We start from the raw sequence: 72,089 nt of genomic DNA on the forward strand, positions 1-72,089 counted from the left end.
ACTGGAAACGCCACTCGAACTCGCAGTACCGAGCCCGATTTCCTGATAGTAAAATCACGTAGGCAACGGTACCACGTGACGCTGGACAGGCGTATGGAACTCGAGGAAAGACTCAGATGGAACTCTGGTCCTGCTACGAACATTCGATAGCAAATGAGTAGGGACATATTGCAGTGCAAATCTTAAATAATATGCGATTAATGCATATCAAGGATAAAGAAATTTTAAAAATTATATATGTATGGTACATCATAGTATGAACAGTACAGTCTCAGTATTGCGAAACACCAGTATAGGAATGCTGCATGTCGTAACCTCATCAGAAATGGGATTCCACCTCGGCGGAACATTACATAGTCAGTATACAACACCGTAATGTTATACATGATGTAAATAAAGACACCAAAATTATGGCGTACCTCCCGAGCATGGGGGTAAAGGCCATATCACTGGTTGTGACACAGTTATGGTTACCTTGGCGTACCTCTCATATGAGGGTAAAGGCCAGTAAGGTTGATGCTGATAGATGTATGAAACCCAACAGTTATCTAAAGTGGCACATAACTACCAGTGTAGAAGGGCCAATCTAAATACAGTATATTGCATGTAGGGTACAGGACCTCAAGGTAATGTGGCCAGTTGTGAAAAGGAACTATCATGCTCATTGAGGCCAGTGTCGATGGAATCAAAAAAGTACATCCACTTAAGTTCTTGTTTGTTGAGGATACTAGTGATGTTGCCCCCACGGGGTCCCAGGACAGCCTTTTCAATTACCACCCATCTCAAGCTATCCGGGGGATGTAATGCCAACTTAAAGTGGTCCACTAAAGGTGCGCCCTGTACCTCACATCTGATCCTGCTCATATGCTGTAAAATCCTTTCTTTGGCTTTTTGTTGAGTTTGCCCAATATAGATCTTGTGGCACGGGCAAATTATAGCATAGATAATGTTGATCGAATTACAGTTACTGTGAGTCTTTAGCTTGATTTTATGATGACGGTATTGGAATTCTTTGGTCTGGATTGCAGAGTCACAGGCTTTGCAATGGCCACATTTGATATGGCCAACAACTGGTGGCAGATCCCACATTGAGGTGATAGTGGGCTGGTCCGGTGTCGGTAGTAGTGATCGTACAACGTAGTTCTTAATGCTCTTGGCTTTTTTAAAAGCATGTAAGGGTTTGTCAGGCTGGTTGACATCATCTGATATCAATTGCCAGTGTTGGTTAATGATGCTTTTAATCTTGTTGCTCTTAGTATTAAAAGTGGTGACGCACACAATGCGTTTCTCTTGTTGGATATTTTTGTCTCTGGGTGAGATTAATTCCTCTCTGGGATAGAACCAGGCACGTTTGCGTGCTTTCTTTACCAGACGTCTTGGGTATCCTCGTTGTTGCAATCGGTTGGCAAGATCTTCCGATTCAGAGAAGTAATGTTCTTTGTTGGATCAATTCCTACGAATTCGTAGCAATTGCCCAAAGGGCAAGTTGTCACGAAGAGCTCGTGGATGGTGACAATTGTATTCCAATAGAGAGTTTCTTTCAGCAGGTTTTCGATATAGTTTGGTAAGTAGTGTTCCTGATTGATGATAGATGGTGATGTCCAAGAAGTTGATTGTTTGATTATCAGATTGGATTGTGAATTTCAAATGGGCAGATTGTTGGTTAAGCCATGTGAAAAAAGAGCATATTTCATCCTGGTTGCCATTCCAAATCAGAAGAATATCATCAATGTAACGCATCCAGAGACCAACTTGGTCTCTGAATGGGTTCACCTGATTAAGGACAGTATCTTCCCTGAAGGCCGCCATGTACAGAATGGCCACATCTGGAGCAAAGGGAGCCCCCATCGCTACCCCGGATGTCTGGAGATAGAATTTGTTATTGAATAAAAAGAAATTCTTGGTCATCGCTATTCTAAGTAGGGCCAAAATGAATTCCGACGGAACTTGTACTGGGGCAGGACGTCGTTGAAGACAACGTGTGATCACCGTTAGAGCTTCTTGCTGGGGGATGCATGCGTATAAAGATACCACATCACATGTGGCTAATCTTTGATGATGCGGGTCAAAAGATGCATTCTCAATAATGTTAATTGTATTCATGGTATCCCGTAAATACGATGGCGTGGATTCAGCCAAGGGCTTCAGGAAAAAGTCAATATATTTCCCCAAAGGTTCGAGGCTAGATCCACACCCAGACACAATTGGGCGTCCGGGAGGGTTGACCATACTTTTGTGGATTTTGAGTATGGTGTATATCGTAGCCAAACGGGGGTGTTTTTGGTTGAGGAATTGAAATTCATTTTCAGACAGAAAGCCTTGGTCGAGGCCGGCTTGAGTTAACTCCAAAATTTCAAGAGCAATGGCTTTGGAAGGATCGGACCTCAGTAGTTGGTAACTTGTGTCGTCATTCAATTGGCGGAGGATTTCAGATTCGTAGGTGGATGCATCTTGGACAACAATTGCCCCGCCCTTATCAGCGGGCTTTATCACAACTTTGGTGTTCAGGGCTAGTGACAGTAGTGCTGCCTTTTCAGTTTTACTGGTATTATACCTGATGTAGGATTTGTCCTGGAGGAGTTGTTGCACATCTCTCCATACCACCGCTTCATAGGCTAGGATTTTATTTGACATAGTATTAGCATAAGGGACGAAAGTCGAAGGTGTTCTTAGCCCGGTTACTGATGGATTGAGTTGTGGTTCGGAGTTTCGGAAAAAATATTTAAGTCGAATCTTCCGAAAGAACTTGAAAAGTTCAGTACGTACAATAAAGTCATCTGGTTTGTGCGTAGGGACATAGGAAAGTCCTTTGCTCAATACTCTCAGTTCATCATTATTTAGAGACTGTTGGGATATATTCACCACAGGATTGAGGGTCTCTGTTGTCTCTAACAACGGTAAGTTTTGTTGCGAGTTACCCTCTCTGCGTGTTGTTCGGGTTGAAAATGTACTTGTTTCGGGGCTTGGCCACGTCCTCCATCCCAATTGTTCGGGTTGTGTTGAGGGCCGCGTTGTTGGCCTCTGGACCAATTGGTTCCTCTGCCGCGAGGGGGTCGCCATGATCCTTGACGTTGTCCTAAAAAAGGATTGTATTGGTGTTGTTGATAACTGTAGTCAGGATAATTGTAAAGATTACTTGGGCCAGCTTGCTCTTGTTCACCTTCAGAACTGTACGATGAGTCTGAAAAGGTTTGAAAGTTTTGTCTGCCTCGGTAGGATCCACGTCCTCTGTTGGTGAATCTGCCCTGATTATCTTGGCGGAAATAATCCTCCTGCAAGTATGGATATGTCTTTTTCTTATCATACAACCGTATATCACGGGCTAGTTTTTCAAGTTTACGATTCTGAGTGGTTAGGTCAAAGTCCTTAAGTGATGCCTCCAAGTTGTTTAATGTGTCTCTCGCGCTAGCAAAGTTGGCGTCAGCAGCGATCTCAGCTTTAAGTGCCTTAATTTCCGCAGTGATCAGCTGGACTTGTTCAGCGGCGGTTTCTACACCTAAAACCAACCAATGACGGGAGCAGTTATTGGAAATATGACTAAATCCTTCTTTGAATTTTGGTACTTCGATGGAGATAGCTGGTTCTGTTTTAATTTGTAATCCCACAGGGATAATGTTTTCCTTGAGATACCTTGTAAGAAGATGGCCATGCCACCGAGTCCGGACCAGTTTCTTCTCTAAACGCTCAAGACGTGAGATCTTGTCTTTCAGGGTGAAATCGATGGATGGAATATTAGTGGAAAAAAAGATGTTGTCAGGATTTTCCAAAAGTTTATCTATGTAGTCCTCTGAATAAGAAAGAAGTTCTCTTTCTACCATTGTGTGCAGGAAGTAATTGAATTAGACAGGACAGTGAAACCTCGCAGACCAGCGTCTGCTCGAAGTAATGTATAAATAAGGGGGTTTACCCAAACATAGTCACTGGGACCTGGGTTCTAAAGGTAATAGGAGGAAGGGGTCCCAGTGTGAACGAAAAATAATGTATACAAATCACAAAATTATTCTCCAAAACACTGAATAGATCCACACTGTTTAATTCACAATGGGATAAAGTATATTGAATATACAGAACAATTTATCAAACAATGTTGGCGGTTGTACAGTGCCCCAAGGAAGGCGAAGGGAGGGAAGTGGTGATAAAGTGAGGATGTGATGATGAAAGGTATCATTGACAGTAAAATCAGTCAATTAGAAAAACGATATTGACAATTTAATACAAAACAAAATGACCAAAAATTCGGCGTTTAAATCAAGACGGCATACTTCACAAAATACAATCAATGTTATAATGTTGGCGTGAAGTTGACACAAGAAAGGTGGTTGTCGACGTTTCGACCCTCTAATCAACGCAGGGATTAGTCGTGCCCTTGCTGTGGGGTTTTCTTCAGGACCAGAGAGGAAGGGGCAGGCAACCTAATTAAAATGTGTAAATGGAAATATTATTGTTTAAGGGGGTATTATTCTTCCCTAGATAGGACCAATATAGTTACACAATGGTTAGTTAGAAGATGTCTATATATAACAAGCGTGGACGTGTGATGCCACAATAGAACATGGTTAGTGTGGAACATTAGTACAATTTAACTGAAAAAATCGATATACATCCAAGTGGCGTGCTTGAAATAGTGACCGGAGCGTTATGATCAGAAAACTGGCACGTGGGGAGGTGGGGGTCACCTTCAAGACCAAGACATAGAGTAGTAAGTTATTCAAGGATACCTGAATTTTAGACTGTTAAAGGGACAGGCGATGTCATCACGCAGAGTTTGAGTGCGTGTCTGTAACGAAACATGAAAAATACGAATTACATGGGCCGTGTGCGATGTGGAAGTCACATCGGCAATTGGTGAAACAGGCTTACCTGCTATGTGAATTTTCAAAGACGCTAGTTGACAAGGATGTAAAGGGGCCGGTCGAACAATCGCGCCTAAAAATAAACCAGGCGTACTAATTACTGTGGGTTATTATGAGTGGAAAAACACACAGAGCACTGTGCAACCTTAACATAATTACATCATGTCAAGGGCTTACCGTCGGTGATGCGGTATCAGAACGTATCCGCCTCTGGATCGCGGGTAATGAAACTCCGTAATTCTGTTAGGGAAAAGTGCGGGAAACTATCATTAATGCCCGTGAGTGAAACTCAGATTATGGAGGGGTAGAGTAGGGGGCCGGGGGGTTTTGACTACTCACTCGTGCCGAATGAATCGGGACTGGAAACGCCACTCGAACTCGCAGTACGGAGCCCGATTTCCTGATAGTAAAATAACCTAGGCAACGGTACCACGTGACGCTGGACAGGCGTATGGAACTCGAGGAAAGACTCAGATGGAACTCTGGTCCTGCTACGAACATTCGATACCAAATGAGTAGGGACATATTGCAGTGCAAATCTTAAATAATATGCGATTAATGCATATCAAGGATAAAGAAATTATAAAAATTATATATGTATGGTACATCATAGTATGAACAGTACAGTCTCAGTATTGCGAAACACCAGTGTAGGAATGCTGCATGTCGTAACCTCATCAGAAATGGGATTCCACCTCGGCGGAACATTACATAGTCAGTATACAACACCGTAATGTTATACATGATGTAAATAAAGACACCAAAATTATGGCGTACCTCCCGAGCATGGGGGTAAAGGCCATATCACTGGTTGTGACACAGTTATGGTTACCTTGGCGTACCTCTCATATGAGGGTAAAGGCCAGTAAGGTTGATGCTGATAGATGTATGAAACCCAACAGTTATCTAAAGTGGCATATAACTACCAGTGTAGAATGGCCAATCTAAATACAGTATATTGCATGTAGGGTACAGGACCTCAAGGTAATGTGGCCAGTTGTGAAAAGGAACTATCATTGAGGCAAGTGTCGATGGAATCAAAGAAGTACATCCACTTAAGTTCCTGTGTGTTGAGGATACTAGAGATGTTGCCCCCACGGGGTCCCAGGACAGCCTTTTCAATTACCACCCATCTCAAGCTATCCGGGGGATGTAATGCCAACTTAAAGTGGTCCACTAAAGGTGCGCCCTGTACCTCACGTCTCATCCTGCTCATATGCTGTAAAATCCTTGCTTTGGCTTTTTGTTGAGTTTGCCCAATATAGATCTTGTGGCACGGGCAAATTATAGCATAGATAATGTTGATCGAATTACAGTTACTGTGAGTCTTTAGCTTGATTTTATGATGACGGTATTGGAATTCTTTGGTCTGGATTGCAGAGTCACAGGCTTTGCAATGGCCACATTTGAAATGGCCAACAACTGGTGGCAGATCCCACATTGTGGTGATAGTGGGCTGGTCCGTTGTCGGTAGTAGTGATCGTATAACGTAGTTCTTAATGCTCTTGGCTTTTTTAAAAGCATGTAAGGGTTTGTCGGGCTGGTTGACATAATCTGATATCAATTGTCAGTGTTGGTTAATGATGCTTTTAATCTTGTTGCTCTTAGTATTAAAAGTGGTGACGCACACAATGCGTTTCTCTTGTTGGATATTTTTGTCTCTGGGTGAGAGTAATTCCTCTCTGGGATAGAACCAGGCACGTTTGCGTGCTTTCTTTACCAGACGTCTTGGGTATCCTCGTTGTTGCAATCGGTTGGCAAGATCTTCCGATTCAGAGAAGTAATGTTCTTTGTTGGAGCAATTCCTATGAATTCGTAGGAATTGCCCAAAGGGCAAGTTGTCACGAAGAGCTCGTGGATGGTGACTATTGTATTCCAATAGAGAGTTTCTTTCAGCAGGTTTTCGATATAGTTTGGTAAGTAGTGTTCCTGATTGATGATAGATGGTGATGTCCAAGAAGTTGATGGTTTGATTATCAGATTGGATTGTGAATTTCAAATGGGCAGATTGTTGGTTAAGCTATATGAAAAAAGAGCATATTTCATCCTGGTTGCCATTCCAAATCAGAAGAATATCATCAATGTAACGCATCCAGAGACCAACTAGGTCTCTGAATGGGCTCACCTGATTAAGGACAGTATCTTCCTCGAAGGCCGCCATGTACAGAATGGCCACATCTGGAGCAAAGGGAGCCCCCATCGCTACCCCGGATGTCTGGAGATAGAATTTGTTATTGAATCAAAAGAAATTCTTGGTCATCGCTATTCTAAGTAGGGCCACAATGAATTCCGACGGAACTTGTACTGGGGCAGGACGTCGTTGAAGACAACGTGTGATCACCGTTAGAGCTTCTTGCTGGGGGATGCATGTGTATAAAGATACCACATCACATGTGGCTAATCTTTGGTGATGCGGGTCAAAAGATGCATTCTCAATAATGTTAATTGTATGCATGGTATCCCGTAAATACGATGGCGTGGATTCAGCCAAGGGCTTCAGGAAAAAGTCAATATATTTCCCCAAAGGTTCGAGGATAGATCCACACCCAGACACAATTGGGCGTCCGGGAGGGTTGACCATACTTTTGTGGATTTTGGGTATGGTGTATATCGTAGCCAAACGGGGGTGAATTTCAGATTCGTAGGTGGATGCATCTTGGACAACATGCATCCACCTACGAATCTGAAATCCTCCGCCCATTGAATGACGACACAAGTTACCAACTACTGAGGTCCGATCCATCCAAACCATTGCTCTTGAAATTTTGGAGTTAACTCAAGCCGGCCTCGACCAAGGCTTTCTGTCTGAAAATGAATTCCAATTCCTCAACCAAAACCCCCCCCGTTTGGCTACGATATACATCCTTGATATGCATTAATCGCATATTATTTAAGATTTGCACTGCAATATGTCCCTACTCATTTGCTATCGAATGTTCGTAGCAGGACCAGAGTTCCATCTGAGTCTTTCCTCGAGTTCCATACGCCTGTCCAGCGTCACGTGGTACCGTTGCCTAGGTTATTTTACTATCAGGAAATCGGGCTCGGTACTGGGAGTTCGAGTGGCGTTCCCAGTCCCGATTCATTCGGCACGAGTGAGTAGTCAAAACCCCCCGGCCCCCTACTCTACCCCTCCATAATCTGAGTTTCACTCACGGGCATTAATGATAGTTTCCCGCACTTTTCCCTAACAGAATTACGGAGTTTCATTACCCGCGATCCAGAGGCGGATACGTTCTGATACCGCATCACCGACGGTAAGCCCTTGACATGATGTAATTATGTTACGGTTGCACAGTGCTCTGTGTGTTTTTCCACTCGTAATAACCCACAGTAATTAGTACGCCTGGTTTATTTTTAGGCGCGATTGTTCGACTGGCCCCTTTACATCCTTGTCAACTAGCGTCTTTGAAAATTCACATAGCAGGTAAGCCTGTTTCACCAATTGCCGATGTGACTTCCACATCGCACACGGCCCATGTAATTCGTATTTTTCATGTTTCGTTACAGACACGCACTCAAACTCTGCGTGATGACATCGCCTGTCCCTTTAACAGTCTAAAATTCAGGTATCCTTGGATAACTTACTACTCTAACAGCCTGATTCATCAAGCTGATTTGCGCTCGCAAAGGGCCAGATTCTGAGAATCTGGCCCTTTGCGAGTGCGATTTTTGCATTTGGTATTCATCATCCCAAATGCAAAAATCGCTATTTAAGAATTCGCATATTTGCGAGGAATTGGATTTAAGGAATCTCTAATAGAGATTCCTTAAATGCAATTCATTAACCAAATAGAAATAGCGAAATCGCTATATTTGGTCTCAATTTACCACCAGGTCTGACTTGGTGGTAAATTGCGTAAATAGTGTAAAAAGCACTTTAGTGCATTTTTTTTTCTTTTGCATGTTACACACACACATGTCCTTTGGACATGTGTGTGCGCAACACCGGTTCAAATGTGCATTTTAGGGGTGCTACAGGGTGTCCTTTGGACACCCCTGGCACCCTTAAAATCGCTATCTGATTTGCGAGTAGCAAATTGCTACTCGCAAATAAGGGATACTCCCCATTCATTCCTATTGGCCTTTTGGCCCATAGGAATGAATGGGTAGTTATTCCTTTTTTTGCGAGTAGCAAATTGCTACTCGCAAATAGAGAACATGTAGGAATCGCTATTTATTTAGCAATTCCTACATGAATACCGTTTTGCGTGTCCTCAATAGCGAGTCGCTATGATTCGCTATTAGGGCCACGCAAAACGGCCCCATGATGAATCAGGCTGTATGTCTTGGTCTTGAAGGTGACCCCCACCTCCCCACGTGCCAGTTTTCTGATCATAACGCTCCGGTCACTATTTCAAGCACACCGCTTGGATGTATATCGATTTTTTCACTTAAGTTGTACTAATGTGCCACACTAACCATGTTCTATTGTGGCACCACACGTCCACGCTTGTTATATATAGACATCCTCTAACTAACCCTTGTGTAACTATATTGGTCCTATCTAGGGAAGAATAATACCCCCTTGAACAATAATATTTCCATTTACACATTTTAATTAGGTTGCCTGCCCCTTCCTCTCTGGTCCTGAAGAAGACCCCACAGCAAGGGCACGACTAATCCCTGCGTTGATTAGAGGGTCGAAACGTCGACAACCACCTTTCTTGTGTCAACTTCACGCCAACATTATAACATTGATTGTATTTTGTGAAGTATGCCGTCTTGATTTAAACGCCAAATTTTTCGTCATTTTGTTTTGTATTAAATTGTCAATATAGTTTTTCTAATTGACTGATTTTACTGTCACTGATACCTTTCATCATCACATCCTCACTTTATCACCACTTCCCTCCCTTCGCCTTCCTTGGGGCACTGTACAACCGCCAACATTGTTTGATAAATTGTTCTGTATATTCAATATACTTTATCCCATTGTGAATTCAACAGTGTGGATCCATTCAGTGTTTTGGAGAATAATTTTGTGATTTGTATACATTATTTTTCGTTCACACTGGGACCCCTTCCTACTAGATGGAGAAAGAGCAGCCGGGCAGCGGGAGACAGGCGGGCGGGTCCGCGCTAGGAACGAGGGGTCCGCAGAAGATTCGTGGCCAAAGTAGAAACAGCAACAAGGGCAAGTAAGGTCCCGCTCTGGTCCTACTCAGAGCAACCCCCTTACTCCTCCAGACTGCACTAACCTTTCGCCCCAAAGACAATTTTGAGGGCAATTCCAACTAAAAACCCCACGCACACACCTCTCCTTTACCGTTTCTGCAACTTGCACTAAAAGAAAATAATAAACCTTGGCCGTTTCGTAGAAGCTCCTCCACACATACCTCCCCCGCAGAGAAGCACACACCATTTCAATCATTTCTGCTGGAAAAAAATGAATGATTGCAATGGAGTTGATGTTGGTGAACTAGGAAATGCAAAGATCGAGGCCGGAGCTTGAAATATGAAGAATCTCACATAATGGACTTTCCAGGATGGTGTACAGTCACCATGTGTCCCTTACTACTCACAACCCTCAGTGGGTCAGCATCAAAAGGAGCATCAGACTTGCGTTTCCGTTTCTGCCTGATGATAACTTGGTCTTGTCTGTTGAACAGTGCACAAGCACTTTGACGTCTATCCCCATAGGGCATCATTTAGCCTTTGAGAAGAGTCAGTAGCGCAAAGTCTATCAATGTCAATAGATCTCTCATTGGCCCATTGTGGCAACTTGGTGCCCATGACTCTCACAAACATTAAGGTGGCACGGCTTTCACCTGTGGTAGAATGTGGAGTTGACCTGCATGCATAAAGCATAGACTTAAGCACTGATTTAAGTTCAAGCTTTTCCAGTGTAGGGCGCTGAACAGTCTTCTTGAGAGTGCTCATAAATCTCTCGACCACACCATTCGCCGGTGGCCAGAGAGGTGTGCTTTTCTGTTGCCTGACTTTTAGATGTGTGAGAAAATCTTTACATTCTCGACTGTTGAAAGGCGGGCTATTGTCAAATTTCAAAATTGAAGGAACACCCCACATAGAAAAGATACTTTTCAATCTCTCAATGACTCTGTCATTGATTAGTTGATGATAGATCTTACCCAAGGGGAAAGCTGGAATCTTCATCAATTATTACTACTAGATGATATCCATTGCAAAGGAGTACAAATAAATCAATTGCAATTGTCTCCCATGCATTCTTTGGAAGATCGGACATGTTGGGATGTGGGGTTGTCTTAGTTGAAAAACAGCTGCACACATGACACGCCTTTAACTCTTTTTCAGCTCTTAACCACACTCCGTCTCATAGAGCGTGTTTCATAGAAACATCTCCACAATGTCCTTCATGAGCCAGTTCAATAACTTTTTATCCCAGTCTCTTGGGTATGACAATTCTCAACCCTCATAAGATGATGCAGACTGGAGTAACTGAAAGCTCCTCCTGCACATTTTTGAATTTCTGGTGTCAAGGTCATCATGAAGAGGTCAATTATGTTTTTGCCACAATTGGTGTGCAATAATGTCATTGATTATCATCAAATCCCTGTCAGTACTTGTGGCAGCAATGATTTGTTCTTCTAATATAGCAACAGGGGTACTAGATTTCACAATGAAGTTAACATAAGCATCAGCCACTTCAGAAGTATTGCTATGACACTGTATTTGCACACATAAAAAGTAGTCAGCAGGGTTTTCATCCTGTTCCTGGAGAATGCACAATCGTATAATCGTACTTCTGCAATCGCAATCCCCCACCTCTCAATGTGAGGGGGTATTTTGGCTTTAGCGTTGCTGAAGATGGTAAGCAATGCTTGGCGATCGGTGATAACTGTGAAATGCTTTACATACAGGAACACATGAGAATACTCACAAGCCCACACCATAGTGAGGCTTTTATTTCAGATTGTTAATAGGCACGTTCTGTTGATGACAAACTTTGGCTAGCATAAGCCACAATGTGCCATGAGGCATTGGGATAGCCAGTTTGATGGGCAAGGATGGCACCCAACTCTGCAGGACTTACATTAAAAACAACCTTTGTCTGTAATTTTGGATTGAAGTATGTCATTTCAGTGGTGTTCTCAATTGCATGCTTGGTTTTATTGAAGCTTTGCTCACATTCATTTGACCATCAAAATTTGACATTCGGTTTCAATTAAGTCTCTCAATGGTGCACTTACAGTGTAAAGACACATGTAACTGGCCATACCAAGGAAATATCTCAGCATAGTTACATCTTGTAGGGGAGGAGTGGATGACAAGGTCTTTTTTTCATTTGGTTTTCCAACTTAAGTACATTATACAAACAACATGCCTTTCACTTTTCCCAACATGTACATGTTCAACACTTAGTTATTTGGCTAATATATCTTCCACCACTGACATTGCTTGAAACATTACCCACCTCCCATGAGACTTTTATATTACATGCAGGTCCATGTCCAGGTTATTCAACAGGAAAGACGTTAGTGGGCCCCACATGTCTTGAGGTCGCAAGGCTGCTGGCAGCTCCTCTGTGTATTTCCCAAGGGTTGACTTACAAAAGGTCATATCTCTTATCCAACTGCGGAGGGCCGGCGCTCTACGTTTACCCCAGCTCATTGCCACCCACCTTTTGGCGAGTAACAGTGCCACTGCAATAAACCTACGGTTTGCTGATTGTATAGGTTTGACTAGCTCTAAAAGACACATCTGGGGAGTACAGAGAACCTGGTCAGACATCATGTTCCTGAGGGGATGTACCGCCTACTCCCAGGACTTGTGCACCGGGTCGCAGTTCCATGCCAGGTGCAGGTAATCAGCCTCAGCCATCCCACATATAGCACAGCATGTGTCCCCTTCAGCCCATAGCACAAAAATGTAATATGTTTGCTGCAGGTGTTTGAAATGAATGATACTTAGGTAACAGTTTGAGGTCAATATCCCCGTCAGTGTGCAGCAGAAATCCCAATCTTCAAGTGATATTGGTGTGTTCAGGGATGTGTTCCAGCGAGTCATCACCAATGGTTCTGATATTGGTCTGTCCCTCTGTGCTGTGTTATAAGGTCTAGTGACTAGGTGTCTGCAGGAGGTGAATGTTAGTAATGTTTGCAGGGTGTTTAGTATGGGTGTTTCTATCGCTAAGGTAGGGCACAGTACTTTTATTGCAGAACTGAGGCAAAGGTATGTAAATGTGAAAATCGGTGTAGTGTTGTTTATATATGATACATCTGTCTGGTCCAGAAAGCACCCTTCTGGATATATATATCCCCCTCATTTCTAGACCCACCTTTTGAAGTAGGGCAATTGCTCTCCCTTCTTGTGTGACCGTGAGGTTTGGGTGATGGCCTAGGGGCAGTGTGGGGGCATATAATGGAAGCTTGCGGGCTCTCGCTCCAAGCATATCCCAGGCAGTAGTGATGAAGTGTATTGTGTTGACTTCTGTACAATTTGCAGCTTTACGGCTGTGCGTCAATACATATCTGAGTGGTATCGGATGTGCCGCCCCTTCTTCAACCGCCAGATGCAGCAAGTATGGTTGTGGGTAGTACTAATAATGTGCATAGTGTGCATAGGTGTAGGTCAGGAGCTTCGAACCTTCCCTGCTCATATGGGAGTGTAATAACTTCCCACTTGATACATGATTGTTTGACCGCCCAATCTAGTGTAATCAGTTGCGTGCATAGCATTTTTTTAAAAAGATTGGGGTAGTACAATTGGTAAGTTGCTGAATAGTCAAGTAAAAAATAAACACTTTATTCGATTAATAAAAATCATAAAAGTATACTATACAAATAAATAATGCCAAAATTACATCAATACAATAAAAACAGTTTAAAAAAGCGATTTTACATAAAACGTCAATTCATTGTTGTTCTGATAAAATCACATACTTATGGCACCATTATATTATTTTCGCCAGTCTAATCTTCCTGCTTCGAATGGATACTACAAGAAAATTAGCAACACCAAACATAATCACTGGGGATTCCATTAGTTGCAAGTGAAGAAGTGCTGGCTTAATTTGTAAGTATCCCTTATCTTTTAAAAGTGGGAGAATAAACTTTTTCCTACCAACGTTATAAAAGGAACAGAAAAATAAAAAGTGCGTTGTGTCTTGGGGTGAGTGGCCATCACATTTGCATGGCACCGCTTCCTCTGGCCTACACCACCCCTTGGGATCAGACAAGAATAAATGGATTTGGTTAAATCGAAATTTTGTTATCAACCATCGATGGAATGGAACCGTTATGGTACTGAGGTATGGTTGAATAGATGGAGACGTAATTAGTAGGAAATGGGCCCTAGCGGTAGGTTTGTTTAATTGCACATGTTCCCACTCCTAGTCTCTAAGTTTCTTAAAATTAGTCTTAACCCAGTTGATATCATCTTTTAACAGCCCTTCTGGGTTAGTAAAAATCTCCGGGCGTCCCAAATCCATAGCGGTTGTCTTAATGAAAGACAACCACTGGATTTCCTTTGATTTCTCCAATTTCATGCAATCTCTTAAAATCTCATGATTCAGGGTGAGTTTAGGGTTCAACCATGTTTTTATCCATAATAAAATAGGGGCTAAGCTTATGATGTCTGAAATATAGCCCATCCCTAGCTCTTGATGGACCGAAAAGGTAGCTGTTGATTGGGGGAGAGCTAGGAGGGCACGGAGGAATTTATTTTCCTCAGTCTTAATAGGCTTATGTTGTTTGTACCCCCATATGCCAGCCCCATATCTTGCAATAGAAATAGACTTAGCTTTGTAAATGGATAAAATTGCTTCACACGGTTTCCCTCCTAACCGTTTAGCAAAACCTAGGATCGCTGCAGAGGACCTTCTAACCGCATTAACTTTGGTGGTAAGTTGTGGGCCCCAGGTACCTCTGTCGTCGAACACAACTCCCAGGTACGTAAAAACTTTCACCCTGGAGATCGCACAATTGTTACAAAAGAAGGTTTTGGAGCTATATTTACTAGAGCCCAGTGTCATAACGTGTGATTTGCCGTTATTAATGACTAGATCCAAAGATTTCATGAATTCTCCAAAGGAGTTTAACAGTCTTTGAAGGCCGAGAGGTGTCCGTGCCAGTAAAACGGCATCGTCCGCGTATAGGAGTACAGGAATGGACGTTCCTCCCATACACGGAATATCAGGAGATGCCTTTACCAATGAGTCTTCCAAGGAATTAATATATAAGGTAAAGAGCATAGGGGCCAGAATGCACCCTTGGCGCACTCCTCTGCCAGACTTGAACCTGGCCGTGCATTTCCCCTCCTGTGTCATTCTTATTGTTGCGTACAGGTCCCTATGGAGATCAGCCAGGAAGTACACCAGTGAACAGTAGTCCAACCCCAGGTCCAATAGTATGGTCCACAACCTTGACCTATTAACTAGGTCAAAGGCTGTGGACAAGTCCATGGAACCCAGGTAGATTGAGCCTTTGGCTGCCACCGTGTATTTATTTATAATTAAGTGCAAATTGAGGCACTGGTCCTCCGTGCCTCTACCGGCTCGAAAACCATATTGGGCGTTTGATAAGATGTCGTTTTCTATCGCCCAGGTCGTTATTTTCGCCAATATCACTTTCCCCAAGATTTTGATGGAAGAATCTAGTAGGGATATTGGCCTATAACATCTGGGTTCACCCCATTGGCCCTTTTTTAAACACTGGAATGATAGTTGAGCAGGACCAGGTATCTGGGGCCCTTGTTACAACTGAAGTATTAAAGACGTTCGTAAGTATTTTGGCCCAGTATTTAGAGTTGATCTTATATAGATCGGAGGGCACACCATCTGGGCCAGGGGCCTCATGGCCAGCAGTTCCCTCTATCGCCTTCTCAACCTCCTCATATGTAAAGGACAATGGTAGCCCGGTCGAATTAATCGAAGGGACCTCAAAGATTTCAATCTCCAAATTACTCCCATAGATTGCATCAAAATGATTTAACCAATCCCTTTCAGAGATATTAATTTCTAAAACGCCATTCTCGGCACCTGAAAATAGCGGATTGTTGACTATTGCCCAAAATTTAGAGCTATCCCTTATAGTAGCCTTATCTGTCACTGCGGCCCAGGCATCCCTTTTGATTTCGTTTTTGCGGGCCTGTACTGTGGATTTATAAGCTTTCCTCAGCTGCATAACTTGCAGTTTGTCCAGAGGGATCTTTTTGAGGGCCCGGATAAGCAAGTTATGTGCTCTGGAACAGTTTCGATCAAACCAGCCCTTACCAGATGTTATTTTGGGCCGGGTTTTCACTGTAAGTTCTTTGGCCACTTGGAGACAGATTGTCTCATAAGAGGCAATAACGTCCCCCCCTGACTTAAGGGGTCCGAGCATACATTAAGTTCAGCACCCACTTTCGAGCTGATGGTATTAAAAAATTTGTCTGGGATTACTTTATTCCACTTTAATCTCCTCCCTTGATCCTTAGGTTTGACCACAATTACAGCTTTAGTAGCAGTCTGTTTATTAAAGAGGGAGATACTATGATCCAGCTCCAGGACCACCGGATTATGGTCACTGTACGTGGAAGGGATGGCATTATAGAAAGTTACAAAGCCTAAAAGGCCCGGAGATATAAATATGTAATCTATAATAGATTCACTCTCCCTGGCTCTATATGTCACCACCCGGTCATTCCTATTAAAAAACCCAGGTTCATACAAATCCATAGTTGACAGGAGATCCTCCAGAGCTTCCCCCTTTAAGGTTATGTTCAAAGTGTTGGGGGATGAGTTAGGAGGGCCTTCCTCATCATCATACTGACAATTTAAATGACACAAATGGACATTAAAATCTCCCATCAAAATATAATAAACAAAAGTGGTTTGACTTTCCATATACGATTTAAAAAATTTAACCAATGCGAAGAGGTGCTCATTTGGACTCTCCCCTACCATAGAATTATAAAAATTAATGAGTAGGAGGGTTGCTGAATAGATATAGGAAGCAGTGTACTATGATCATTTTCATGAGCGCCGCTCTACCAGCCAGCGAGAGGTGCATTTTACTCCACCTATCCACTTGGCTCCCCAGTTTGTCCAGTGCTTTCCTGTACTTCTCACAAATCACTTTCAGGGTCTCTGCGTTTCCACATCCCTAGATAATTCACTGGGTATGTGCTCCACACTAACGGGTAGTCTAATATATGTAGCACCGTAGACTGCGTCAATGGTAGTTTATGGACCAATTTATGCCCAGACCAGAGTATCACTCAAATTTGATGTTTTCTCTAAGTAGCGCTGCTAGGCTATGTGTGGAGTTTCTGACATATAGGACCATGTCATCTGCATACAGAGAGATGCCAATCGGTCTCTGGTGGAATTTCAGTGCCACATTTTTATGCGGTTATCATATTTTACAGGCTAGGTGCTACAGGGCGAGGGAAAGTAAGATTGGGGACAGTAGGCATCCCTGTCTCGTACCATAGTGTATGTGTAGCTGTTCGGACATATGTGCATTAATCCGTACCTGTGCGACGAGGGAGGTATACAGTAGATACACCCATCTCAGAAATGTTTCCGGAACACCTATGCACATTTGAGTGGTAAGCATGAAGGGCCATTCTATAGAATTGAATGCTTTGGGGGCATCTAAAGGTACCACCGCTGCCTCGATATCGGAATTCAGTATTGGAGGTAGGGTCTGCTTCGTATATGTCTCCATGTATAGCCCTAGTAGCTGCAGTGCCAACATGTCTACGAATTCTTTATAAAATTTGCCACTCAAGCTCCCTTCCATTAGGTAATGAGTGAATGACCTCCTCTACTTCTAAGGGCTGCAGCAGATACTCGCGTTGCCCGTCAGACAACCATGCTAAGGCTATGTCCTAAAGATAGGCATTGATGTCTGTTTCCAAGGGGGGCACTTTGGAGTAGTATAAGTTCTCAAAGAATTTTGAAAAAGACCTGAGGTTCCCACGTGTGTCATATTGGTCATTTCCGTCCTCATCTGTTACCTTTATTATGGGCTTAAGTCCGCTGACCGGGCATATCTTCAAAGCTAGTGCAGGCCTGGCCTCCACCCTTCCCATAGGTTCTAGTCACGTATTGTCTACTTATATAGTGCACTTTCCTATGTGCCATGTCATTATATTGTGTGATGTGTTCTCTAATCTCCACCAGAGTTTGCGCTTCCATTCTGTCTCTTGATCCATCTTCAGCATCTGCAGCTTTCACTTTTTCTTTTGAGCTGCCCTCGCATGTGTACCAATACAGATTCCCTTTATTGTGGCTTTAAATGCTTCTCACAGTGTACTCGCCTCATCCACAGCAGATGACAAGGTCTCTACTTTATTTGGACCCAGAGTCATTCCCCCATCAGAAAAGATATGACCAAAAAACTTTAGCTTGTTTTAATGAAACTCACACTTTACCGCATTTAAAGTGAGACATGCATCGCCAAGTATACAACACACTTGTGCAAGAGCTTTATCATGTTCCTTTTGTTTGGATGAAAAAACTAGTATGCCATTACTGTAATTTAAAGCATTTCTGACTGGCTGTAATATATGACGAATGACATCCTAAAACAATTCTGCAGCTGATGACAGTCCTAAACTTATCCTTCTGTATCTAAATAAATCAATATGAGTCAAAAAGGAAGTATTGTACCTGGAACCTCTTCCAGTTCGAGCTGATGATACTCTTTGTTCAAATCAAGGTGGGAAAAGACTTTGGCCCCATTCAGTTATGTAATCATGTCAGCAATATGCAGACCTGGATGTTGTTCTCTTTCTATTGCCTTGTTTACATGGTGCATACCAACGTAGATGTGCACGGATCCTCCACTATCCTTTTTCAACATTACCATCATGGGTGATACCCATGGGGTAGGACCAGTGGATTGCTCAATGATGTCGTGCTTTAATAGAACCTAAAGTTCTTTCTCAACAGTCTCTGTAAAGGAAATTAAGTTTGACAATTTCTTTGCGCCACAGGATGGACGTCCTTATTTATTTGAAGTTGCACTTTCATGGTCTTAAGTATTCAAAGTCCATGAAACAAAGATGGAAATTGATTCATTATCTCATGTTAGGCACCGACAAAGTACTTTACAGAAATCATCCCCATGTCAGCAGCAGTACTAAAGTCAAGCAAACATGCGCTTGATGAAGTGCCTGGCAAGACACTAATTGCCGCTTGTACTTTCGTAATATTGTGCTTTGAAGCACCCCACGTATATACTTTGGTTTTCAATGGAGTTAAACTGGATACTAGAGACAGTTCATTGTACTTTTCCAGTGGCATAATGTTTATTGACGTGCCACTTTGTATGATAAAAGGTATTGAGCAACCATTCACTTTCAGTGTCCTAATGAATTTGACAGTTTCACTTGTCGACTTAGCTTCAGCCGTCATTCTTCCTTGAATGAAGCTAATCCTACATGTGCATGTCGTCCAGCAGTCAACATTGACACCACACACCCATCTTCCTCACGGTTTCTCAACTCTTAGATGAAGAATTTGACAATAATCGACATCATTCAGTTTCCACTTGCCTCAACTGATGTTGCTGCTTGGCCTTGTTGGCGTGCATATAACGTCATGTCTGGACATTTCTGACATCCATTTTGTTTTCTGGATATGATGCCCTTGATCTTGCCTCTATTTTGTTTCCTTGACATTATGCACTTGATCTTTCGCTCGCTTTGCAGACTGTTACAACACGGTTATCGTTCCCCAGTCTTTGCATACCTGTCCAATGGCAGGACATATACCTTTGTGTGAAAAGGAAAATCCTGCCAACATGAAGTTCCATCAACACAAACCTTAGTGCTACAGCACTGGCCGCTCGCTGGGAGCACTATTGTAAAGTTCCAGCCTGACTGCTTCCAAAACGACAACAGGATCTTCGCGCTACAGTGACAAACATTTGCGAGGCCCGACCTGCTCTTCATGCTACAACGATGACCATCCACTGTAGTATGTTTATCTAGGGACCTGTATCGATACTCCTATTTCTGACCCTTGTCCGGTTATAAATCACTAATATCCATACAACGGCACAGAAACCCATTTCATAAATTAGTCATAGCGCATGCTGTCACATTAAGCAAGCACTATTCCTCCAGCCCCCTAGAAAGCACACCGAGTTCTCTAAACAAACCAAGCCTCCAGCAAACCTGGGAAATCCCCGCTGCTATTATTTTGATTTCGTTCGAGAACTCCTGTAAAGAATGTAAGAACGACCAGTTCTTAATGACATCCTTATTGACGTCTTATGTCCATCCTTACGTCAAACCCGGCACCTCTCAGGTATAAATATACCGACACTGCCCTAAGTAAAGACACGGTGGTGATGAACCTGGAGCAGTGACTACTTGCCGGAGAGCCCAGCTGATGCGAGAGCCCACGGACGCTGCCCCTCCCCTTTTGACGCGCTGAGGAAGACGCTGCCTTTCCTCTTGCCGAGGAATCCAGCCTCCAGCGTTTCCAGCTTGCCCTCGCGGGTAACTGGGATACCGAGTCCTGAGAAAGAGATACCAGCCCTCCTGCCTTCTAAATCCCAGGTACTGAACTGACTAAACCCTTACAGAGAATTCTTGAGTCAGATTCTTGGCAAAACAAACTTAACTTAAACTGCTACTTACTTACTCCCTCCCATGTATTAGGCTTAGGTCAGGTACACCGGGGTAGGCGTAGTTAGAAGCACCAGTTGAGTATGATTAGTCAATGTATATATGTATGTATATCTTTTATCCATTTTAAAGTAACATATGGCTAAGAAACCATATCAATGATTTTACAGTATTATTTTATAATCCTGCTTTTACTGTATGCACTTTACTTAACTATAAGTATTGCAATTGTAGCGATTCATTTCTCTTGTATGAGAAAAGAGACTGATCAATAAATAACACCTTTTATTGAAAACGCCCTTCTCTTCTTTTCTCTACAAATCTGGTGAAACTAAGTATGCACGTATTGACTGAGTAAAATAGCTGTCTTTTGTTTTCACATGACTCTAGAGATTTACTCTTGATCAGGGAGAGCAAAGTTGTCATGTTCTATGGTTGTCAGAAACGAAGTCCCTTCTTGTCTATCCAGGGAGGTTAAACTCCTCCTCGCCTATTCGAGAAAGTTTCTAGTGAACTCTGAGCTAGCTGGCACACAAAACTTAAGTCTAATATCGTCAGTAGAAGACCTAGTTAACCTCTGTCCTACGTCTATACTATTGAAGATATTATTCCAATGCGCAGAGCCTATTGGGATAATAGGAACTACACTACCTGGCGCCCAACGGTTTGGTAAGGCGATAAATCTAACGCAAGGCATTAGAGTAACTCAGTCGTGCTTTTTCACACAGACCCTTTCTCCCATAAATACTCCAAAGACGTCTGGAGTGGGTCAAAGGTTAAAAATCCGCCAAACTTAGTAGGAGGAGACTCCTATGTATGGTTTTTGGTTTATTCAACGTTGAAGGATACAGTGTTCCAAAATATTGTGCACCTAATCTTTGTTTCCTTGAAAACCTGATCTGCAACAAAAAACCTTCCTGTCAGTAAAATGTCAGACAGCGAAGGAAAAAGGGAGGCGGCTAGAATAGCAGCTCAACTCCTAGCAGATGACACAAGTCTCCTGCAAACTGACCCGGCGCAATACTCATCCCGGTCAACATAAGAAAAACTATAACTTTAAAACTTATAGAAAATGGACTGACATCGAGAGGTGGTACAGTCATATTCGTAATTGAATAACAAAACAACAATACCAGTACTGCAAATTTACTCTGGGGTGAATGAACTTAACATAGTGAAACAAAACACCATATTGACAAGACTGCTTTTTCTGTCTGAATTAAATCTTTATATTTATAATTTTTTCAGAAAAACATATTTTTCATTTTATATCGCATCAACAAAAAAGAAAATACAAGGAACAAATCAATTTGTTAAATATCACAAATACATTACACAAATTACAAATATACAATGACAATCTCCAATCACACCTTCCATACACTCATTCACCCAGACTCACTAGAGCCACTCATACTTATTATTTACACAATGTACATTTGTACAACCGTTATAACAATGATCAATAACTCTAAATCAAAAGCAACATTGGAATCAATTCCAATTTTTGAAACGTTTGATACTTTTTCAGGTTTCCTAAGGTCGCAAAAGGCTGGTCTACGTGTTTCGAACACCCTTAATAGGGGGTGCTCTCTTCAGGACCACATATCTGAAAGACATAGGGTAGGTGTTTTTAGGGTCAATGCTAGAAGCACATCCTAGTAGTAGCATGAGCGCCAAACACTATTCTTACCTCTGCCTTGTGATAAGAACGAGGTGAGAGGAGAAATCTGCAAATAATCAAACGGAAGAAAAAGCGGTCTAAGTATGCTAAAATCAACACCAATTAGTTTCTGCCAATAACCATGACCGTCGCTTACCAATACATACATTCATACTCACATTCTTAGTATCTTGTATACTGCATTCAACGAGATGTGTTGAGTTAATTAGGTTTGTACCTGCAGGGTGAGAATGGGAGGGACACAGCGTCAGATGTGATTGTTCTCTTTTAATCGTGAGGTAAGGGGAGGCGATTAAAAGAGAACAAAAATGTACATTGTGTAAATAATAAGTATGAGTGGCTCTAGTGAGTCTGGGTGAATGAGTGTATGGAAGGTGTGATTGGAGATTGTCATTGTATATTTGTAATTTGTGTAATGTATTTGTGATATTTAACAAATTGATTTGTTCCTTGTATTCTCTTTTTTGTTGATGCGATATAAAATGAAAAATATGTTTTTCTAAAAAAATTATAATATATAAAGATTTAATTCAGACAGAAAAAGCAGTCTTGTCAATATGGTGTTTTGTTTCACTATGTTAAGTTCATTCACCCCAGAGTAAATTTGCAGTACTGGTATTGTTGTTTTGTTATTCAGCTGAGTGAGGCTTGACCTTACTGTATTGAGCCCAAACCCTCTTTTTGGTTTCACATATTCGTAATTGAGGCACATGAATATCGGCAGACAGAGGTATTCTATTCATGGATAAACTTTCCAGCAGCAAACGCTGTAACAAAGGAATTCCACTATTACAAAATAGAGGAACCTCCGGAAGAGTACACTCCTTTCGAGGAGGTGGAAATACCACTAAAATACCAAGAGCACCTGCTCTGGTTTAAAGGCGCCCTAAAACATAATAACCACATCACCAGGCTCGGTCCACTAGGTAGACCAGGAGCAACGTGGCCGGTTCTAGCCAGCTGCACACCACATCCAGACATTGAGAAAATATCTACACCAGATTTTTTAACACAGCTTAAAATACTGTTTAAAATACATAGACAACTAGTCCAATATGTAATGCGGACTTCAACAGTCCAACCAACTATTAATGTTCCACAGCTGACCCCTCATCAGGGGAACACAAATAAAATCACACCACAGAACATACAGTCCTGTCTAGGCAAGGTACCCATTAAACGGGAACAAATTCCATTCTGGTTAGCACAAAAAATCACTCAAATAGAGGCAGTATTTCCGGATACTACCCCTGTTAAGAAACACAGAATTCTGACTATCTGTCTTCCAATGGGGATCGCACCACATGTGGAGGACTGTGACACTTGGGGCACAGTCTTTGCTTCCATTTACACAAAAACACATGGTGTTCCGTCCATGGCGGTAATACCAGATGTGCTAAAACAGATTCAAAATTAATACGGTCCAGAGCCTGCTTTAACTCTAGGTATGAAATTACTGAAAGACTTCAAGCAGGTATCAGCATTATTGTTATCCAACATAAAAGGAGAAGCAGCATCTGTGGCGATCCGCCAGAAATTGAAAGAAACAGATATAGCAGAACAACCATTTGAACTTGCCAGAATCATAGAAAAATCCAATGAAGAACTAGGAAGAGATAGTTTGGGTGGGAAACCAGTAAAACCCCAACTAACTGAAAATCCTGAAAAGGTATTTATTAAAAATAATCTGAACACTCCAAAAAAGAGCTGGGATGGAAACAAACAATCCACTCCCAAAGAAAAAAGATTCCAGTCCAGAGGAAGGTCTCCTCAGCGGAGAGAAAGATCTCCGGACCAAGGACACAAGTCTCCCCAGAGGGAGCCCTCTGAGAAAAAATACAACCTTAGAAATAGGGATAATTTGAAGAAACCTGATAGATATCAAGATATTGATACATGTCCATCTCGGTCTTTTCAGACTACCTCGCAGAAATCGGAAAGAAGAGGACGGTCAAAACAAAGGGAAGAGCACTTCAAGTCCAAAGACAAGGAACCTGCTCATCAAAGTAAAAAATTACAATTTCCAAAAAAGAAGGTAGCCAGTATTAAAGTAATCAAAAATGCCGAGGATCCTGAGGACACAGCTGAAAAACGGAGAGTGGGCACAGACAATGCTAGACAGCGCAGCAGAAGTGAGCATAGCTCGCAAGATCCTGATGAATCATCTGGAGACAGTGGACACAAATGAATACATTCAAGTGGAAACTGCAGATACCAGAGTTAGCAAACCTCATAAAATATATGAAATAACATTACGTATAGAGGGAGATAAGACTAGGAAAATAAGGGGTCTATTTTGGGATAATCTCTCCAAAGGCTATGACATCCTTTTAGCTGAAAAAGACTGGCCACCGGAGTTTGTCAGGGAGTGCCCTCATGGCGAAGAAATGATTATGCCTGCCTTCTCAAATCATATTCCAATACATAAAAAATATGCACTTGCAAGAAAGTGGGCAGTAGCCCAAGCTCCTGCATTATATAAAAACCATGTGGGATGGGATGAGGACTCTCCTCCTCACAAAATCCAGTTAAAATCTCAACCAACTGCACAGAGGCAGTACCCAATTAAGCAAGAAGCTAAAAAACAAGTCAGGGAGATCTTAGATCAACTTGAATACCAGGGGGTGATTGAAACTTGCACCTCACAAATGAACAATCCTTTGTTTCCTGTCTCCAAACTAGATGATTCATATCGTCTAGTTTTGGACTACAGACACCTAAACTCATGTTGCAAAACTTTTGCAGTACAAAACTCACACAGTGCAGCACTAATGAATAGCATAGTGCACAAAAAATACAAAACTACATTAGACATCTCTAATGGATTCTTTTGTCAAAATATAGCACCTGAAAGCAGATATTTGACCGCTTTCTCAATAAATGGCTCGCAGGATAAATTCTGTCGTTTGCCACAGGGGTTCAAGAACAGCCCAGGATTATTCTCAGCGAGAGTAACAGAGTTACTACAAATATATGATGATGAGGCATTATCTTATGTCGATGACATCTATCTAACAGATGATGACTTGGATACTCACTTGAAAAGAGTGAACACCATAATACTTGGGTTCGCAGCAGAGGGTTACAAATTCAACCTCAAAAAGTCAAGAATTGTCCATCTGACTGTCCTGTTTTTAGGATATAAATTATCAAGTGAAGGCAAAAGCCTGGCTGACAATTTCCTAGAGAAATGTGCTGTAATCCAAGCACCAAGAACGCTGAAAAACTTACAATCAATTCTAGGTTTCCTGAATTTCGGAAGAACTTACGTTCTAAATTATGCAGAGAGAGTTAAACCTCTCTATGACCTAATAAAACCAGATTTAAAAGGAATCAATTGGACTCAAAAACACACAGAAATTTTGAGATATTTACAAACAGACATGTTAGCTAAAACAAAATTGCAAACACGCGATAACACACGCAACCTTGTAATCCGAGTCATCCCAGGAAGATGCGGATTCACATACCTAACCTCTAATGAGGGAGAAACGGTACCAATAGCATACAAATCACATTTGTACACAAAAGCTGAAATGAAATTTAGCCCAATGGAAAAAATTCTAACCGCGGTACAGACTGCTGTAGCGAAAGAAAGAGCCCTAGCACAAGGTAAACAAATAATCATCGTGACACCAGTACCAGCCCTGGAGGCGGTAACAAAGGCAAGCATTCCGAATGCTAAAGCACTACATCCGAGATGGATACAGTGGGCTAATTCTCTTGCTGCAACAGACGTGATATACGAATTTGATCCTAATTTAAAAACACAAGAATTTCTCCAATATGAATATGAAAGTCCTCTGCCGACCGAAATCCTGCCTCTGGAACATTACGGCTGTATAATATATACGGACGGATAAGCACAACCCGCAGTTGGGGGTAAACAAGCTTACAGTGCTGCGTGCGCGATTGTTAAAGGTCGCTGGCACGGAGGAAAATTTAAACCACTGGTCACTAAAACGCAATCTCTAGGAGATTGTACAGCTCAGCGAGCTGAACTACTAGCATTTAAGATGGCGCTTGAAAATACCGATCGCGAATTCCCCACACTCATAGTGTGCTATTCATATTATTGCATTCAGTCTTACAATGAATATTTGCAGATCTGGGTTCAGAACGGTTTTAAAGATGCAAAAGGTGGCACAATCAAGCATAAAACGCTTTGGGAACAAGTAGTTGTTTTACAAAAAGAACTACAAAAGACTCACGTGATACATACACTGAGTCATCAACGTGATGGCGTTCACGTTGCAGGGAATTCATTGGCTGATGAAGCAGCGAAGGCAGCTGTCCAAACGGCTTCCGTAGCTGCAATCACCCGGTCAAAAACAAAAATAGACAGCGAAATATTACAGGCTGTCACCGCTACGGTAAAAGATGCGATAGAAACACTCGCGAAAGGCTTTCCAGTAAAGTACTCGTACATAACTGATGCCAATAACGTTCCATTTGCTCGAATCCCTGGAGTGGGGGATAGGGCAATTCCAAACATGGAATATAGGTTAGGACTCATTATAGCGGCACACGAAGGGCTTGCTTCTGTACATGCTGGCGTTTCAGCCACAGTATCGTTATTAAAACAGAGATACTGGTGGCCACAAATGAGAAGACAAACCAGGAACTATGTTCTAGAATGTGAAATATGTCAAAGAATGAAGGTATCAACAGTGAAACGACCAGCACAGACGCCCCTTCTAATCTCAGATAAACCATTAGCATGCATTTACCTGGACCACTGCGGTCCCTTAGAAAGGGACGGCAACTATAAATATATCATGGTTGCAGTGGATTCATGCACGAGATTCATATGGATGTGGCCCCAGCGCTCGGCTGACGCCAGAACTGTTATAAAAGATTTGCGAGTCTTTATCGGCACATACGCAATTGGCATGCTACATTCTGACCAGGGTCCTGCTTTTAGCTCTCGAGCTTATAAGGAGGCCATGACCAGCATGGGCATTGCATTGCGGTACTCTTGTCCCTTTCATCCTGAGGGAAACGGAATTGTGGAAAGAAAAAACCGTGACATAAAGCAATCTATAACAGCAAAGGTATTAGGTTCGGGAGCTGGGTGGGTCAAACATTTAATAAGTGTCCAACGTAGTCTTAATAATCTGCCAAGAAATTCTCTGAGAGGTCTCAGTCCGTACAAACTATTGTTTGGGACTAGAATGTTAATCCAGGACCTCGATAGTCAAACTTCAGTGGTTAAAGAAAAATGCTTTGATATCAAAGATCGTTTGGCTATTTTACAGGACTTAAATGAAAAAAGAAAAGACCTGAGCAACATAAAGTTGAAACAACAGCCAACAACCACTGAAGAGAAACCACCTGTCCCAGCAAGGCCTGTCTGAATTCCAAAAATCGGGAATCTGGTCAGAGAGAAAATCGCGGTGAAGAAGGCATTTGGGCCTTCTTATAGAAAAGCAGTACCTGTCTTAGCTATCAACGGAACAAGATCAGTTGTACTACCGCCCCTTGCTGGTAAAAAGGAGAACCGAGTTGTATCCATCGACCTGGTTAAACCATAATCATGTGGCCGATAATAAGTAGTAGGCCAAGTGGACTCCCAAGAAGTAGTAGAACACCAAAGTTTGCTACAAACGCAGAGGTTCAAACTGAGAGACTAATCACATTTGATAAACCTACAGTGAATCAACAAGGACTATGCAACAAAGCCATGGAACTCAAACCTCTTGAAACCCAAATCAAAATCTTACATCAAGAAACACCAGTCTACAATGATGTAACCACAGACTATGCTAATGAAACAAAGCAAATTCCAAAAACAAAAAGGAATCCAGAAGCAATTGAAACAATTGACAGAACAGCATCAGGCTACTTCATCAACTTCGATGATTTTTCTGAAGATCCAAGTGAACCTGAGGAACAGCCAACAACATCAAAAACGTTTAAAAACAAAGCAAAGGAACTCATTCATCAACTACAAGAAACCTATCTGATTTCTCCATGGATTGAATTTTGGGTGGCACTAGGTGTATTTGTCCTCATATTTTGGCTTATCATGGTACTATGCTTGGGACATTTCATTGAGGGAAAATATGTTACAATGGACACAGCAAGTCAGAAAATCAACTTGGTCCTGAAACCACACAAGTCTTCACACATCGAGAAAAGAGAACTTTCTTCAGTAAACTTCACAGCCAATCCTATACCCGGTGGGGTAGCATGGGACAAAACTGATTACGAAATCTATGGCCCGGTCGGGCTCTTGAAGTATCCTCATCAATTTAAGGTTTCATTAAGTGACTTTGTAAAATCAAGCACATTCGCTGATAATTGGGACTTTGAAAGTATTAATGATATGATGTCAGATCTAGTGATGTCAGCTAAATTTACAGAACATGATTATTTACAGGGTTCATCTAATTATGACCAGATGTACTGTTACAACCACTATGGTAACCATTATCTGCATAAATCTGCTCAACCTAGAAATGTTTTTAATTATAAGCAATGGGAACATTGTGCAACTCCACCAAAAGGCAGTTCAAAAATATTTTATGATAAATGTTCATACTTCTCAGGGTTTAACACAAGCAATGCAGAAACGTTTTATTTCAAATTGTTAAATAAGACAGGAATGAAAACCATGCTTACAAATACAAAATTAATTCATTCAGAATCATTTTTTGACAAAATGAATACATTCGGTTTTGATTTCTGGAACAATAACATTGAAACTAAAACAATCTGGGGTACAAGAGATTGGCAGGTCAAAGGTATAGAATCATTGTTTAGAGCCTGCATGATCCCAGAACAAATTATATTCTTGAATGACACAATTCAACAGACAACCTGTCTTGGCCTAGCCAAAATTAAAGACTTAAACAAACCGTCCATTCCAAAACCAACACCTGACAGTCATAGCACTACAGATGTTGAGATAGACGTATCCCATATTTTAAACCAAAACAGAACACATCCTGATTGGAAAAAATGGTTGATCTGGCCCACAGACGTAAATAACTGTCAAGATAGATTCCTGAATAAAATACAGGGGTTCACATTGACCAGGCCAGACCCTAGACACTCCCAGCGACAACATCCAGGGATTGTAACTACATACAGTGTAGGAAAACTCTGCCTCGAATGGCTACGAACATCCACACTGGCAGAAATTAAGCAACACTTGACTTTACTTAAAGAAGGTGCTGACTTGCGTGATTTCATTATGGGACCACGCAAACAGCGTCAAAAACGTTTCATAGCGGCCTCTATATATGCAGCTTACAACGAGGCTTGGAAAGTAACTCAAATTGAAACAGCAGAGAAAATACGGGAAATTGACCGTGTTAATTTGGAAAAATCACTTTCTGATGTGGACAATGGGTTAATGACTCTCTCTTCCAGAATATATTCACTGGACAGTATTGTATCATCTGCAATCGATATAATAGAGCAAGACTTACTGATGTTGCAACACAGTCAGTCCCAATTGCGTTCTATTGTACAGCTTGGCTGGACGTTACAAAATCTGCGTTCAGGCTACGTGCCTTGGCGTTTAATCAACACAACGTCATTATTCAGTATCTTTAACCTTACTGATTTACAAATCAGCTTGGCACAAAAGGGTGCGGAATATACAATTCTGAGCATTGAAAAACTTGAGAGATTACCATTGACAATGTCAGAACGACCTGTCATTGAATGGATAATACATGGAATAATAACTATTCCGATAACGACTTTCCAATTTCGATACTGCCAAAAATATATACAGGCAGGCCAGTATGAAAGGTTGGGTAAAGGATACATTAAGTCAACATGGAACTTACCTTATACACACACATGTTATAGTAATACAGGACAGAGTGTATTTCTTAGTGGTAATAATTGTGAAAAATCACTAAGTGGTATGCTTCTGTGTCAGGGTATATCTTTACATGGGGCCTGTGAAGGGACTTCAAATAACCTTTCATGTCACCAGCTCGGCACACCTGCGACAAAAATAGAACCATTCTTTAGAAGACTTTCTAACGGGAGTTACATTCTAATTGTAGACCACAGATGTTGTGGCTTACTGCCAGGAAAACCTTATCTAGTAAGTGTGAGCTCCATGGTCACTTGCTGTGAGCGAGTATTGTTTCCAAATGACGCTCCAGACAGGGAGGGGAAAATTTGGCCCAGTTTGAATATCTCTTCTATTCGAATTGATACTTTAAGCAGAATGAAGACTGTGCTCCTACAGACACCAGTACACTTGACGTCATCAAAAGAAACATATGATCTCCAAGTTGCAAGGACAACGGGAGAAATACATGCATTGTTATCAACAAATTGCCCCCTACACTTCGCAGAAATGTTAAGCGAAATCTTAAATATTTCTGATACACATGGTATCGCGAGTGTATTTAAGACCGTTTTTTCGGGACTGTTAACTCCATTCAAAGCAGTCCTGGGAATATTTCCCAATTTTGTCCATTCTGTCTTTGGCGGACTTCCACTCCTGTTGGGACTCGTAGCAGGCATCCTATTTTTGCTACTCTTGCTTCGTTATGGCAAGCCATGTCACAGACAAGACTCCCGCAACAATGGAAGAAACGATCCTAGCTATACGCTATCGGGACCGCATAACTAAAGTCCTTGGATTAGCCCGGCTAAGAGATCTGAATATGACCTGTTTTCTTTCGTTCAGACCCATATGGCAGGATTGTGTCTTACCTGTATTGAGATGCATGCTATGCGGCGAAGAATGCGTGTTGGACACCTGTCTTACACTACAATCAGAAGTACCATTGGATGCAGATACTTTGTTGGGTCCAGTAAAGGCTCATGCATTGTGCTGACCCCAGCGGCTACCTATCCTGATGACGGCATTCGTGGAGACTTCACCACTACGATTGAAGGGTACTGAAGTACAGGGTGAGAGCAGCATCAACCAGGTACGGCCTTCTGTAAGCAAAGCTGATCGAAACATCACTGAAAGCGAACATGCGCACGACTGCATGATAGCGACATTTTCCAACTTGGTCGAACTTTCACCTGAGGCAGTAGACAGTTTTTTTGAGAGTCTGTCTGAAATGATGTTTTCACCAGAACAGAGAGAGTGACTTTAAGCAAACGTGCACACAGCGTTCCCTGAACTCTGAATTTGGCCTTCAGCTTTAAAAAAAAAGCTGGTGGGAACTTTTTTCCTTCTTCCCCTGAAAACAAAAACTTTTTTCCCAAATCCAAAATATTTACCTTTTGGGCACTTATCTTCTGCTTAAAGTAAAAACTATTCTTAGAGAACAGAGCTTCTATTTTTAGGAACTCTAGAGACATTACATTACCTCAGCCTCTAGCATATTTACAAGTAATTGTATTTATATGTGATGAAGTGGTCTCGCACCTTTTTTTCTGTATTAAGAGCCATTTCATGTGTTATTTTCGCGAATCATTCACGCTGATATAAATGTGCATCCTTTTCTTGAATGATTACACTGCTTGAATGCATACAGTACCTATACTAATTTTCGTGTATTTCGCATATGCCATTTTTTAAATGCAAATAATGTATTTTGGGGTGGTCCGGTATACACATGCACTATTAGTTATGTTTACTATTGCTTAGGTTAGTAAATATGGACATGAATTCGTGGAGTGGGTGTAGTATGTTTATCTAGGGACCTGTATCGATACTCTATTTCTGACCCTTGTCCGGTTATAAATCACTAATATCCATACAACGGCACAGAAACCCGTTTCATAAATTAGTCATAGCGCATGCTGTCACATTAAGCAAGCACTATTCCTCCAGCCCCCTAGAAAGCACACCGAGTTCTCTAAACAAACCAAGCCTCCAGCAAACCTGGGAAATCCCCGCTGCTATTGTTTTGATTTCGTTCGAGAACTCCTGTAAAGAATGTAAGAACGACCAGTTCTTAATGACATCCTTATTGACGTCTTATGTCCATCCTTACGTCAAACCCGGCACCTCTCAGGTATAAATATACCGACACTGCCCTAAGTAAAGACACGTGGTGATGAACCTGGAGCAGTGACTACTTGCCGGAGAGCCCAGCTGACGCGAGAGCCCACGGACGCTGCCCCTCTCCTTTTGACGCGCTGAGGAAGACGCTGCCTTTCCTCTTGCCGAGGAATCCAGCCTCCAGCGTTTCCAGATTGCCCTCGCGGGTAACTGGTATACCGAGTCCTGAGAAAGAGATACCAGCCCTCCTGCCTTCTAAATCCAGGTACTGAACTGACTAAACCCTTACAGAGAATTCTTGAGTCAGATTCTTGGCAAAACAAACTTAACTTAAACTGCTACTTACTTACTCCCTCCCATGTATTAGGCTTAGGTCAGGTACACCGGGGTAGGCGTAGTTAGAAGCACCAGTTGAGTATGATTAGTCAATGTATATATGTATGTATATCTTTTATCCATTTTAAAGTAACATATGGCTAAGAAACCATATCAATGCTTTTACAGTATTATTTTATAATCCTGCTTTTACTGTATGCACTTTACTTAACTATAAGTATTGCAATTGTAGCGATTCATTTCTCTTGTATGAGAAAAGAGACTGATCAATAAATAACACCTTTTATTGAAAACGCCCTTCTCTTCTTTTCTCTACAAATCTGGTGAAACTAAGTATGCACGTATTGACTGAGTAAAATAGCTGTCTTTTGTTTTCCCACGACTCTAGAGATTTACTCTTGATCAGGGAGAGCAAAGTTGTCATGTTCTATGGTTGTCAGAAACTAAATCCCTTCTTGTCTATCCAGGGAGGTTAAACTCCTCCTCGCCTATTCGAGAAAGTTTCTAGTGAACTCTGAGCTAGCTGGCACACAAAACTTAAGTCTAATATCGTCAGTAGAAGACCTAGTTAACCTCTGTCCTACGTCTATACTATTGAAGATATTATTCCAATGCGCAGAGCCTATTGGGATAATAGGAACTACACTACACCACGACGCTTCCCTGCTCCTCGTGGCCCCATCTACTGCAAATGGAACACTTTGCACTAGACTACGAAGGTAACTTTTCAGCTGAACTAACTTGGTCCCTGTATCTGACCTGCTCCATCGCAGTCGGCCTGTACTTGTGACTTTCTCCAGATCTTGAACGACCAGATTACCACAAGAGGCACTTTTGGCTTTTTGTCGCTATTTTCACTTAAATCTTTATAATTACATAACTCTGGTTCCAATGATTGGATTACTGTCATTTTGGCCTTGATTTATTTACTAAACCTTGCTCTATTTTTCTAAATTGGTTTGCGATTTCTTTGGTGTTGTGTTTTCACTTTTTAACTGAAGTGCTGAATAAATACTTTACACATTACTTCTAAGTTAAGCCTGACAGCTCTGAGCCCAGCTATCAGAGGGTTGAGCGCATGTTAATTTTGCGTTTGGCTCGTGCCTCACCCTGATAAGTATTGTGGTTGCACCCCCCTCCCAAGGTAGGGTTCCACCCCCCCCCCAAACAGTAATCCAATTTCTCACAGCTAGCTAATATTGTGGACAAAATATCAAACAGTAAGCCCGTATAGGAAAGTATATATTTACTGTTCTTAAGTCCACAAATATGTACCTTGAACATATACACATTGGTAAGGTACACATATTTAGACTTAGGTATCGAACATCAATATATACTTACCTTTCGATATTTCGTCTGTTAATATTCTGTCTATCTATAATATTAATGTCGGACAATACTCTGTAGTCGATAGTCAGGATTCACAACACCCCATCGTCACCTACCCAGATGTCAATTTCCACTTTCAATTTCATATCTTTATACAGTCAATGAATATAATCCGACTTCATATTTCATGAATTTCAAAGCATGCTGACCCTGTCTGGAATGCTTGATGAGGTGAACTCCAGGAAGTCTGTAGTAATGAAGTCCACACAGGTAAGATGTAGTTTAAGTAGATTTATTGAAGTATTTACATGTAGATATGTTCCTGTGAAGCATGTAGTTAAGCTCTGCAAAGCACCCCCACCAGGAGCAGCCTGCCTGCTGCTCAGCCCATTCTCAACTGTCACAAGTCACCTCTCAGGCACCCAACATTCCAATATGCATCATCACTCCAACATTCCATGCAGCACACAGCACATTCACACTGGGTGAGCAAGGGGTCAAAATGGCTGAACAATAACATGAGAAGGATACTACATATCCCCCTTTCTTATACAACAGAAGCTTAAGTCCTGTACCTTAAATAGGATTTAACAATAAGAAGTAAGGAATAGGAAAAGGAGAATGAACAAATAGGAAAGAGCAATGTGATAGGTGAAAGAAAACGAAGAGGAAGCACAGGGGTAAATATACACAAATAGAAATGACCCATCCTCTCCAACAAGGAATTACAGAAGAGAAGAAAACAGTAGTAATGCATACGAAACAAAAAGTAGCAGAAAGGCATAAACACATAGAAGACTACACTCCAAACACACCCACTGGCCAGACAGGCATATAAAGAAGAAAGACATAGCCCAACACGAACTGAACCCAAGACTACACCCAGACACACAAAATGGAGAAGGAAGGAACTCCTCCTAAACATGGAAGAAATAGGATGAAACTACAATGAGGGAAAGACTGGAAGGAAAACTAACAACCTATTTTAGTCCAGATGCCAAGGATAAATAGAATGTGTAAAATCACGAGGAGAACTGAACAAGAGAGAAAACAGAAGATGAGAAGAAAGTGTAATAGGTATAACTCAACCTCCCCATCTTCAAATTGACAATGAAATAAGATAAGCATAATTTTGCATTTTAAATCGACAATGTAACGTAATATAAGGATAAGATTGTGAGAAAATAACTGAGAATGGGACAGAGACCCATGAGACACACCCCGTGGAAGGGTAACAATGATGTAACACTAGTATGGGAAAATGGGACTAAAACCCATGACCTACCCCTGACATAAGGGTGGCGAGGTAATGTAAAGCTAGAATGTGTAGATGGGACTGACACCCATAACCTACCCATGACAAAAGGTAAGTAAGCTACTGTAAATAGGATAAATCCCCATAGTAAAACAAAATACCCTGAGAGAAGGTTAACAACATGAACCTTAATGTACTGTTAGAAAATGGGGCTAGAACCCATTCCCGTCCCTATTGTAAGGGAGTGAGAAATAGAAAGCAAAAAAAAAAGGAAGAGTAAACACCCACTAAAAAATAGGACCTCCATCCTGTGTGGATACCTAAGCTTCCTTAAGTAATTGCTCAACAAACCAAATACGTAATTCTGTGAGCAATGGATATGACATTTAATGTCGAAGTGTAACCAAACTATATGGCCACATGACAAAAGTACTGTGCACAACTACAAAGCCTCGAAATAAATATCCATGTGAATGATGACTGTAAACTTTCCAAAAACAGACTTGAATGAAAGTGTCTGTGGACTCCACGAGCAGCAGGTAACATAATCGTTTTATCAAGCAACATGCAGTCAAAGTGTGGCTGAAAGCTCATAACCAAAGATGACTGCATATGAAGAGCCGGCGCAGGGTGTATCTTACAGGGGCGGTGCGTCCATTGGGGCGTACGGGCATAGCCCCCCCGCCCGCAGCTGCTCCCTCGGTGTCTCTGAACTTAAGTAAACTCTAAGTTTACTTAAGTTCAGAGACGCCAAAGGAGAACTGACAATCATGTTAGTCAGCATGACGTCGGAACGCCCACCCCCTTCAGAGTCTGAAGTGGGTGGGCCGTCTGGCATCATGTTGACTGACTTGATTGTCAGTCAGACGTCACCAGGGGCATGCAGCAGCACAAGGGCGCATGAGTGGGGACGGAGGGCGAATTTTCGCACCGTGCCCTCTCATGCGCACTTGTGTTTTGACTTGATGGCGCATGCCCATTAGGAGCCCCTCGGGCTCCTAATGGGCGTGCTACGGGCGAAGAATAGCCACGCCCGGCGCTGCTGGCAGTGCCAGAATTGGCTGAGAGGGGTTGAAGGCTGTAGGCGCCAACGGAACGGACTCGGGGCGGCATGGACCTGCTCAGGACCTCAGGTAGGATTTAAAAAATGTATTTTAATACCCCCCTTCCCCCCTACCCACCGCGCGACACCCCCCAACCCTGCGCGACCCCCCCTGCGTGCACGAGCCGCGACTGCCTCAGGGCCTTAGCAGCTGCAGAATGAAGCAGGTTTCGGTGGTGGCGCAAAGTTTCATGAGCGGTGGCACAGGTCACAATGTGTTTGCCAAAAATAAGTTATTTTCTACTTCTTCGCTCAATTTTGTGTGTTCAGCTAAAGCTCTTCCGGGAGTCTGGTATTCTTCACCCTGTTGGGACTATCAGCGATCACAAACAGGCCCACTTCTGAAAAGAGCTTCATCTGATAGGCTTCATTGAGAGACAACCCCAATCACAGCGCCATGAATATAGCTGCATTGACTGCCAGTGAAGAGAGATTGGTGACTTTCTCGGCGAGGTGCTGCTACGTGCAAGGAAGTGTCTAACATGAAGTTCTGCTGCATATCCGTTGGCCTTAGCGAGGCTCTGCTGTACTTCGGTGTTTTCTCTGCAGCTGGGGCACATGTAGGATCATGTTCTGTCCGTGAGACTAGTGCGTGTAGGCTGTAGGGTGTTCCTATAAGTGATGCTCTGCTTTGTATAGTGTTTTATAACAGCGAGGTTCTGTTGTACTGCGGCTGTTTTCCCTGCAGCTGGGGCGCATGTATGATGCGTGTTCTTCTTGTCAGTGATGCTCCGCTCTGTGTATAGTGTCTTCTGACAGCGAGGCGAGGCTCTGGGTACAGTGTTTTGTAAGCGTGATGCTCTGCTCTATCATGTACAGTGGTCCAAGCAGGCCCTGCTGGCGGACGCGCTTTTTCTCAGTGCCTCTTTCTTGCATTCAGTGCTTTCTGTCAGTGTCTCTCTTTTGCATGCACCTTCCACCCATTCAACCTTTCACTCATCCATCCATCCATCCATCCGTCCACCCATTCAACCTTTCACTCATCCATCCACCCATCCATCCTTCCTGCTCTCCACCCTTCCTTTCACTCATGTATGCATTATTTGACTCATCCATCTTTGTGTTCTTCTTTTCACTCATCCATGCACACATTTGCCCATCCATTCTGCCAATCATTCATTCATGTTTTCACTCATCCATCTATCATCCTCCCTTTCTCTCTCCATTCCCCTTTCACTTAGCCACCCATCCTTCTATCCACCCTTCACCCATCCACCCACTCATCCATTTACTCATCCACTCATGAATCCATCCATTGACCACTCCTCCACCCTTTCACTCTTCTATCCATCCCTTTGTCCATCTACACTCCTCAATCACTCATCCATCCTTACATCCACCCTTTCACTCATCCATCCATCTATCTATTCATTCATTCACCCTTTCACTTATCGATACATCAATCCATCCACTATTTCTCTCATCCATCCACCCATTGACTTGTCCATCATCCACCCTTTCATTGATCCATCCACCATTTCACTGATCCATCCACCCTTTTACCCATCCATCTACCCTTCCAACCATACATACATCTATTTACTCCCATCCATCCTTCCACTCATGCATCCATCCATCCTTTCTCTCATTATCCATTCACCCTTTCACTCATTATCCATCCACCCTTTCACTCATCTATCCATCCTTTCACTCATCCATCCACCCTTTTGCCCATACATCCACCATTTTACCCCTACATCCACCATTCCACCCATCATTCCACCCATACATCCACCATTCCACCCGTACATCTATTTATTTATATCCTAAAATAATTGAAGGATTCCCGCCCCCCTTCACTCCCACCCCCTTTGAAAGGCTGGGCCCACTTTGCCCGTGCCTTAAAACCTCTCTGGAAACTTTCTCTCCTTTCTGGGAAGAGCTAACTCTCCCAGGAGGAGGTTAATTCACGGACTTGACAGCTTCAGCTGCAGTGGGAGGCAAGGGGTCTCCTCTGCTAAAACTGAAAGCGTGTCTGTTTGTTTGCTTTCGTTTTTAGCAGAGGAGACTCCTTGCCTCACACTGCAGCTGAAGCTGTCAACTCCATGAATTAACCCCCTCCTGGGAGAATTACCCAGGCATTATACGCCGCCAGCACAGCTTTCTGGATTTTCCGACATTGTCCAAATTGGGACATACAACACGTACCTTTGAGTATGCTCACATTTTGTGAAATACCCGATCAGGACCGGGTTGGAAATATCACCGGTCCCTCAACCCCGCCCTTCATGAACATTTTACAGCCCTGAAGAGTCACGGGTTATCACCCTTCTTGACGAAACACGTGTCGGCTGGTCTCATGTTCCTAATATATGTATTCCAATAAAACAACACAATAAGAACACATCTGTGCGACTCCATCCTTGTTACTTGTTGGGGATCATTCATATCACACTTACTTGTTGTGTGCATCGGACCTTGCTTACAATTAACTACAGGGAAGGAATTCCTCCACCCCTGGCTTTCAGAGTTTAGGGTTCTCTCTGATCCAGTTTCACCAACCACAAACTAACATTTCTCTTGACCCAACCACTACCTGTTGTGCGCCAATCTATTTCTGAATACTCACAAACCCCTCGCAGAACTTTAACTTTTTATAAAGCAGACCCACGTCCACCAAGTGTGGTATGAAATATTATTATAGTTCTTCCAATTAGATAAGATCAATGTTATGCCTAGGGCTTTAAGTGGGAAAACAAATATGGGAGTGCTCTAAAAGGGGCGTGGCACATTTCTTAAAGGGGTGTGGCCTATCTGAGTAGGGGTGTGGTCTAAATCAAGATAACTAGCATTGTGTGCTTAAGAAAATCATGAAATCGCATCCAGCAAAGGATAATAAAATAGGCAAAAAAGTATATTTATTAAGTATAAGCCATAAAATACCAAACACTTTAAAAAAACATGTAAAAATTACTTACATTACTTAGAAATCTATTGCAGGATTTCCCAAAACCCTTGAAGATATTCACTGTGTCTATTTTGCTGGGGTTTCTCACAACAATTTTCTTCAGCAGACCTTCTACCTTTTGCCAGCCAACTCTTTACATACAGCTTTGCGTCAAATGTTTCAAATGGAGGACCATTGAGTTTTACCGATAAGCATGAAGAAATGGTCTCTACAAGAAGACAGGCCCTTGTTGGTCTAGCAATTAGGTTCATTGCGCTGAAACTTCTCTCGCAATCCTCATTACTTGCTGGCAGGGTTTCCATGCAAACTGCTAACTTTTTTAATGCTTCAGGGGTTTTCATTCCACCAAAATCTTTGAAAAGTCTAAAAGCTTGGATAGTATCTCTTGCTAGCAGCTGAAACTCTGAACACAGACCTTTGAGGCCTGAAAATAGAGCCTGTGAGAAGCTGGCCTGATGTATGATGTCTCCAATTCTGGGGGCACCTTATATCATTCCAAACAATCCCTTATGGTGGTGGTTGTAAGTCAACCTTATAGACAGGCTATCCTAGAGGTAGCATGGACTAAGCAGCCTAAAGGCTTAACTCAAGAGGACATGTGAAGCCAGCTGTTTTACCATATGCAATCCTGGAATATCAAATGAAAGGACACCACACAAGTTATATATTATAAAAATATATGTATTTATTCTCAGAATATTCCCCACTACTCTTTATGAGCAATGAAGCACATGCGTTTAAAGAAAAGCACAATATAACATATACAAGTTGCACAGTTATGGATGAGGCCGGTGGCCACTCAAACCATATATCAAAAAAGTGGTATAACAATCACTAATCGATCAGGGGTAAGGCCTAGGGCCTTGAGAATCGCTGGGACTACACTGGACTAACAGCAGTTAGGACGGGAGTAGCCCGCGGGATTCGGGTGCAGTGCAGAAAGCACACGCATGCACCAATGCAAAGTCAATGGTGCGTAAAAGTTATCGAGTTACAGTTTTAAGAGTCTTCCGACTGGACTAGAAGGACAAGACTTTAGACTTAGACACTAGAGGTGTAAACCACTACAGGAGCACCAGCGTTCAAGAGTTACCTCACCCACAGGAAGCGGATGCACAGGTGCAAATATGTGTCGGGTGTCGTCACGAAGATCTATGGTGCCTGGAGATGAAGAGGCTGCAGGCGTCCAGAAGAGAAGTGTCCGGTGTGATCTAAGGGTGGATCGAAGATGTAGAGTACCTGAAAGCAGAGGGGACAGAGTCTGGGTCACTAGCCAGTGACCAGGAAGGAACCAGGCAATGTCGGACGCAATCAGGTCGTTGTCATGAAGATTGTCTCCGCTGCCACATGATCTCTGGGGCATCTAGGATGTCCTGGAGTGAATCACGAGCTGTGCCACAAAGGCTCTCGCTATCGGCGGTGTCGGCTTTAAGATCGGAGTCAACAGGCCTTGGCAAATGCAACCCACGCAGGATTCGAAGATCGCTTCTTACTCAGACCAGCAAGGTCTGAGCGGGAGCTCCTTTTCAGGGGAGCGAGGGCCAGTCTGGAGCAACCAGACTAGCAGAGCAAATTTAAAGGTTCATCGGTACTGGAGCCACTAGCCAACGGGCAAGCGACCGGACCAACGCGTCAAGCAGGAAAATGCAAAAGGGCCCCACGCAGCACTCGTCGACTGTGGAGGGGTGAGTTTGGTCCAAAAGCTGCTCAGGGCTGGAGCTTCTCAGACTCCAATGCACAGCTTCGAGAGAGCCTCAGATGCTGCACGGTCAGTGCTTCGTAGTTTTTCCAAGATGGCCGGCCCCACGCTTCAGGTCGCCTCCACGGGTCTCAGCTCTGCAGGGACTGTGGATCGGGCTGTTAGAAGGCAGGCACGCTGGGTCTTGTTGATCTCTGTTGCTCGAGTTCTGGCGGGAACTGCAACAAAGCAAACGTCGAGGTGCTGGATGGTGCCTGTTTGCACAGGGTGGTCACTCCTTGACCACAAGGGAGATTCTTCAGTCTTCCACGTTGAGTGGGATGTCGAAGGGTCCAGAGTTTTGTTTCATAACTTTCAGTCAGGATAATCTGATGTGCCTCTGCACTGCTCCTACCTTTATTCCAAATCAAGGGGCTGGATTACCTACTAGGTCCCTCCTATGGGTGGGACCCAGGAAGAGGGTGGTTACACCCCTTTTCCTTTGTCCAGTTTCGCGCCAGGACTGCGGCTGGAGTTCCCCAGAACCGGTTTGATTGGCTTTTGCCTGGGGACACCTGGTGCGCCCCAGGCAGTGTCTAGTTTCTTTCAACCCTCCCTGCTACAATCCACTATCTCCTGTCTGGGGTGGTGTGGCACCTCCCTGTGACAGGAAATCCTTTGTCCAGGCCTCCCCTGCCAAGTTTCGGTCAGCAGCAGGAGGTCAGACATGTGTCTGTGGCAGCAGCATCCATTTTGTGATGCTGGGGCTCTGGTTAGGATTAACCGCGTTTATAGTAAAGTTACATGTCTTCTCCATCTAGAAGGGTGGGATGCTATCTCCATCACCAGGACTGGTGAGGAGGTAGTATTCCAAAGTGTATGACACCAAACACGACATGTTTTGATAAAGCCAAACCAAAGTTAGCATTAACCGCAAGGATTATAATGCACTTAAGAGTATATGGTATGGCGGTATCACTGGAACAGCATTAAGGAAATGGTTCCCACACTGCAGATAGGCTCAGCTCATGCTAGAGCACTATCTCACATAAACCAAGCACTCTGCCTCCAGGATTGTAAAGGCCTGCCATAGGAGTGACTGATAGGTGTCTATGTGTCCAGATATAGGTTTAGACATAGGTATACTATATCTAAGCAAGGGGTGAGTACACCACCTTGCCCCAGCTGTGTAAACAGCCAGTGGTGTCTATTTAAGTACCAGCCAGGGGTGGCAAAAGATATGCTGCTGCCCCTGGTAGGCCTTGGATGCACCTATGCCCTGGGCACCTATAGTGAACTGTACAGGGGCTGATAAGGTGTCCAGTACCAAATTGGTGATGTACCTATAGTACATGGGGTCCATTTAAAGAGAGAGCAGATAGCCTGGGGCCCTTATTAGCAGGATCCCAGGCCAACTAAGTCGAAAACCAGCTAAACACAAGGCAAAAAATCTGGGGTAACTATAGTCAGGTATCCACCTTCCTACAGAGACCCCTTTCGAGGCCCCCCTCCCAAAAAAACTGGGGGGGGTCAGCCCCCCACAGCCCCTCCCCCCCCCCACTTAAAGCCCTGATTATGCCTATAGTCAGCAGGAGGTTAAATAGCATTCTGTCCCAAAGAGGTAGGGATTTAAAGATTATTTTATCAGTAGCTGCATAAATACCTAGTGAGACTAAAGTATACATCAGGGAGAACTTGACATTGAAGATATCACCTAGTGTATTTTCAATACCCACCCAAAGATGGCGAATGTGCACAACCAAGAATATTATTTCTAAAGAAGGTTTAGTTGATAAATGAAACACAGAAAGCGTCAGCAGACGACCATGAGGCAAATCACACAGGTTCCCTACTTCTTTAATCAGTGTAATTTCACAAATCCGTGACTCAATATTCTTAAAGAAAAGGCTCACTTTATGCAGAACCACTTATTATAATTCAAATGAATACAATTGGAGCATATTATTGTGTTTGCTGATTAAGACTACCGGTAGTCGAAGGTTATCTTAGTATTCTAGTGTTGAGCGACCAAACTGTCCCTGGTGAATATTGCACGTATGATGTGATTTATAACTGTGCCTAGCTATGTATCAACCTTAGTTCAACTACTCACCTGAAGGGCTTATATGCCAAAATGCTTAATTTGGGGGAAATTGAACAAAGTAATTCCCTATTTTTTAATCGAGGGAGCAGTTCATGAATATTTTCTTGCACATTATTACTTAGGTGCACAAAAATATCAATTTGTAAAAGTAAATTTCAGATCTTGAATCATCAAACCAGGACTGTATGATTAAACATTGCATTGGTGATAGTGGAAAATGTGCTACTATAGCAGATTCTTTCCACTATTATCATTTAGGGTTTCGACTGGGCAATTGGGTGTTTCATGGAGGAGTGGCCACTCAAATTCATACCATTAATACAATCCATTAAATTTGAGGCTATTCACTACCACTTTGCATTTTACTCCTGAAATGATATGAGACAACCAGCTATTGATGGTGCAGCAGGGGCAGTGGCAGCGGGGCCCTGATGTGTGAGTGGCCCATCGCACCACAATTCTGTCTTTAAATACCTAACTGGTGGCAGCTAGGCCCATTTTTCTTGCTTGCATTAGGCTCCATTGCACTTTTGCTTCATAACATGCACAATTATTCCTGGCAAAGGCAGATGAGGGTGTGGCTCTTGGGTGGGAAAGTCAAGGGATCACTGCAGATTTATTAGTGTGGGGGAAGATGTTTTGCCACAGAGACAAAAAGTCTCGCGTGTAGAAAAAGGTTTCAGGTAGTGCACACCATAAAAAGTGAGAAATTTACTCAAGACAGAATGAAACCTATGGGGAGAATTCCAACTTAAAAAAAAATCTGCATTTCTTTAGTGTAACCTAGAATTTTCAGTTTATGTATCCTACATTATGCATAAGAGTAAAGTGAATAGAATGTTAGCCATGCAAATAAATGGTCTTTGCTATAATGCAGTTCTACTGCCATTTTTTTGCATCTTCCACATAATCCACACCTGCTATTTAATCAGCAGCTTTCACCAAAATGCTATTAAATCCGCTGCACAAGAGATCCAAGCTCTCCTAACAATCAGTAAAAGTTAAGTCGTCGGTCATATGGATGCTGATTGCTGTTTGAAGCCATTTAAAGCGGTGACAATTTTGTGCCACTGGTATTAACATGCACAGTAGATTGACTGAAGGAAGGGGTTTTATCTAAAGAGAGAAACAAACACTTTTAAAACCTAACAATAATTCAAACATGGCGCAATCAATGATTCCTTTTAGGCCAGGAAAATGTTTTGTTTCATTATGCAAATTCTTGTTTAAGTAACCAACACTTTTCTCAGATCAGTAGTTATTGCAAAATGGCACTCAGGGATTAGAAGGGTCTCAAACATATTGCCTCTCTTTTAAAGGTGTGAAGTCTTGAATCCTAAAGAGCCATCCTATTGAAATACTGAGGTAATAACTATGAAATATAATATGGTCTGTAGATCTGTTTCGGATGGATGGATTTTAATCCAGAGGCCCCTGTAGGACAAAGGTAAACTTGAAGGCAAGTTTTACTGAATAACTGGGATGAGAAGATTGAACTAGGCACACATTCTGTATATTTGGTGTGGTCATGTAGGCTTGTTTTCTGCCACATGCACCAATGTATCTGTTTTATAGACATTGTCTAATTAACGGAGATAGAAAAATGTATCTGTACTTTCATGCGAGGCAACATTATTACCTATCTGTGAATACTTTTTGTTAAATTGCCTCTGCTGCAAGTGTATATTTTTCTTTCTCAGGAAAACGATTTATTTTTATTAATGAGATCTCATATCCCTTTGCATCAATATGTGCTACAAGGTTAAAAGAACGACATAATAATGCTACAAAATGTGGTACATAATTTACTAATAATATTATGAACAATTTACTATTCTTTTAGCTTAGTTTACCTTTTTTGTTGAATAATTTACAATACCCTAATAATTTTCTCGCCCGTTGCGGCTTAAATCCAGTGACCCTGCTTGTAAAATATATAGGGCTCATAGTGAAGTGTGTAGATAGCACTGCTCGAGACGCAGTCACAGAACGTGTACAGCAGTGGGGCCGGGTGAGGGGGGATTTCGACGGACGATGATGAGGGAAAATTAAGTATTTATTTCATTTTCCCTCATTGTCGTCTGTCAAAATCCCCCCCACCACCCTACCGCTCTTACCCGCACAGACCGCAGCTGTCAAGACCCCATAGCTGCCTGGAAGCAGTATAGTATACATATGAATGCCAAAGTAGCAAATACACTTGCACCTTTGTGTGAACATAGTGGCCAGTAGCAAATCACCCCCTCCTACGGAATTACTGGCTTGTAAGGTTTTTTTGTGTTATAATTCTTTATTAGCAATTTTAAAATAAAATAACATCATAGAACCATTGTTGTAATCTTAGAGATTCATGGAACCCTGCTATGTCATAGAATGTAGTGATGCATGGTATCTCATGAATCACTCGTTCCAGAGCTGGGCATCCTGCTTTACAGTTGGTGATGTGCTTATACGCTGTGTTCCTGATTAAACCTATGAACTTCAAACATAGTGTCAAGACCACTTCATTTCAACACTGGCGACGAGGAGCTTTTGCCTGATTGGGGACAGGCAGTAGGCACCGTCAGCACCAACCCCCTGTTTGCCAACTTCATCTTTTGGACTGTACCATCATTGTGGATCTGCACTACTGCTTTCATTATTGTTTTGATGTGCGGAGGCTGTGACATTGACTGCTTCCACCCAGAGAAATGAGAGTTTTGCCTTTGTTTTTATATGGTTAAAACCAATTTTGGATAAGCGCAAGACTGCTGTTTGGAAACGCGAGAGTCACCTGCTCAACTGCCACACCGCAAGCCTTTTCTGAGGATCGAGCTTTGTTCGCTCACGCTGAGCCTCCATCATACTGCTCCACGTCATTGGAATACATCCTGGAACGCACGCTGCACTCCAGCGCGCAATACAAAATTTTCTAGCTATCGCAACAAGAATTTTAGATTCTATTAAGGACACGGAGGCGAGGATTATGCTTTCTCATTTCTTTACTGCACAAACAGCAGCCAATGAAAATTAAACTACAAATGTAAAAAACAACATTTCCCATGAGGCTTTGAACCACGTCTCCAATACAACAACCAATCACAGTGGTAATAAGCATATAAAGTATAGAGACACTAATCTGGCCTCCTCTTTCTTTGCGCGAACAGTCTCGTAAAAGTAATCAAGTCTTGACTCTCAACGGAGAGAAAACAGTTCCTTTAGAAATTCTCAACGGAGAACAATCCATAACACCAAGGAATCATCTTCCGCCAGGAAGGTACAGCCACACAATCCAGCGTAGGCATTCAGCTCTTGTTGGAGTCATCTCCTAAAACAGAAAAAGAAGTTTGAGAAAAGGAGCCCACCACTACATTTCTCACTGGGTGGGTATAAAGATGTAAACAATATAAAGTCAATAACTCAACAGTTACCTAACTGTCCCAACGGGTGGGATAATCCTCGCCTCCATGTCCTTAATAGAATCTAAAATTCTTGTCGCGATAGCTAGAAAATTTTGTATTCTATGGCAGGACCGGAGGCATCTGATTATGCTGGTTCAAAGCTCACCAAACACAGCATCAGAAACATGAGGAATAGGTTTATAATAAAAAACTTTAAACATTGAGTCCGAAGACCAATCAGCCGCCTTGAGGATGTCCTCCAAACGGGAACCCAACAAATAGGCTTTAGAAGCCATCGCACCCCTAGCTGAATGAGCACCATAAACTGAAACATCAATGCCAGCCTCTGACATAATCCAACAAACCCATCTGGCTAAAGTAGCCGCAGCGACTGGTTTGAAGGGTTTCTGAACAGAGATTAGCAGCTGACCTAACTGATCAGTCCTATGTGCAATAGTACGCTCTTCATAGCATTTCAGACACTGCAACACACATAATTTGCTATTATGTGGAAAAGCTGGGTACTCTACAGAGCGTGACATGGTCTTAGTTCGTCGTGTAATAACAAAGGAGACACCCTGCGAAGAAAACATCCTACCAGCCAAATCTAAAGCTCTAACATCTGAAACTCTGCGACATGAAATGAGACACAATAGCATAGTAAGCTTGGCAGAAAGCTGTTTTAAGGATAAATCACCATTATCTGGCCAGGTTTCCAGCAGGTTAAGAACTTTAGTAACGTCCCACAGCGTGGAATACCTGGGCTTAGGAGGGTTAGCCACACGCACACCTTTAAGTAACTTACAAACCAAGGGATGCATCCCCACAGGTTTACCATCGATGTGATCATGTCCAGCAGAAATAGCATATCTGAAATTATTAACCGACCTGTAAGCCAGGCCTGAGGCCGCACATTCCGAGAGAAAATTCAGCACATCAGTTACATTTGATCCCACGGGATCCACCTGTTTTGGAAGGCACCAACCCACCCACTTCTTCCAAGATGCAGAGTATCGTTTCCGGGTGGAAGGAGCCACAGCTTGTTGCATGAAGCTGGAAGCCGCCTGTGAAAGGCCTGCAAGGCATTCATGTCTCCGGAGAGCGTCCACACCATCAACGTCAACTGATTCTGCAGGATTAAGGGATGGCAAGCTCCCACTGGATCCTGCAGAAGTGTCGGGAAAACTGGGAGCCGGAATGGAAGGTCCACAGACAACTCCAACAGTGTGGGAAACCACGACTGAGTCGACCACAACGGGGTCACCAACACTATTGTCGCCCTCTGCCGGCGTACAAATGCCGCCACCCTCGGGATCAGAGCAAACGGGGGAAAGGCATAATTCCTCCGTTGCCCCCAATGGTGAAGGAACGCATCCGTCCCCAGCGCCATCGGATCCGGCCTCCAACTGTAAAACAGGGGAAGATGGGCATTGAGGCGAGAGGCAAACAGATCCATCTGACAGGGGCCTCGCATAGTCATGATCTGACCAAATAGCGACGGATGGAGTCTCCAATCGCTGAAGTCCCGAAGAAACCGGGAATTCCAATCCGCCACTTTATTGAATTTCCCCGGAAGGTATTCCGCCACTACAGAGATCTTGCGATCCAGGCAAAAGTGCCAAAATTCCTTCGCAATGTGCGCTAGCATACGAGACCTCGTCCCACCTAACCGATTGATGTATCTCACCGCTGAGACATTGTCCATTCGAAAGAGAATACAACAATTGCTATTCAGCGGTGAGATAGACCTGATGGCAAAGGACCCCGCCAACAACTCCAGTCAATTTATGTGTAGTGTGAGCTCGTCTGTTGACCATCGTCCACCTGTGGTGAATTCTCCACAGCGGGCGCCCCAGCCCCACTGACTGGCGTTTGACTCTATCACCACATCTGGGGCTGCGCCGAAGATGGCTCGACCATTCCAAGCTGACATGTGCTCCAGCCACCACTGAAGTTCCTCTCGGGCTTCGAGAGAAGGGGGAATGAGGTGGTCGTAATGAAACTTCCTCTGTAAATAAAAGATTTTCAGTCTCTGTAGGGCTCTGTAATGCAAGGGACCTGGAAAAATGGCCTGAATCGATGAAGCCAGAAGGCCCACAATCCTCGCCCGAACATGCAAGGAAATCACCTCCTTGGATAAAGTGGATGTTATTTCCCTCTTGATGGATCTGATCTTGTGAAGAGGAAGGAGGAGCTGAGCTGCAGCGGAGTCTATCAGGAAACCTAAGAACTCCATCCGCTGGTTCGGTACCATGTCCGACTTCTTGGCATTGATAACGAACCCCAGATTCTACAGCAGAGAAGTCGTCCACTCTAGGTGGGTGAGAAGAAGGGACCGATCTTGGGCTAGAATGAGCATGTCGTCTAGATAGACAATGAGACGCACTCCCATCTCTCGGAGACGAGAGATCACCGGTTTGAGAAGCTTGGTGAACACCCAAGGGGCTGAGGACAGACCAAAGGGAAGCACCTTGTACCGGTACCACTGCCCTTTCCAAGGGAATTGCAAGAACTTTTGATGAGAGGGGCAGATGGGGACCGTCAGATAGGCATCTTTTAGGTCCAAACGGACCATCCAGTCGTTTTCCAACAGCAGGTCTCGTAAAAGATGGATACCCTCCATCTTGAAGTGGCGATACGTGACATAGGGGTTGAAGTCTCTCAAATTTAACACTAGGCGTTGGCCGCCTCCTTTCTTCTTAACTAGGAAGACGTTGCTGCAGAAGCCTCCAGGGAGGAAGGGTCCCACAGCAATGGCCTCCTTGGTTAACAATTCTTCTAGTTCTGAGTCGATAAAACTCTGTTCTAGAAGGGAAAAAAGGAGAGGAGGAGGGGGAGAGGCCTGAAAGGGACATTCCAACATCTCTATCTGGTAACCTCGAACGGTCCGGAGGACCCAAACATCTGAAGTGAGGTTCGACCAATTCACCGCAAAGTGACGCAACCTGCCCCCTAACAGAGTGAAGCACACCTGACTTATTGTTGAAGTTCTTGTAACCTCTGTTGACCCCTCGATTATAGCGACCTCTGAAGCCGCGTGATCTTGACGGGTAGAAACCGGCCTGGTCCGGTTCTTGTGTGTATCCTCTGCCCCGTCTAGGAGCGTAGCCCCTTTGAGGACTGGTATTTGAATAGCGGCCGGCCGAGCCTCCTCTACCACGCCCGGCCCTATTAGAGACCTGATGCAACACCCTCTTCAAGGAGGCCTGAGATTTGTTAAGAGACGCAAAGGTATTAACAAATTTAGCAATGTCCTTCACAAAGTTGTCCCCAAACAACTGTCCTTCCGCCAAAGGACCCGGTTCTGATGAAGCCAACTCTACCAACTGAGGGTCTATCCGGAGCAATACTGACTTTCGCCTTTCAGAAGCTAAAGCGCAGTTGGCATTCCCCAGGATGCAAATGGCGCGTTACGCCCAACCAGCTAGGACTTCCGGGTGAATGGCATCCCCCGTCTCTTGAGCCTGAAGGGCTAGTTCCAAGATCTTGGCTAACGGCCCCAAAAGGTCAAGGACCTTATCTTGGCACGCTCTGAGCGCGCGATCAATCCCTTTCTTAGGGTCTTTCTTATATTTTTTAAGAAAGGTAGTCATGGAAGTGTCAATATCGGGTGTGACGGCCACCTTATCGGCCAGATCGGGGCGGCGACACTCGGACTTTAGGTGGGCTCTCACTTCTTTATCAAAACCTTTGCGGAGGTGGGTTTCCAGATATTCCGCTACAGCCGGGGGAGGGACCCAGTCAGAGGACCTAGGATGTACAATGTCCGAAGGGTCAAAAGAGAAGGGAGAAGGGGTAACAGGGGGGGAAGCATGCTTGTGTTTCTTAGTGCGCTTGCGAGGGGCAGCATCAGAGGAGTACGTATCGGTGTCAGTGCCAGTGGTGGTAGTATCAGGGGGGGGGGGAAGGGGGGGGGGACGGGACGGCAAGGCTTTGTCTCCAGTAGAAGACCCTTTGGATTGATATAGCTTATCATAGGACTGGGCGTGGGGCCAGGCCGGGTCAGTAGCCACCTTTTTAGGGGGGGGGGACGGGACTGGTCCTGCTTAGGAAGAGGAAGAGGCTTACCAGGGACCAAAAGCTCCAGTTTCTTGGCTAAGGGAAGCAGGGCTGAGGAAAGGGCTTTATCAAGTTTAGCGTCCAATTTTTTATCAATCAGATCCTCCATGGACTCCCCCTCGTAGTATTCATCCTGGCCCTGGTAATCACACGCAGTACCCTCCTCATCGCAGTATCCGGTATCTGCCATATCCACAAGGAATTGAAAATTCCACTCCAAGTCCCCAGAGGGAAGCACAATTGCCGAGGGCGTCAAGCAGGGGAAGTGCCAGGCACAGGAGCCGGAAATACCAAGAATAAACCAAACTCAGGCGTAAAGTCCAATTCTAGGACTAATGGAGGGAGAAAACAACCCTTATCTGGTCTAGAAAAAGGGTTGCCAAAAATTGTCTCACTTCCCAACTCACTGGGAAGCAAGGGGTTAATGCTGACTAACTCCGATTCAAATTGCGATGGAAAACGCTGCTTAATTGATGGTAAAAGGGCCCTCGGCTCCTGGCCAACTGCGTGAAAGCCCCCTTCAGCAGGGGGCAGAGCGTCTTGCAGGCACTAGAGGCGGGATGTGCGCGTACGCTGACATCAGGCGAGCTCCGACGTGCGCCTCCTTCCCCGAGGGGGGGCCAAGTCCCTCTGAGCCGCGGACCGCGAGAGACGCGGCCGCGGTGTAAAGCAGCGATCGGGAGAGACAGGGGGCCTACCAGCGCAACACGCGCTCATAATAGAAAACTAACCGACTCGGAGTGGGCCAGAGAAGCTCCGCTCTGAAGTCGGGGGGGAGGGGAAAGGAAGCCGATAGCGGCGAGCAAGCAAATCAAACTACAGATGACAACCTGCAAAGAAGGGTCAACAGTGTAATACACACAATGCATAAACAGCAATATTCAACAAATAAACGCCCTGGGCGCTAACCACTACATGAGGCCTGCCTAGAAGCAGAATAAGCATATAACATAAAGAGCACTTATCTGGGCTGCGGAGCAGCAAAGAAAGAGGAGGCCAGATTAGTGTCTCTATACTTTATATGCTTATTACCACTGTGATTGGTTGTTGTATTGGAGGCGTGGTTCAAAGCCTCATGGGAAATGTTGTTTTTTACATTTGTAGTTTCGTTTTCATTGGCTGCTGTTTGTGCAGTAAAGAAATGAGAAAGCATAATCAGAAGCCTCCGGTCCTGCCATAGAATCACTCTGTGACTACGCAACGTGTGGCCATCTTGGATTCCGTTTTTTTTTGTTTATTTGGAATGCATACTGGAATGCACGCCGGACAGAAACAAATATTTACGCTGTGTTCCCGAGGTGTGAAGCAGATTTGAATAAAGTCTCATCTCGTCAAGAAGGACACACTTATCGATTGCCACGCTAGAATCTCAATACACGGTGAGAGATGGCAGTGTTAGAATGCTTTAAACTTTACTCAAGTACAGCAGTGACATTGTTTTTATTACAGTGGTGACATTATTTTTTTTTATCTTTGGAATCTCCAAATGTTTCAGCGGTCTTACCTTACTTTCTTGCTATCTGCCAACAATTTCTACAAGGACTACTAGAGTCAAGTTTGGATTTTAACTGTTGGCACTTCAATTGGTTGCCAACCTACTTACATGTTCATTTTCTCAAGTTGACTTGCTGTTTCTCCACATTCGAACTGTGTTTCAAATATTATCATGGCTGCCACAACAAGCATGTCCCAGCCCCTGGCTTTCTTATCAGAGAAGGGTGAACCGATCCTTCCTTGGAAGAGATGGAGAAATGTATTCGACTCTTACATTGTAGCAATTGGTTGAAAGAAGTTTTCAGCATTTAAAAAGCAAGCTATTCTTCTCCACATTTTAGGTGTAGAAGAAAGAAATATTTATGATAGTATGGATCTCATTCCAGTTAGTAATGGGGATGGAGAGCCAGGTGATGTTCACAATATGTCTATGACTATGTTGGAGAAATATTTCGATCCTCGCATTAATGTTGTCCTAGAAAGGCACAAGTTCTTTACCAGGCATCCTGTGTTTTTGCTCTCTGCACCTCTCGGATGTAAGGTTTGCCCCCGTAGCAGCTTGGTATTGACCTGTTAATTGCATTACTTGCTATCTACCACCTGTATGTGATTATTGTGACAATAACTGTTTCGTATCCTTATCTGATATCGTTACTGGAGCTGTTTTCTCCTTTTCTTCTCGTGATATATCACTTGTATTTGATCTTTGGTTACTACAACTGTTTGGCATTCTTTTTGTTATCGATACTAGAGTATTACTCTACCTTCTTCATATTGTGGAGCGCTCTGATATCCCTTGGGATCTGGTTCGCGCTATATAAAACTTTATAAAAAAAAAAAAAAAAGGGTCCAAGGTCCGGCTGAGCGGGTGGGAAGTTATGTTGCCTCCCTTAAGACTCTGGCACAGACTTGTGCATTAGGTGAGCTCTCTGACTCCCTAGTCGGAAATCAATTTGTGTGGTGCACCAACAGCACCCGAGTTCAGGAAAAACTTTTGTCAAAGAACTCGTCGTTGCCTGAAGCTGTTGCCATTGTAGAGGGTATTGAGAATACTTCTACTTGGGTGAAAGAGATGAGGAAAAACCGTGAGGATAAAAAGGAGGGGCAAGGTGACGTTCATGCTCCAGTGGATTGTGACACCTTGGAGGCTTGTGACAATGTAGCCAAAGTTTCACCTACTGACAAGTATAAAGCTTCGGAGCTGGATACATGCATGCGTGCTCCTCTGAAAGGATTTCTGCCGAGAACAATGTGAAGTTCGTCCTCCTAGTACTAGTAGTTGTGCTAATAACAAAGCCCCAGGGGAATTTCCTAAACCTAAATGTTTTAGGTGTGGGAGTTTCTCACACTTCTCCAACTATCCTCATTGCTATGCCAGAGAGTCAGTGTGCAACAAATGCGGTGTCAAGGGACATTATGCTCGGGTTTGCAAGTCTTCTATTAAAGCTCGTAACCCGGAGAAAGGGGTTGCGACTGTGCGCACTGTGGTTCTAAGTATCAGTTATGATGATGGTGAAGTCAATGCAGGGAAAAAACAATGCCTGAGTGCAGCATCTTAGTAGATGGCCATGACTTTGTTGTACTGGCTGACTCTGGTTCTCCTTTCACCATGGTCGGCAACAAACAATAGGATGAGATTGTGGGGTTGGGCAGCATGACATTGTCGCCACCTGATATAAATCCTGTCAGTTACGGTGGTGCAAAAATTAATGTCCTTGGATATGTTGAGGCTTGTATCCAGTTAAAAAAATAGATGTACTGTTGGTAAATTCTATGTGGCTGAAAGAGTGGACAATTTGTTGGTATGGAGACACCAGCATGATTTAGGTATCATGCTCAATCCCAGCGCAAGAGATCCTAGAGATCAAGTCATGTTGGTGGACTATAAAGATCAAGGTAGTGAGTACTTTAATAGGTTTCCTGAAGTCTTTGCGGATACCATGGGTTGTCTTAAAGGGTTCGAGCACCAAATTGTTCTCAAGGAAAGGGCTGTACCCTGTGTGCATAAAGTGAGAAGAGTACCCAATATGATGATGAGGCCCTTGGAAACTGAGCTCAAGAGACTGTTAAGTTTGGGAGTCAATGAGGAGATAGAAGCTTCAGAATGGTTGACCCCTATTGTTTTGGCCCTTAAAGATGGAGGTGCCAGTGTGAGGATGTGTGTAGACGTGAGGGTTTGAACAAATGGATTTGGGTGAATCGCCAACCCCTGCCCAATATTTCAGAGTCCCTTAGCATGCTCAAAGGAGCCCGGATTTTCAGTGTGTAAGACCTGTCATCAGCTTATCATCAAATTCTTCTACAGAAAGACTCGAGGCATCTTACATCTTTCGTGACACCTCTGGGAGCCTATCACTTCCAAAGAATGCCCTTTGGCTTGGCATTAGTGGTGGCATGTTTCCAGAGGGTCATGGAGATGGTCCTGGAAGGGATACCCAACATCATGTTCTTCCAGGACAACATCTTGGTTTATGGCAAGAGGAAAATAGAACATGGTGAGACACTAACCTGTGTTTCGGAGAAGTTGTAGGAGAGGGGGCTTACTGTAAAGAAACTAAAATGTTGCATTGGATTGAGATCAGTTATGTATCTAGGACATGTGAACTCAGGAGAAGGGATCAAACCCAAGGTAGAGCTTTCTGAGAGTATCGTGAAGGCCCCCACCCCTAAAGATAAGGAACAAGTGAGGTCATTCTTGGGATTCGCTGAGTTTTATTCCAAGTTTGTGCACGGGTTTGCTAGTTTGACTGAACCCAGCAGGGCTTTACTTAAGAAGGGTACGCATTTCCTGTGGTCTGATGACTGCCAAAGAGCGTTTGATAACATCAAATCTGAAATTGGGAGGATGCCCACCCTAGGACATTTTGATGTCAACCGAAAGACCAGCTTAACCAACGATGCCAACCTCAAGGGGTTAGGGGCGGTACACTCCCAAGTTGTGGATGAGGAGGAGAGGGCTGTCACTTTTGCCTCTAGGGCGCTCAGGGACACGGAAGCCAATTACTCATGTATTGAGAGAGAGGCCTTGAGTGTGTTTTGGGCGGTGCAGCACTTTAAGTTTTATCTTTGGGTTGTCCCGTTTTTGGTTAGAACAGATCATCGCCCCTTCGTCCAAATCTTTTCATGCGTTCACAGTGAACATATCACACCCAGACTCAGGCGCTGGAGTGAAGGTCTCCAGGAAAATAACTTTTGTGTACAATATATACCTGGCCCCAGCAACAAGTCCGCTGATTGTCTCTCTCTGTTGCCTGTTGAGTACGAACAGAATGATGGTGAAATTGAGAGTGTATGTTGGGTTGCTGAACCAGCCCTGTCCAGTGGAGAATGGTTGGATGGTGAAAAGAAAGAAAAAACGTGTTCTTCTCTCAAAATGTGGATGAACCAGGGGTGGCTTGACTACTAGACTTTAGATCAAGAAATTAAAGCAGATTGGTCTGTGAGACATGAATTATTCTTTTATTGTGGCAATCTCTTGAGGGGAGACACAGTAATTCCTCCCATTGAATTCAGGGACAGAATAATTAACATAGCTCATGAGGGTCACTTGGGGAGAAGTCTCACTAAAGCTTGTGTAAGGGAAAGATACTGGTGGCCCGGTATGGACCACATGACTGAAAATGTTGTTAAAGACTGTGTGTCTTGTGCTTCCAGCGATAAGTCTCGTATTCCCAATCATGAGCCCTTATCTCCTGTAGAGGTCCCAGATGTTGTGTGGTCAAAATTGGGCCTAGGTAATATAGGTCCTTTCAAACTTTTGCCCTCCTACGAATGTTTTGTCCTTTTGCTGGTGGACTACACCTCCAAGTGGGTGGTTATGAAGTGTGTGTCCACTGTGAACACTGATACTGTTGTTGACTTCCTTGGAGATGTATTTGTGTCTGAGGGTGTTCCTAAATGTTCGGTCACGGACAATGAGGTACAATTTGTGTCTCATGAGATGTGCAAGTTCCTTAAGGATCTCAACATAATTCACCAGAAAACGGCCTTGTATACACCGCAGGCCAATGGTTTGACTGAGAGGATGAACCGCGTTGTCAAAGGTTGTGCTCAGCATGCTCTTGAGTCAAGGTTGTCTTTCAGCAGTGTCTTGAGAGATACATGGTGGTCCCACCGCACTACTCCTAATATATTCACGCAGAGGTCTTCTTTTGAGGGCATGAGGGGAAGAAAGGCTTTTTCAAAGTTAAACCCGTCTTGGCAGCCTGCATGTAGAGATGTGGGTATTTCTGTTGAAACGAGGCGTTCTAGGATTGCTGATTATCAGCAAAGATACAAATTGAGTTATGACTTCAAGATGTGTGTGAAAAGCAAGAAGTGGTGCCTTGGTGACCGGGTTATGGTGAAAAATCCAAGACATACTCCAAAAGGGAATTCTAGCTTCATGGGTCCCTTCACTATTGTTGTGAAGGTTGAAACAGGTTGCATGTGGAGCACGTCTAGGCTAGTGAGATATACTGGGAAATCTTCAAATATGCATGCACCACATGAGAGTAGTTTCTCTGATGGTTATGACTCCTTGTGCGAGAATACCTGCAACAGGAAAGCTGACAGTTCATCTAGTAGGTGTAGAAATCTGCCTGTGCAGCTAGGAGACTATGCACTAAACTAATGCAATATTTCTCTTATACTATGTTTTCCTTTTTGCAGGATTTTTCATCTTTTGTCTTGTTTTTCCATACCGCATTTTTATATTTTGTTTTCGTTGTTATTTGTTTTTCTCCCTTATTGAAAGGGGGATGTGCTGTAATCTTAGAGATTCATGGAACCCTGCTATGTCATGGAATGTACTGAAGCATAGTATCTCATGAATCACTCATTCCAGAGCTGGGCATCCTGCTGTACAGTTGGTGCGGTGCTTATACGCTGTATACCTGATTAAACTTATGAACTTAAAACATAGCGTCAAGACCACTTTATTTCAACACCGATCAACATCGGCCACACAAATACAATGGCCATATTAGACATTACAAAAGAAAAATTGCGTGGTACATGCCTCTTAAAGATTAAAGAGAGTATTCAGGAAGAAGGTGGTAGGACGGGGGGAGAAAGTGAGAGAGGAGGGGGAGGTAAAAGATATGCCTATTCCAGTGTGTCAATTGTTAAACATGTCGTGTTGAAGTGTGTGAGAAAGAGGAGGGGGAAGGTATTGACGTGTCAATACTAACATATAATAGTTGGTTATGCAGTGTCTAATCACACAAGGCCATATCAATAACTAAGCACAAGGGGGAGGAATTATGTCCAGGATGTATAAACCCGTAAGGAGGTGTGACATGCGGTGTACGAAAATGAAGCGTCTCTGGCCTGTATCAACTGTGATATGAAATATAAAGAAGGATAAATGCTCTGTTTTTGAAAGTTGTATTTGCCATGCTGATTGCGTAATATAGGCACGGGGAGGATATTAAACTTCACCTACTTATATTGAACTGTCTCATAATATTTGGGGGTGGTTTAGCCAGTACTAGTCTGTGGAGCCACAATACCAGGAAACCAGGGAGGAAGGGGAGGAAAAAAGAGGGGTAATTTGTGGAAGGGGAGGAGGAGGAGAAGAAGGGGTAACAAGGATTAGTTTCATTGGGAAGGGCAGGAGTGGAGAGGCCTAGTGGGGGATGGAAGTAAAAGAGGGGGATAGGAGGAAGGGGGCTCATGTGTGTGGGTGTGTGACAGAATAAAGTAGAGTGGAGTAAAATCCCGTGATGTCTTGATGGAGTCATGTTGATTTTCTAAGTGGGCTTTCTGTCGCGGGGCAATCTTTATTGTCACTCTCTGTATGTAGGAAATGCCCTCATACCTGGAGGAAGAGGTCAGATTGATCCTGTCAATTGTATTTGACTCATTCATGGGAGGCTGTGTGGATCATGGCCACAAACCAAGCCTCCAGAGATGGAGGAGTCGGCGACCTCCACTGATGCAGGATAAATAGCTTAGCTGTGGCAAGTGCTGTATGGTAGAGTCGATGTTGCGGTTTTGACAACTCTGAGCAACATCGCAGGTCATGTAGAAGGATAGCAGCAGAAGAGAGCGGCAGACACAAGTGCATAGTTGTGCTCAGGGTCTTGCCCACATATGACCAAAAGGATTGTAGCAAGAGACACATGCATATAATATGGGTCATATCGCAAGCCGTATTTGCACATCTCCAGCAATTTGCATGCAAGGGAAGGCCTGCTTTATCTAATTTTATTGGTGACCAGTGCCACTCATGTAGGATTTTAAATATGCTAAATTTCAGTCTTCACTCTCGGGCACCCCTGTCCAGATCATTTAATAGTTCCGCCCACTCCTCTGTTCCATAAGAGATCGAGAGTCGGGCTTGCCATCTGATGCAAAGGGTTTGTAAAAGGGGTTGTGAGAAAAGATGAGGTGGTGAGTACTCCGTAGAGGCCCGACGTGACTCCTTTGTGTTTTCCCCACGTGTTGAGGTATGATAGCACTGGTGAGGTTGGTAATGATAATGGCCAAGGGCGCGGTCCAAGACATTTCTGCAGGCAGCGGCAAACCTGCATATATCTGCATGACTGCAACATGGGAAAGGCAAATTCCTCTTGGAGTTTTGCAAATGTTTTAAAGTCCACTTTATAGAAGAGTTGATCCAGGGTGAGTATGCCCGCCATCTCCTATAGGGGCCATGATAGCGGCTGTCTATTGATGCGTATGCCAGCATTCTGCCAAATGGAGACTTTCTTGTGAATTTGTGGGTGTGAGCCCATTAACCGATGTGCTCGTTGCCAGGCCTCGTGCATGGCTAATAATATCAGATTAGAGGGGTTTTGGTGGCACGTTTCTTGTCCATATGGAGCAGAGAGGCCTATCCCTGTAGATAGCAGGTGCCTCACTATGTGCACCCATTGAGGTACATAAGAGGAATCTGGCAGCATGTATGCCAATTGGCAGAGCTGCAGTGCAAGTGCAAAATGTTCAATTGATTGGATGCTTAGTCCCCCACAAGAACGACGGGCCTTCAATTTCAGCACACCAAGACGGGGCCTCAAGGAACCCCACAGAAAGGATTTAATTTTGTAGTCAATTAAATTCAGTGTGCCCAGGGGTACCTGTACGGGAAGCATGCCCAAGGTGTATATGAAATGCGGGAGGGTGACCATGCGTACGGTCTGTACCCTGCCCCACATAGAAAGCCTCAATGCCTTCCATTTATCAAAGTTGTATTGCATCTGGGTTAACAGGGAGCTCATATTTTCCGCAATCATCCCCCTGTTCCTTTATTCACCAAGACGCTCAGGTATTTGAGGCGCAAGGGTTGCCAGTGGAAGGGGAATCCATGTATTGCCACCTTTGTGGTTCCGTCCGAGATGGGCAGTGCTTCATTTTTGTCCCAATTTATTTTGTAACCAGAGAAGGATTAAAAGTCATTAATTATTTAAAGCAGAGATGGTAGGGAGCTGGGTAGGTCCGTGAGGGTGTGCAGGATATCATCTGCATTTAGATAGAGTTTGGTTTTTCCTACCAGGAGGGGTGCACCCGTGACTGTGGTTGATTGACGTATGGTAGCTGCTAAGGGTTCCATAGTCAGGAGAAAGAGAAGTGGAGAGAGGGGGCAGCCCTGGTGTCCCTCCCGACAAATTGGAACTGAGTCAGAGATGAAACCCCCACAATTTACCCTGGCGCTGGGATTGTCATATAGCAATCGTAATTTAGTGATGAACTGATCTCCCAATCTAAATTGCGCCAATACTTTAAAAAGATAGTCCCACTCGATGCGATCAAACGCTTTCTCCGCATCAAGTGACAATGCTAGTGCATTTGAGTGGAGATTTTTGGTGGACCATAAAGTATGTGCCAGAGTTTGCATATGATTTTTGGAAGAACGGCCTGGTACGAACCCTACATGTGTAAGGTGGAGTAGGAAGGGGAGGACTTTGCGAAGATGGGCAGCCAGAATACTGGCTAAGATTTTGATATCACAATTCAGCAGTGATATGGGGCGGCAGCTGGGGCATATTGTAGAGTCTTTCTCAGGCTTAGGTAAGTTGGCAATCACTGCTTTATTGGAGATGGGGCGTAAAGAGGACGTGTGCTCTGCTTCTCGGAATGCCGCCTGGAGATTGTCAACTACCCCTTCTTCGGCCCATCTATAGAACTCTGCTGGGAAACTGTCTTCATCAAGGGCCTTGTGGTAGAGGAGGTTTGCCTTCGCTTGTGCTATTTCCTCCTTGCTGATCTCTCCCTCAAGGAGTTGTCTGCCCTTGTCTGATAAGCGGGGCAACGTCACCTCTGAGAGAAAAGTGATCATTTTAGCTTTGTCTGCCTGTGCTCAAGGAGTGTAAGGGGTCTGATATAACTGAGAAAATGTGTTTACAATATCTTGGGGACGAGTGAGTGTTGCCCCACTGGCTGACTGTATGGCCGTTATGGCCATAGCGGATTCACTTTGGCGGAACTGCACCGCTAGTAGCCTCCCTGCCTTTTCTCCCTGCTCGTAATGCCTTCCTTTCATCCTTTGTAAGGCATATACAGCCTTTGAAGTAAAGAGGCTGTTTAATGCCATGCGGGCCTGTTCTAAGGATTTACGATGCTGCAGGGTCTGTTTATTTGTGTATAGGCGGGTATAGGACACAATGTCCTTTTCTAGTTCTTTCTGCTGAGCCATTATTTGCCTATTGACCTGTGCCGCATAAGCTGACCCCGAATTGTAGCTTTCGCTGCGGCCCAGAAGATCCTGCCCAAATTCACAGATCCCTGGTTAGTAGTAAGATATCCCTGGAGGTGCTCATGTAGTTGAGATTGACCTTGTGAGGTGCGGTGGCCCTGTATGCTTATGCGCCATCGTTTGCGGCTCGGACTGGCCAGTCCCACCTCCAGTGAGAGGTGAACCAGTGAGTGGTCAGAGAGTGCAGCTTCTAGAATGTGGGAATCTCTGACTAATTGTACTGTCCTCTGGGAAACCAGGAAATAGTCCAATCGGGAAAGTGTGCCGTGGGTCGGGGAAGTGAATGTATATTCTGAGTCAGTAGGGAGAGAAAGGCGCCAGCGGTCCACTAGGCCATTGTCAGTCAATATTAGAGCCCTGTCTGCTGCATTACTTTTGTCAAGGGGGCCTGTTCTATCTAGAACAGGGTGCTTAACCAGGTGCCAATCCCCACTAATGAGATACTGTGAGGCATCTATTTCTACTAGGAGGTGAATCAGTTGAAGAAGGAATTCTTTTTGTTTGCACCAGTCAGGGCATATACTGATCCAACGCAGACAAAGGCTTCTCCTATATGAATTTTTGCAAATGTGTTTCACCCATCTGGATCTATCCACGTCTTGGACAACATGACCGGGAGAGATTTGTGTATGAGGATGGCCCCCCCACATATCCTTGTAGGTGTTGCATCCAGAGAATCTCCCTTTTCTATGCTACTGTGAATCACCCTACCCACCCAGTCCGGGAACGACACGTCACACCACGCCACGCCACAATGAAATTGCAGGCCTGGAGTGATGGACAATGCGATGTAATACATGCAGATCCGGTTCACTACAGTTACTCCCTCCCGTGCATCTACAACGTGACAAAAAAAAAATTTGCTTGATATTGCAAGCCTTCGTCTTGAACCTAATTCCATTTATATTCATTAGATCGTTCTGAGGTTTCTTCTTGAAAAATAGTGGAATTGTTGACCATCACTGTGGCGCCGATCCTTGCCTATGGATGTCTATAGTTGGATTCACAGAAGCGTGGGAATATTGTGACAATGACTGCAGCCTATCCATAGTTGTTTTAAGCTACAGGAAGTCAACTTGACTTTTTATGACTTCAAGGATCCTTTGGAAAACGACAGGCCTCATTATTACCTACCGCCCTGCCTAGGATTATATTACCGACATCTATATTAGTATTTTCTGCAGGTGAAACCTTATTAGGACTGATTGCAGCTATATATATATTTTTTCTTTTTTGTGCCCTGAGGAAGCTCTCAATGTGGGAGCGAAACGTGTTGGCTGATACTCTGATGCAACTGATTTTTATAAGTGAAACATTTTGATCTAATAAAGAAGTGACTTTTTTCATACACCTCTGGTCTAGTGAACTTTGTAAGTTTGTGCACCCCCATCGTTGTTTAACATTGTTTTAATGCTAATCATATTATTCTGTTTCCTTCTACTGATTATTAAAGCACAAGTACTTTACTCAAGAATCACAATGCTTCAATACATATTGAAATGCTTTACTGTGTATTTCTTGTGTTTCTCTTTGGATATGCGTAAGTAACTGAGTGAAAGGGTTCTAGATCTGTTACCACAATTTCCTTGGTGAGTCAGGGTTGTCATGTTCTGAGGCTGCATATCCGTATGTTACCCTGTAGGCTAGGGGGGTACAGATTTTGCATCGTGAGCTAGCAGGACTTAGACCAACATATCCGGATGGTGTGAGTGGAATTAGCCTTGCACAGTTCTGATGGTTATGTTGTCCAACAAACGCACAGTTTTACTTGAGAAAGCATAAGCCACACAACACTATGCGATGTTGTGCTTTGTTTTGTTGTGCTAAGTTTGGCTATCTTATTTTCTGTTAAGCTGTGAAGTGTGGTGGTATTTGATCTTCTGTTACATTATGTTACATTGCTCTTCTAAAGGGCAGTGTTCACCAATGACTTGGCATCTTAGTGCTGTTGCGGCCCTCAGTTATAAATGGTCGTCCAAAGACACTGACCCTAAGTTGGAGTTGGATTTCGGCTCATTTGGCATCATTATTTAACTGGCCAGCTGCTTGGCCATGTATTACTGTGGGGTTCTGTACATGTGTCACAGGTAATCTCAGACAAATGTATTGCAACCCTAGCTTTTTAACATCTTTTAATCACTCAGTGAATATCTCTGACAAGGCGGCAAAGGAAGGTTGAGTATATTGTCAGCACTCACCACCTCTGCAGAATGCCTCTGGTGCATCGATCATCAAAGTGACAATCAATTTAACAGTACTTACACCAACTCATTAGTGTCTTGTAAATGGGATTAGTGTCTCCAATAATCCTGAGGCTTCCTGCAATGCTGCAAAACAGCTTCTCTGTGTGTCAACGCTCTATCCCCAATGCTTCCTGAAAAGGTCACTTTTGTCAAATTGCTGCTTCTAGGACTTCAGTGTTACCCCCAAGGAAGCTTCATACACAAAGGAGACAGAACACTTGGCTTTATAGAAATGTGAGGTCAGTTGTTTGCTTGACTATAACAAGCATTGGCAAAGCCAATAGGTCTCACCTATGCAAGCTCTATTGGTTTAGCCTATTTCTTTTAGCCATGTTATACCGCAGCGCTTGATGGAAGGGGGTAGAAGGATGCAATGCTACTGGTGGAGCTGCCGTCCACAGAACTGGGGAGCCAGGTCCTAGTCTCGGAGTTGGCTCATCATCCTGTGATTATAGGCAAATTACTTAATCTTCCTTTCCTTTAAAAAAGAATTTAAAGCCCTGAAGTATAACTTTTGCTCATGTAGAGCACTTATACCTTCGGGCCGAGTTCAACCTATAAAAATATTATTTAAAAAGAAGAAATAGCGCCTCAATCACAGCGTGAGCAGGGAATGGACACTAATTAATATTAATTAATCTGAACTTGGTTTATGCGCTTGCGAAACAAAAGAAAATGATGCCTCGCATGTTTTGCCTAATTAGAAGCAACAAAGAAAAGCTATAAAGAAGCCAACAAATGGTAAGTAATAGGTGGGCTAAAAGCCCTTTTTTAGTGGGGGTTTTTTTAGGCGACAGAGATAGTAGGCATAAAGGCAGCGCATGTGCTCTACCTTCAGGCAAGACCTGAAACGGGAGAATTACTCGACTCTTCCACACACATATGACACAAAGTTATTTTTGACCTTATTAACAAAAGTGAAACACAGCCACAAAAGACTTCACCCCATGGCTTTCATCTCATTTCTGCTTGTTTTTAACATATAAATCATCATTTGTTTCTGACTTCAAGAGACCACATAAATGCTTCCTACAATGTTGTGCCACATCTTGTGCCTATAGAGCAAAGTGCCAAGGAGCCAACTCAGAGACAGAAAATTCTAGTTTTTAAAATTGCACAACTAGCCATGCTCAGTCTAAGGGGCTAAAGGGTCAGTGCTAAGGATCGTATTCTTGGTTTTTGTCCTTTCTCTCTTTTGCTCTGGACCCTCTTGATCATAGGCATTGATTCACCCTGTCGAGGATTGCCTCGAGGTGGGTCGGCTTCTATGTGACTCCCTTGGAACTTGTTCAGCAAGAACCTCTGGTGTCTCCGGAAGTTTCCTTTGATGGTACTTAGAAACCTCTTTGAGAGCCACAGTTTACATGTGCTTAGAGAAGTGCACTAGTGCTGGGTTCTGGAAGTCATGAAGGATTTTGCTGTTCTTGTCAGGCTGGAAAAAACTCCGTCTTGTGTGGCCATGCTTGTGGGTCTACACACCAAGGCCGGACTGGCCATACTGAAGAGACTGGAAGGGTGGGGGCATTTTTGTTACTGGAGGTGGTTTTGTAGCAGTACAGCAGTTTTAAAAGCACTGCACTGTTCCTTGTATATTCAACATTTTTTCAGATAACAATAAAAGTGCCAATATAACTCTATTTATTAATGTACCTTCGTGAAGGTTGGTTTTGGCGGTGTGGGGGTCCTTGGTGAGGGAGAGGATCAGCTGGGTGTCATCGGCATAGGAGATGATGTTGAGGTTGCGCCGACGGACGACATGGGCGAGCGGTGCCATGTAGATGTTAAACAGAGTTGGGCTGAGGGATGAGCCCTGGGGTATGCCGCAGATGATCTCAGTTTTATCAAAAAACAAGGGGACCCACTAAATGGCTTGGGACCATGGGTATCAATTATTTTCAGAAAACAACGGTCCTAAGCCTAGAAGATTATTTCAACGCAATGTCATATAGACCACAATTGGACACTATATGTACTTTTCTTATACCCAGCCGGGCAAAGAATTTATTTCAAACAATTATTCAATATATAAGTTACAATCAAACAGCAAACATTTGACGTTTGGAGTGAGGCACAAGCCTGTGCCGTACTAGAAATATAGAGGAAGGTTGTGAGAGAGGGTGCAGAAGAGAAGACAGTTTACGTCAAGCAAAGAGAGAGTTTGAGCAAAACTGGATACTGCTTAGAACTCAAATAGGCAATATTCCACAGTGGTACATACATATAAAAATATTTATAAATCAACTGTATGTCTACTGAGCAAAGTCGACGGCGTTTCGATCCCATGCTCAAAATAATGGGATCATCATCAGGGCTTAATAGTTGCCTGGTATAACAAAGAAAAATTTGCCTGTAAAGGAAACAGGAGAAACAGAAAAGCAATTAAATTTAAGTCGCTATTCTGTAGTAGAAAATTCGAAGTCAACTGAGTCACACTCTAAACTTAACATATTCGGAATCGCAGTGCAGTGAAAAGTGCCAGTAATGGTAGAGATGGTCTAAGTGCTGCCAGTGAGTGACTGTCCTGGCGAAACTATTTGAATTGTCACTGTGATAGGAAAGTGCATATTGTTGTCAACCGATGCCATTTTTGTGAGCGTGAGGAAAATGGCAACGTGTGCATTTAGACACTATGCGAGGATTGGGCTGGTGAAAGATTCGATCGTCAAGTGCCGAAATTTATATTGCTAGAAAATGCAGGTGAGGCAGAGGTCGTCTAGTGGTTAAGGTTTGCGGCGAAAGCGTACCCTCTGTGCTAGAATGATCCGAGTGGCGCGTAAAATGATTTCCAAGAAGTCAGATAGGTGGTGGCTGGATCCTCTATGGGGCTATGATAGCTATGGGGGAAACAACAATAATTATAATTGGTCTTTACGGACGCTGGGGACCAGACCTCCTGTGTCAACGTGACTTACCAATTGCTAAAAATGGTTAATGGCGCAATTGTTCGAGGAACCAGGTAGCTCGAGTGGCGCGTGAAATGGTTTCCAAGAAGTCAGATGAGTGGTGGCTGGATCCTGGTGGCTATGGGGGGAAGGCAATATTTATTCAAAATGATCTGGACGGATCATGGGGACCAGACCGCCTATGTCAACGTAACTTACCAATTTCCGAAATTAGGTAATGGCGCGATTGTTCAAGGAACCAGGCAGCCCCGTGTGGGTGCCACGTTGGTTGTTTTTGTTTTAGACCAGCGTTCGATTTGATATTCGATCCGCTGAAAAGAGTTAATGGCGGAAATAACATTAGTGAAGGTGGTTATTAGTTAGCCTCGGTGAGGGTTACGAGTGGGGGCAATCTCACCGTTTTGATAGGAGCCTGTCCGTTGGTGCGGTCGGTGAAATACGCGATCCGCTGTAGAGAGGAATAAGTGAGCGTTAGGAAAAACATCTTGGCGCTTTGAGACGAGTCGCAGAGTAGCCAAGACGGTTTGGGGCTTAGGGGGTTCTTACCTAAGGAAAAATGGTCAGGCAGTTGGCCGATGCACAGGCTCCTCGTAGGTAACGCTGCTTCCTGGTCAGATAGCGCGTCCACGAGATTAAGGGAATTGCGGTCACATGGCGGAGGTCATGTGATCGCGGATCAAACCGCGGCGGCCATCTTGGAGTGGGTTGGGCAGGCTAGTGGGGTGGTGAATAGACCGGCGCAAGTGCAGTGATATTAATCCTGGAAGGTCCCAGGGTGGAAAATAGTGACATAATTTTCGTGAAAACATTTACAGTTCAGAAGAATAAATGTACAGATTATTTAAAAAATAACTGTGAACAAATTTTTAAAAACACATTATGCTTTGAAGCCATGAGAATTTGTTAGGTTTATATTGATGGTATATACAATACCCAGGTACATATTCAAACATAGAACAAAGGGCTGGTGCAAGAATGCAAGTTGGTGCCCAGTATATATTGGAAGTAATGGCATGAAGGAAAAAAGTTTTTGGTGTATTTTAAGTTCAGAGCAGGTTTGTCCAGTCCTCGCTTCTGTTTAAACCAGTCCGGATAGTGTTAAATTGAATTATGGATTTAAGTTCTTCTCTGTTTAATAACTGGGAAAGATTTCCACCTCTTTGTGGAAGTTTGATAGCTTTGAGAATTGTCCATTGAATATCATCAGCTGTGTGGTTCATCTCTGTGAAGTGTTCCACCATGGGAGCATTGGGCGTTCTGCATCTGATTCTGCTCCGGTGCTGGCTGATGCGTGTCTTGGCCTTTTGACTGGTTTGTCCTATATACATTTTCTGGCATGGACATAATACCGCATAAATGACATTACAGGTATTACAATTTGTAAATGATTTCATCTCGAAATTAATGCCATTATGGCAAATATTCTGTGCTTCAATTGTGAATTCACAAACAATGCAGTGCCCGCATTTCACATGACCTGATAATGGTGGTAAACCCCAGTTAGAATAAAGTGTGGTTCTGGGAGCGGGAGTCGGTAAAGCTGCCCTGACCAGATGGTCTTTCAAGTTCTTGTTTTTACGAAATGCGAAGAGGGGTCTCTCGAGATTAAGGGCACCAGCATTTACAACAGACCAGTGTCTTAAGATTGATTTGCGGATTTTGTTGGATACTGGGCAGAATGTAGTCACACATGCTATTCTTTCTTTATTGTCCCTTTGCTTGGGTGTCAGTAGGACATCACGTGGACAATACCACGCCCTTTTTAACGCTGCCTTGACTATTCTTTTGGGGTAGCCACGCATTTTAAGTTTGTCAGACAAAATAGTGGCTTCCTTGAAGCAGTCTGTTTTATTCAAGCAATTACGCCTTATTCTAAGGAACTGAGAATAAGGTAATGAATCTTTCAAAGCTCTAGGATGACAACTATTGTAGCTAAGCAGGGTATTGCGCTCCGTGGGCTTTCTATATAGCCGCGTTAGTAATTCGCCTTCTTGACTGTATATTGTCAAGTCAAGGAAAGCGATCTGGGTTTTACTGTGGGTCAAGGTAAAGGTTAGATCCGCACAATTATTGTTCAGCCAGTGAAGAAACAGGTTCAATGTTGCAATGTCATGGTTCCATACTAAGAAAATGTCGTCTATGTAACAACGCCACAGGGAAATTCCTGCGAAAAATGGGTTGCTGTCAGTTAAGATGACGCCTGTTTCCAGTGCATCCATGAATAAAATGGCTAAGTTGGGGGCAAAAATAGCCCCCATGGATGTCCCCTTGATTTGTTGGTAATATGTGCCTTGAAAAGAAAAAAAGTTCTTGGAAAGATACAGTTCAAGTAATTGAAGGATAAAAATACTTGGAACCCTGTGTGGACGTGGCCGTGTGTCTAAGATTCTTTGGATCACCAATAGGGCCGCTGTTTGCGGGATATTCGTGTAGAGGGACTCTACATCCATGGTACATAGTGTGTTGATGGTGGGATCAAAGGGGTAGTGTTCTATCAAATTTATCATCGCCATGCTGTCCCTAACATAGCAAGCAGTGGTGGGTACAAAATCTTTAATAAAGAAGTCCACATAGGACCCTAAGGGTTCTAGGATCGAGCCGCAGGCTGACACAATGGGTCTGCCTGGCGGTTGGGTGATGTTCTTGTGGACTTTGGGTAAGGTGTAAATCACGGGTATGCGTGGGCTCTTCACATTAAGAAAGCAATGTTCTTTCTTGCTTAAGAAACCTTCAATCTTAGCGTTAGTAGTGAGTTCCATTATGGTGGCTTGAATCTCTCTGGTGGGGTTCCATGGGAGACGCCGATAGTGATCAGTGTTCCCAAGTTGCCGGAGATGATCTCAGTGGCTTCGGAGAGGAAGGGGGGAAGGCAGACGCTCTGTGTTCTGCCGCTGAGGAAGGAGGTGGTCCAGTCCAGGGCCTTCTCTTGGATCCCGGCGTTGTGGAGGGGTGTTCGTAGTGTGTGGTGGCAGACCATGTCGAAGGCGGCTGACAGGTCCAGGAAGATGAGGGCCGCCGTTTCTCCGTTGTCCAGCAGGCCCATTTGCACTAAGACTCAGCTGCCCATAATGCCCGCCAATGCAAAGCTCCGGTGAACTTGCCTCTACGCATTAGAGCAGCAGCCAGCAACGACCAGCAAAGTGAGATCTGTACCTCGTGCTACAGCATCAACAGCTGCCGGTGACCACCAATGTGAAGTTTCCATCAATGACTGTCCACGGCGGATGACCTGATCTTCATGCTACAGCAATGACCGTCCATGACGTCTTAGCGCGGCAGTGACGAGCATCCGCTATTAGCTCTCCATACGACCTCCTCCACTGTGAACTGGACACTTTGCACCAACTTTGATAAGGTAATCTTTTCAGCAGAAATGACTTGGCCCCTGTATCCAGAGCTTGACCCATTGTCGTCAGCCTGAATGTATTACTTTCCCCCATTTTAGCATGACCCTGAGTGGTGTTTTGTGCTTTTAGGTGCTATCCTTACCAAAAACGTTGAAATTGCATATCCTGTTCCATTGGTTGGATTTTTGTTTTTGTTGAGTTATTTTATTTACCACAATTTACTGTATTTTTCTAATTGGTGTGGGATTTTTCTTGTGTTGTGTTTTTACTGTTTGAGGGCTGCATACATGCTTAACCCATTGCCTTTAAGTTAAGCCTGACTCCTTTTGTGCCAAGCTGCTGGAGGGTTAAACACAGGTTATTTAGTGACTTCTGTGGTTCACCTTGACAGGGAACGTGGTTGTTGCTTGAGATTGGTCTTCACCCCCCACATCCTCCCAAAAAATCTACTTTCCTACAACTGGTATGAAAACATGTACATTTTAGTATCAGCCTTGTACACATCTACATCTATTAAAGCCTCATTAAATAAAAAAAAACGTGTTCTGACTCCCTGGCCTGGCAATCCACACCGTTTTTGACCTGGAAGTCGTGATTGTCAGCATTTAGAGTCGCCCCAAAATAAAACAAATTTGCACTTTTATCCACATTTGAAAATAAATGCAGACAGGACTATAGATTTTTTTCTGGGTGTAATAACCTGCAAAAATCAGTAAAATCTCAAATCTGGTAGCATTAAATGTAACATTTAACATTATGTTATGTGAAACCCTAGATAGAAGCAGACTAACAGGTGCCTAGCTCTTCTTGTGGAAAGTATGTGAGAAGACAATGAACATTTAATACAGTGGGGGGTGGTAAAAAGATGGCTTCCCTAAACCTGTATTTCTCACTTTTGTATGGCAACTTCAACGTGTGGCTACACTTACTCGAACAGCCAAGCTACATTTGTAGTGAACATCGGAATGCAAGATGTCAGAACTTTCAAAATGTATGTTAAATTGTAATAATGAAAGGTCTTTGATAAAAAAAAGGATTTCACAGATGACATTGAAAAAATAAATACTAAGGGCAGAATAGTTCTGTCAGAGGACATTTTTGATAATGATGTTCTGACACGCAACCTTCCGCTGCACAAACAAGTGGCCAAGTCTGAAGGGGTGACCAGGTGAGATAACTCTTCATTTCCAGTGCTCCATTCACCCCTCTTTCCTGAAGACACTGCAGGTGGTTCAAGACATGATTTCCATATTTGAGCAGTGCATCAGAGAGTTTGTGCAAGATGGCAAGTCTAAGCTATTTTCTATCAGAATTGGGAATCACAATACCTAGAAAACATTTTGTTCCTTGCCTTTGTCTATTCATGGCAACTCATTCTTCTTCCTCCAAGATACCACATGAAGTTACTTGGCAGTCGAACATCTTCTCAGGTTCCTGATAGGCATTGTCCCTCTCCTCCTCAGATGCCGGCATTCATGGGTCTCCCACAGACAGCTGAGACTCATTTCTTGAGACTACAAACTATTCTTCAACAAGAGAGAGCATTAATCCACTTTAGATCTGTGGGCACTGGGGTTTATGTGCTGAAATCTTCATTGAAGTCTCTTCCTCCTCTTTTTTTTTTAACCATCTTTATTGAGATATTATTGTAAGCGGTACAACAGGCATGATAATCCATGCAAACTTTTCAAGAACATTACAGGCATGATGTAGCACAGTCCTGTAACGGCAATCATACGTGCCTCATGGCTTGGTCGTACAGGTTGAAGTAACTCAACAAACAGTTCTGTCAGCCTAACAAAAATAAATGTAATGCAATGAGTAATAGTAATGTGTAGACTGCCCCGTGACTCCTTTGTGGTGCGGAGAACCCATGCCAATGTAAGGTGTGCAACATAAAAGAATGTCACCTTTGGGCCACAGCCGTGTGATGGGAAATTGGTGCTTAAGGAGGAGGTAAAGGGGAGTGGACCTGTACTGTTGAAGTGGGTCTGATGGGCTATTACATTGTGTGTACAGTTAGTCCAAGATGGTGAAACTGTCCGGTGGTCCGTGGAGGGCTGACAACAGTTGTTCCAGGTTGATGCAATAGGGTGTTTCTACAGTCTACAAGCTTCTACATGGTGGAGCACCATGGCTTCAGCCCTGCTGCAATTAACGGTTGCCGCCTGCCAATTCCCTAAGTCCGGCAGAGTGCCGCCTTGTAGGGAATCACAATCAATCTACATGCCATTAGCAGTGCCAGTTCTAAGAAGTGAATGGTAGCCCCTCTGGACCTACAGTATTTGTACCGACCTAGCAGGCTGCAAGCTAAGCAGTTGTGCCTATGACTCTGGCAAGGGTGTCTGTGATCTCTGCCCAAAGAATGTGTGTCAGTGGACGGCTCCAAAACATATATAATATGTCCACCCCAGTGGTGTGACTGTGTGGACATTCAGACAATTAGTCAGGGTACATTTTGTTTAATTTAGCCGAGTTGAGGTATGCCCTATGCAGGATGTGCTGAATTTATTGGAAGCGAGCATTGCAGGAAATTTACTGAGGGTGTAGCACTGTTCTATCTCATTCCTTCTGTGACAGTGCACAGGCGTTGTCACCCTCCCTAATTGGCCTAAGTGACTCTAGTGGGTCCTGTACTCTATGGCCCGAGCCAACCAAGCGATCAGCCGATGGCCGGTATCTGCGCCAGGACGCTCCTTTGCTGGAGCATCTGTGCGCATCATAAGTGTCCATAGCATAGCATAGCATCAATTGTGTGGAGAGTGTTTGTCAGTGGACATGTGTCAGGTTCTATAGCCACTATGCACTGCAGCCATTCTAATTCTTCCGTCAGTTGCCTTAGGCTAGGAATTGGCCCGCTGGGAGGTACCTGCAGTCTGCCAGTTGGTCGAAGGGAATGAAAGCCCCATCTTGGAAAAGTTCTACCAGGGTTCCCCACCCCATTAGTTCCCAAAGCACCATCCCTCCCAGCCAATGTGTCCCCAGAGTGCCCCAATGGTGTGTAGGGGAATCCTAGGGGCATGCTGTGGCATCACTGACATGATCCGTAGTGCTCTTCTGTAGCTTTCACGTGCCACTCATAGGAGAACATTAGAGGGGGTCGGTAGCTGTTAGAAATGGGGTTTCTGGTTGTCACAGTATGCACCCTGTACAAGCAGGAACCACAATCCTGGTCAGTGTAAGCTAGAAACACACTAAAAGATAACCTGTGCTCACTGTCTGGTATCTTGACACAGAGCAGTCAGGTTTAT

The sequence above is a fragment of the Lissotriton helveticus genome, chromosome 11 (assembly GCF_964261635.1).
Source record: "Lissotriton helveticus chromosome 11, aLisHel1.1, whole genome shotgun sequence".
Lineage (NCBI taxonomy): Eukaryota > Metazoa > Chordata > Amphibia > Caudata > Salamandridae > Lissotriton > Lissotriton helveticus.